The sequence below is a fragment of the Prunus persica genome, chromosome G5 (genome assembly GCF_000346465.2).
Source record: "Prunus persica cultivar Lovell chromosome G5, Prunus_persica_NCBIv2, whole genome shotgun sequence".
In the NCBI taxonomy this organism is placed as follows: domain Eukaryota; kingdom Viridiplantae; phylum Streptophyta; class Magnoliopsida; order Rosales; family Rosaceae; genus Prunus; species Prunus persica.
Window position 1 is genome coordinate 5703130 of NC_034013.1, and position 60948 is coordinate 5764077.

Below are 60948 nucleotides of genomic sequence, written 5' to 3' on the forward strand. Positions count from 1 at the left end.
TTACCAATTATTATTTAGTCATATTGTAATAGAGATTTACTTCCTATTGTAATTTAGATATATTTTCTATTTTATTTACGGTTAACACATCTTTGTACTTGTATAAATACCTCCATATTGGAGAAGAATAATAATATGAGCATATACGAGCATATCTGAATATTTGTCATACTTTGTTTGACACAATAAACATGCTCATCTGGGACTTCATGAGGAATACCTTTACCCCACTTTCATGCTGTCTTTCCCATCTAGAAACTCTCATGATGGATATTCAATTTGTGGTTAGTTTAGTATTTATAGTTATGATTTTTTTTTTTGCTTGTGGTCTTTTTCTTGGTTATGTAGTTAGTTACTCTTTTTTTGATTCTCAGAACTACAATGAGGATGATGTAATTCATATATTATCAAATCTCAAGCATTTGGAGTTAACCGTTCATGTAGATAATCAGTGGGGTCTTAGTCAATTATCTTCCTTGATGAAGGCATTATTGAGATGCGGAAGATCATGATCAATATTATGTATGATATGCATTTTCGGCTCTTAAATTGAGTTGATTGCATCGAGTCCCACTTCCTGAGTATTTATTTCAATTCCTAGCTATAATTTCAAATTAATCTCTTATTTCGGATGGAACCCATGATATTCTGAGTCCCACTTCAGGATCTAGGGCAACAAAAACTAGTGAAAATATACTTGAGCTCTATAGTATCTTACATGTGCATAATCTCAATCAGTTAAAAAGATTAACTTTTCAAGTATTCTTAAGATGTTTCAGTTGAAAAAACCAGCAAACAACTAAAACAAAGTGCTGGTTACACATAATGTACATAGAAAGTAGGTATATGCTAGACCACTAGGTTATTTAAAAAGAAAAAAAAAAACTCACAAGCACCAGGACCATATGCACTTGAGTTCTCCTTAATCCTCAGCAAAGTACTTCTCCTCAGCGTCATGGTTGGCTTCCCTCTGCCAGTGATCATCCAAGGTCTCATCATTGTCGATTTTTGAGTAATCTAGATACTCATTATCTTCTCCCAACAAAAACTTCTGCTGCATGATGTGGGTGAACTGATCCATCTGATCTTGCAACTCTTCTGCAGATACAGTTGCTTGCTCACTGCACTCGTCTGTGATGGTTTGAGCACCATTGGGCGCATCCAGACGATCCCCAGTTTGAGCACCATTGGGTGCATCTGGATGATCCATAAGCACCTATAAGAGACAAGGCAAACTAAAAATGTTAGAACCACCTGCAAGCTATGCTGTAGCAACTAACAAGAACCAAGTAGATATCTAAATCATTAGAAGCATTTAAATCATACAAGAAACAAAGATCAAAACATCAAAAAAAAGCATTTTCACCAAATTGGTTGAGATTACTATGACTTTAAAGTTTCATCAGTATAGCACATAGTATTAGAATAAAAACGGTGATGCTCACTGGATAGACCACTGACATAAAAAATAAAACTAAAAGTAACTTGTAGCACCACTACCTTACCCTTGTCTATTTTTCAATAATTATTTAGAATCCAACTCGAATTCTAGGGATAAGGCAATCAAGGTGTTCTTCCGTAAGGCAGCAGATATTTTGTCACTACAGTGATACTTAACAGAAGAAAACCATAGTAAGAGAGAGGGATCTGAAATCTTATGTAATAGCCATTGATTCTAATCATAACCCACTTCTTTTAAAAAGTATATATTATGAACTAGTTTTTGGTCATTACATATCTCACCAGACAAAACTCCAAAATTCAACAGAGAACGCAGACAATCACCATCACCATATTGTTTTCATGTTTTATCATGGAATGTGGCAGTCAGCACAAATATTGAAATATACATAGAATATAGAATGTGGCAGTCAGCAAACAATACTTCTTTAATTTTGCAAGAATAACTTTTAATTGTTTAATAAGTTACCTCTGCAGATTGTGCGCCCCTGTTAGCCTTCTTAACTTCTTCTTCGTCTTCGTCTTCATCTTCCTCTTCTTCTTCTTCCTCTTCTTCCTCTTCTTGCTCTTCTTGCTGGTTTCTCTCACCACCAACCCAATCACTCTCAGAAACACCCAACCTTTGCTGCTCCCCTCTAATCTTTGCAACCAAAATTGCTTCCTCTGCCCTCCTCAACAACGTGTCTGACCACCTCTCCCCAGGTCTGGCCATGCTCCTTCCAATAGGATCCTGAAACTTCCCTACATACTCGTGATGCAAGTATGGCTCCCTCTCCCTCATAGCATCTTCTGAGAAATAATGCCCATCAAATATCAGTTTATTCAGATATGCTCGCCTCCGGTTCTTGACTGTAACTGACCTTGACTTCAATTCATCTGACGTTGGGCTCATTAAACTTCTAAGATGATTCACATGCCAATTGATTTCATAATCATCTTTAAGCACGTCAAACTCCTGGAGCTCATCAAAAGTCAATTTCGATCCATAACGTTCTGAAAAAACAAATCAAGAAAATGGTATTAGCAAAAATGGAAATGAATTTAATTTGAACTGTTAGATTACAAAGAAATAGTTCTGCCTAATTTCCAATGAATCGGAAGCACTGCAGCATAGCAATCAACATACATTTTGGCATCTTATATTTCCTGTCATTCGAATCCTCAAACAATGATAATATGCACTCAACCTGAGGCTAATTACTCATACGAGTCTTTGCTTTGGCTTGCTTAAGTGAGATTAACAATAGCAAGAACCTCGAGAAACACGTCAACTTCAAAGTTAGATTCTTATCTTTTTCTGCTCAGTTCTCTCAGCATACAAATAAAGAGGATTGTGGAAACAAAAAGAAAAATCTCCTTTCAATGGTTTTAAACGCAGCTGAGCTAAACCTTAACAATCTTCCTTCTTTCTCCTTAATCTTCTCGAAAACGAAAGGAACAATTTTCATCTTTTCAACTTTACACTAAATTTGTCCAGAAACCAATCATCAAGTCAGGGTTTTACTTCAAAACCCTAATTGAAAACTTTCAGGGTTAAATAGAAAGCTCGGAGGGTAGGAGAGAGATAAATCGGGGTACCTAGGAAAACAGTGACGTCGCGAGAGAGGAGGTCCAGGAGTATGGCCTTGCGCTGGGAGGGATTGACGGTGTTGGAGTGTAAGGCACGAGGGAAGTAGAGGCCCTCCATTGACGATAGCCTCTCTGATATGCTCTCCATCGCTTCGCTTCTCACTGCCTTTCTCTCCATCTTTGCTCTCTTCCTCCTCTCTCTCTCACTGAAATTTCTGGGTTCGACCAACACGTGAGGATCGCGTGGAATAAAGTTGTCCCTGTTTGGGTGCGGAGGGTGTATTCAATTGATATTTTAATAAATTATAATTATATGATTTTAATGTGATGGATTTCAACGGACTTTGTAATTATTTGATTTTATTTATGATTTTAATATAGGGATCTTCACTAATATACTCAAAATAGGAGTTGAAATTATAAAAAAACCCCACATGGAAAACACTTCATAAACACACCCAAAATCCATTTATTAAATAACAAATTAGTGTTGAAGTTCCAATAAATTACAGCACTGCCACTATCAAGCCCAACAGAAAAAAACTCAAAAAACACCCAAAACAAACCCAGCCCAAATTTATAAACAAGCCCAAACATTGTACCATCTCGTATTCCATAACTTTCGGCCCAAAAAAAAAAGTAAACCGTAAAAGTACAATGTTAATACCATCTCGTATTCCATAACATTGTTAATACCATGTCATAAAAGTACAATGTTAATACCATGTCATAGAAGTATATTGTTAATACCATTCCATAGAAGTATATTGTTAATACCATTCCATAAAAGTACAATGTTAATACCATGTCATAGAAGTACATTGTTAACACCATGTCATAGAAGTACATTGTTAATATCATTTCATAGAAAAACATTGTTAATACCATTTCATAGAAGTACATTGTTTATACTATGTCATAGAACTATCTTGTTATTACTATGTCATAGAACCATCTTGAGTCCTTTCCAAAGGCATAAACTTTCTCAGCATCACTGATAAGCATTGTCTTGCCAACCCCAGCAGCGAAGAATACTAGTAATAACAAGATACCTCTACCAAAAAAAAAAAAAAATGTATACTGTTAATACCATGTCATAGAACTATCTTCCTAGTAAAAATCACATTCTACATATCATAAACTTCAAGTGCACAACTATATATATAGCAAATTATAGAGCATGCTTTGTTACTGAAATTCTGTTAATGGTATGTCATAGACGTACACTGTTAATACTATGTCATAGAAATCAACTCAGTTTCAAGGTATGAACAGTATAACAACTGTTCATACCACTTATTGGAAGTCAATAACAACATCATTTCATTTGCATCATAGGTATGATAAACCAAATAAAGTCTAACCAAATCAGAAAATATTTGAGATATGAATAAAGGATCCAGTGTTCGTTAATTTACATATTCAATTGTAAACCAAATAAAGTAAGAGGGCCACATTACATACTAACTCATACATACATATGGACTTAGAAGTCTTTTAAACTACTTGTTAATCCTAGAGACTTTCCTGACTTTGTCTCAAACTCGACATGCAATGAACTGTTCCCAGTATAAATGATCAGCCATGAGAAAGCTGTCAGGTTCTTATTACTAAACTAAACAAGAAGCTGGACACGTTAAAGGAATATACAATTATTTCTATCCGCAAAAAAATGTCTTTAAACGCAGGACTTGACTTAAACTCTAATGCCTATCATGCTATTGATTGCAAACTGAGTTGAGACTCCAAATCAAATAGTTGGTTGCGAAATTCCATAACTATAGTCAAGTATAGTGCCGTATCATGGATGCTAAATTTTAAACCAGGTGAATTACCAATTGCAGCTAGCCTTTCCTTCTTGTTTACTATCTTTTCCTCCTTGCTCAATGGCTTTTTAAACCCAAGTTCGGCTGTTGCCATTTCTTTCTCTTTTCTCTGTGCAGCAAGACGCTCATCAAAACTGCAAAATTTGAGCATTCAGAAAAGACTTCAAGAAAATGAGAACTTGTTCTTCTGCTGAGACTTATCTACCTCTCACTTTGGAATCACTAATAAAAGTAAACAAGGAATGTTTTAACCTAACATCTTGCTTACATCCAAGGATAACATGCCAAGTCAATGAAAATTATGCCCCAGCCCATAAGACAATTTACAACAATAGAAATAATAGAATCGTTCGTTCATAACTAATGCAAGCATGACAGCAGGCCAACCTAAACAAAAACTCCACTCAAACCAAAAGATGATATAGTTGGTCTTATGTTGCACTTTGCAAGTTTGTGTATCACTAGCAGTCATATTATAAATTCTGATTTGCCACAGAAGCATTATTGGCCAAGTAGCTCTTGAATTGCTCAACATCAGGGAACTCAAATTTTAACCTAAAAAACACGACTAAACAAAAATATAAATAAGCGAAAAAGGGACCCATGCTATATTCAAAATTTCTGTTTCCTCTCTATGGAAAGCACATGTTAAGAAAGAATAGTGATGTTCGTCTTACAACTGTCATATTTCCAGTAAACACAAGAACATCATCTAAATCATTGCCTAAAGGACTTGCACCAGTATAAATTGTTTCCCACAATTGGTGGATCATAGGCACAAAATGGAACCATCGTATAATTAATTCAACTTAACTGTAATTTCGTAGCCCTAAGCATGACCAGAGGCTACTATCCTTCAAAAATTAAAACAAAAGGAAACGATTAAAAAACCTTATCTAGATTCTTCTCTAAACTCCATAAAATGTATCCAGCAAACCTCATCTAGTGTTTCTAAGCCATAAGAGAACAACTAAGTCAAAAACCCCCAATATTCTCAAACTTTTAACTAAAAAAGTAACGATGACTAAAGAACAAATAAATTAGTTTCCTTCAATATTGAAACAATCATAAACCACAGCATAAAAAGTTAACATGTTTAGATTTCTAACCTAAGCATACCAACTAAATCGTTGAATTTAAAACGTTCACACGCCAAACACAAAAAGAAAACACAAAGATTCATACAATAAATACTAGAAAATACTGAAATGATAAATCAGGATAAGAATAAAAAGGTGAAAATACGTACATCAGAGGCATTACTAATGAGCTCACAGAGAAAGGTTTCCTTCTTGTTGTAGAAGGTGTTGATGATCAAACTTAGAAGCTGGTTGATCTCATAGATCACGACCCGAGTCCACCTCCTGAGTTGTAAAACGACGTTGCCGAGGTTGATGTATCCCGCGGCAGCCCCTTTGGCTCTGGAAGCTTCGTCGTCGTCGGCATCGGAGAATAGGAGATTCCGGTTGAAAATCGAGAACACCGGACGAATCTGGCCATTTTGGAATATATCGTCGGTGGAAATCGACGATCCGTCGGGTGCGAAAGAGAAATCGTCTTCATCTTCGTTCTTCTCGCAATCACCACCGGCGTCGGCGTTCTGAACACCTTCATCCGGTAATTGACACCTCAAATCTACAGTAGTAGCAAAAGAATTCCGCGAGCTTAACCATTAGCTCTGTTCATATAAAAAATGAAAATTAGCACCAAATTCAACGAAGAAACTGAAATCAAGTCGAAATTCAAGTAAATTAAGCAAAAATAAAAAGGAACTTAACGAATTGAAGCAGATGGAACAAACCTGCAAAGGAAATGGAGGCATCGCTTATGAGAACACATTTGAGCCCACCAACGTAACGGAGATTGTCAACGGTGTGACGAGGGAGGATTTTCGTTGGTCTTGTGTTGGTCCATAGCTCTGAGACTGTTTGGCTTACTTTGAAGGCAGAGAGAGAGAAGGGAGAGAACAGATGAGATGCGAGGGTTTGAAGGAGGAGAGGGGCTTGCTTCAAACCTCAGGAGTGGTTTTGTCTAATTATCTTCTCTGCATATCCAAAACTAATTTAATGCTAAAAAGGGTTATAAAGGTATTTCATCTTATTAATTAAATTAAAAAATATACAATTGTTTATTTTTGGGTTTCTTTTGGGTATATTTATAAAGATTAAATGGTATAGGGTATATTTATAGTTTCATGTCTAGAAATGGGTATTTCACTAATTTTGTATAGATATAATGAACCCAAAATTTCATACTCTTAAAAAATATATATATATATAAAATAAAAAAATAAAAAAAGGTAGCCCATGCATTATCCACAAGTACAGCAGCCGACCTAGACAAAAAGGTGTTTACTCCCAAGTTGTGGCTTGATATTGATGTGTCATTTTATGGGGTTAGAAGAATACGTTTCATTCAAGGATGAAAATAAGAATAACAGTCATGGTTACAAGCACAATAAACAAGGTCGAACTGTGAAACCATTGACTGGCTGAAAACCATTGAGTGATGATAACCATGACCCAATTCCTACTCTTGTTTCAAGCCCAATATAAACGCCAGACATGCACCTTGAACATAGACACAATGAAATTTGAAAACTGGAAGATAATCAATGTACCTCTATTATCCTCAAGACATCTTTCCCAATTAGAAAGATCCCTTAAAATGGAAAAAAGAAGAGGTAAGCTTTCAAGGATTTTCTTAAACCAACAAGGCAAGAAGATCAGCACAACATGATTTGAAGGAAGAAGTACTTTGTTCACGAAGAGCTTAATGCATATCTATTCATCTTCTCTAGCAGACAAAAAAAAACTCACTTGAAAAGTCTGATAGATTAGAGTGGGATTTGATATAGGGTTGGTATTTATACCTCCCACTAAAAAGTCTTACACAATTCCACATTTTTTTTAAAAAATCCTTCTAAATTAGCAAGTTTTTGAATACCATAAGATTTTTTGTTACTTGTTTAAAGTCTTGATTGAATACCGCTAGATTTTGACACTCTCTTTAAAATATCCTAATAGTCTTAAGGCAAAATGACACTTGTAGTCCCTATGGTTTCCAACTTTTACTACTAAGGTCCCTATGGTTTCAATTTCGTCATTTTTGCCACTATAGTTTACGATTCCAATCAATTCGAGGACACTTCTCAATTTCCGTCAGATTCCATTTCGTTCTGTTAGGGCCTGAGCACCTGCCCCTCATATAGAGGGGCATTACAGTCAAATCGAGCCATCTTATAAACGCAAAACACTGGCTCAGCCTTACCCATTCGAATTAGGAGATAATTTCGGTGTCGTTGATCATGATTGTGGTTATGAAGTTGGTAAAAATTTGAACATTGGCATCATTCCTGTCTGTTATGCATTCTGAATGTTGTAATGTGTAAATTGAATGTTGTAGTTCTTTTGATTTCGAAATTTGCAAGGAATGTGGAATGGAAGCTTTATTTTGATTCAAATCGCCTTATTCAATTGACATTTGTTTCAATAGAAAAACTTGACAATTTCATGCTACAATAAATTTCCTGCTTACTCATTTGATATAACAAAATGCTAGATACTGCTAACAATCAATCTACTGCTCCCATTCAATTCCAAAAAGAGTCACTTTCAATTCCAAAACAACTTCAAAATGCTATTACATGCCAAATGTTCCAGCAACTAAAAAGCTTCAGAATGTTAACAACTGATATCACATTCAAAACATGCATCAATTCAAAATACTTTTACATTTGAAATGTGCAACAATTGAAAGGTTCAGCACTTCAAATTCATAAGGTCTAGTAACTGAAAGGTCCAGCACTTCAAAATACTTTTATATTGCCAACTTCAAATTATATTCCTAACTTCATTACTTCACAAAATAATCAAGAATATGAATATGTTTCACTTCAGTTGGATTTGTACTTCATTCACTTCCTTGGTGCTTTTCCAGGTGGTTTCCATGGAGCACTACTGCTAACTCCCAACAGCCTTGGACCTTGGCTTGGAGTTGAATGCACAGAAGCAGATGGATTTACAGAGGCAGAAGTAATTGGATTCACAGAGGCAGAAGCAGTTAGATTCACAGAGGCAGAGGCAGATAGATTCACAGAACTCGATACACCTTGCTGCAAAGTTGCATGTGATGAGCTTTTCCCGATCTGCATTGAAAAAAAAAAGAGAAGAAGATTTACCAATTATTGTAATATATATGAAGTTGGTAAAAAAAAATTGCAAAATTATGAACTGAAACTCATAGGAAGCTTTCTTCTTTGCACATTCATTTGAGAACCTCTTGCATTCATTTCAGAATCTCTTACATTCATTTTAGAACCATATGCATTGGTTTGAGAACGAGACCCTTTCTTTTTCTTTGAAGGATACCCAACTGTCAATTAACAAAGTGAAGGAAAAGAAAATAAATTTGACATGAAAAAAAAAATTTTAATTTGAAATTAACAACTAACAAAGTGAAGGAAAAGAAACTAAAACAACTATATAAAAAAATTGAAACAACTAGGCTTTACTTGAGAAATGATCCTTCAAGTTGCACCCATCTACTCCAATGATAGGTCTACAATTAGCAAGAAAAGCCCTTTTTGCATGCATCAAGGCATACATAAAGCCTCTGAAAAAGTGGAGGAAGCTCCACCCTTATCTTCATTGTGCTTCCAACATTAGTTGCTCTGACCTCATCACAATACTCTCGTAACCTTGAGTATTGCTCCTTAGAAGTCCCTTATATTATCTCGTTGGCCTTGTTCTTAACTCTTGCACATTGACTATCATACACATTATACCCTAAGTCCCTCTTCACTGCTTTCCTCAAATGCTTACACTTTATATCAGGCTCATCCATGATACGATCTAAGTACTTATGAGCAATGAACACACAGTTCACAAATGGGTTAGTAGGGTTTCAATGACAAATGTGCTTATCAATAAATGTCTTGATTTGCAGGGTTTGCTCAAGCCGCATAAAAGAAGCATGCATTTTCCACGTGCAATTTTTACATTGTGCAATTATCCTCCTCTTATCATTTATCACAAATTTAATATGATAATTGCCTTGCATTGCATTAATTTTCACAGCTTTTTTCAAGTCTTCCTTGCTTCCAAATAACATTACCTTCTCAAATTTAGGGTTATCCAAATCAGACTTACAAAACTCTGGAAATTTTCTCCTTCTATCACCTTCCTCATCTGAAGAGTAATTAGGAGAATCAAATCTTTTCTCAGAGTTTGTATCACTATCTTCCACAAAATATTTAGGGAGACAAGTATTTCCTACTCTCACAAAGTTGGACTGAAGATTTACATCAAATTCATTGTTGTCATCTAGATCAGCACTATCTTCAAATTCTAATCTTTTTCCTCTACCATCAATATTAGTGTCTTCTTCAGTACTCTCTTCTTCATTATTTTCTTCTTCATTACCCTTTTCATTGATGATATTCCCAGCCAGCTTTATAGGAACCTCTACAGTTCCTAGAGTTCCTATATTAGGCACTTATTCTACATATTCTTGGGTCAACTGTGACTCATAATTAAAAACCTCATAAAAAAAATGCATCTGGAACATCATCAAATGTTGCATTATAAAGCAATTGTGGTGGCCTAATATCTGGAAAATTTTAGCATAACCAAATAAGAACGAAAAAGCAAACCATGCATATTGAATATTTTATGTAAATAAATAGAGACACTATTCTTCCTAAAGCCTTTAGTAGTGAAAACATGTACGAAACCACTGCCTTTACTTCCTATTCCAACAAAAAAAACCTTCACTTCCTAAAGTCTTTACTTTCCCACCAACTATTCCACTAAGAGACAAACTCAAACCAGTACAAAAGGCTACAAATCAAGGATAAGAAATAACACTGCAGACAATCGAAAAAACAAAACATAGAAAGCAACAAACACTTTAATCATTGAAAGCCCCTATATCAAATTGAAACTAAGTTAAATAATCAAGCTCTTTCTAACCTGGTTAAGCTTCCACTGCCTTCTCTTATGCTCTTCGTCATTTTGGTTGTGTAACCAGCTCCTTCAATCGATTAACTTTTATGCACATATGAGAATTTTTTAATTAAACCCTAAAAGGCCCAAAAGAAATCCCTAATTTGTGTTTGAGGATTCGAGCCTTTGTGTTTTCTTTCTCAGAAGTAAGAAGAATGAGAATGCTGGGTTATTTTAGGGGCACATGCGCTATGAATTGCAAGGGATTGTACCTTATGCCCCTCCACTTATTCAATAACTAACGGCAACAGCTAATTAAAAGGAATTGACAAAAATTGAGAAGTGTCCTCGAATTGTTTGAAATCCTAAACCACAGTGGCAAAAATGACGAAATTAAAATCACAGGAACCTTAGTGGTAAAAGTTGGAAACTACAGGAACTACAAGTGTCATTTTGTCTATTCTTAATGAAATACCACAAGACTTGTTTATTAAAAATATTAATTGAATACCACAAACCTTATTTATCCCAAAATAATATTTTAAAATCTCAATTAATTACACCTTCGTAAAATCATATAATTGCAATATATTAAATACAAAATTAGTGAAATACCCATTTCTAGACATGAAACTATAAATATACCCTATACCATTTAATCTTTATAAATATACCCAAAAGAAACCCAAAAATAAACAATTGTATATTTTTTAATTTAATTAATAAGATGAAATACCTTTATAACCCTTTTTAGCATTAAATTAGTTTTGGATATGCAGAGAAGATAATTAGACAAAACCACTCCTGAGGTTTGAAGCAAGCCCCTCTCCTCCTTCAAACCCTCGCATCTCCTCTGTTCTCTCCCTTCTCTCTCTCTGCCTTCAAAGTAAGCCAAACAGTCTCAGAGCTATGGACCAACACAAGACCAACGAAAATCCTCCCTCGTCACACCGTTGACAATCTCCGTTACGTTGGTGGGCTCAAATGTGTTCTCATAAGCGATGCCTCCATTTCCTTTGCAGGTTTGTTCCATCTGCTTCAATTCGTTAAGTTCCTTTTTATTTTTGCTTAATTTACTTGAATTTCGACTTGATTTCAGTTTCTTCGTTGAATTTGGTGCTAATTTTTATTTTTTATATGAACAGAGCTAATGGTTAAGCTCGCGGAATTCTTTGGCTACTACTGTAGATTTGAGGTGTCAATTACCGGATGAAGGTGTTCAGAACGCCGACGCCGGTGGTGATTGCGAGAAGAACGAAGATGAAGACGATTTCTCTTTCGCACCCGACGGATCGTCGATTTCCACCGACGATATATTCCAAAATGGCCAGATTCGTCCGGTGTTCTCGATTTTCAACCGGAATCTCCTATTCTCCGATGCCGACGACGACGAAGCTTCCAGAGCCAAAGGGGCTGCCGCTTCATCTTCCTATCTGCGACCGTCATTGAATAAGCTTTTCTTTGAAGAGCGGGATACATCAACCGCTTCTAAGTTTGATCATCAACACCTTCTACAACAAGAAGGAAACCTTTCTCTGTGAGCTCATTAGTAATGCCTCTGATGTACGTATTTTCACCTTTTTATTCTTATCCTGATTTATCATTTCAGTATTTTCTAGTATTTATTGTATGAATCTTTGTGTTTTCTTTTTGTGTTTGGCGTGTGAACGTTTTAAATTCAACGATTTAGTTGGTATGCTTAGGTTAGAAATCTAAACATGTTAACTTTTTATGCTGTGGTTTATGATTGTTTCAATATTGAAGGAAACTAATTTATTTGTTCTTTAGTCATCGTTACTTTTTTAGTTAAAAGTTTGAGAATATTGGGGGTTTTTGACTTAGTTGTTCTCTTATGGCTTAGAAACACTAGATGAGGTTTGCTGGATACATTTTATGGAGTTTAGAGAAGAATCTAGATAAGGTTTTTTAATCGTTTCCTTTTGTTTTAATTTTTGAAGGATAGTAGCCTCTGGTCATGCTTAGGGCTACGAAATTACAGTTAAGTTGAATTAATTATACGATGGTTCCATTTTGTGCCTATGATCCACCAATTGTGGGAAACAATTTATACTGGTGCAAGTCCTTTAGGCAATGATTTAGATGATGTTCTTGTGTTTACTGGAAATATGACAGTTGTAAGACGAACATCACTATTCTTTCTTAACATGTGCTTTCCATAGAGAGGAAACAGAAATTTTGAATATAGCATGGGTCCCTTTTTCGCTTATTTATATTTTTGTTTAGTCGTGTTTTTTAGGTTAAAATTTGAGTTCCCTGATGTTGAGCAATTCAAGAGCTACTTGGCCAATAATGCTTCTGTGGCAAATCAGAATTTATAATATGACTGCTAGTGATACACAAACTTGCAAAGTGCAACATAAGACCAACTATATCATCTTTTGGTTTGAGTGGAGTTTTTGTTTAGGTTGGCCTGCTGTCATGCTTGCATTAGTTATGAACGAACGATTCTATTATTTCTATTGTTGTAAATTGTCTTATGGGCTGGGGCATAATTTTCATTGACTTGGCATGTTATCCTTGGATGTAAGCAAGATGTTAGGTTAAAACATTCCTTGTTTACTTTTATTAGTGATTCCAAAGTGAGAGGTAGATAAGTCTCAGCAGAAGAACAAGTTCTCATTTTCTTGAAGTCTTTTCTGAATGCTCAAATTTTGCAGTTTTGATGAGCGTCTTGCTGCACAGAGAAAAGAGAAAGAAATGGCAACAGCCGAACTTGGGTTTAAAAAGCCATTGAGCAAGGAGGAAAAGATAGTAAACAAGAAGGAAAGGCTAGCTGCAATTGGTAATTCACCTGGTTTAAAATTTAGCATCCATGATACGGCACTATACCTGACTATAGTTATGGAATTTCGCAACCAACTATTTGATTTGGAGTCTCAACTCAGTTTGCAATCAATAGCATGATAGGCATTAGAGTTTAAGTCAAGTCCTGCGTTTAAAGACATTTTTTTGCGGATAGAAATAATTGTATATTCCTTTAACGTGTCCAGCTTCTTGTTTAGTTTAGTAATAAGAACCTGACAGCTTTCTCATGGCTGATCATTTATACTGGGAACAGTTCATTGCATGTCGAGTTTGAGACAAAGTCAGGAAAGTCTCTAGGATTAACAAGTAGTTTAAAAGACTTCTAAGTCCATATGTATGTATGAGTTAGTATGTAATGTGGCCCTCTTACTTTATTTGGTTTACAATTGAATATGTAAATTAACGAACACTGGATCCTCTATTCATATCTCAAATATTTTCTGATTTGGTTAGACTTTATTTGGTTTATCATACCTATGATGCAAATGAAATGATGTTGTTATTGACTTCCAATAAGTGGTATGAACAGTTGTTATACTGTTCATACCTTGAAACTGAGTTGATTTCTATGACATAGTATTAACAGTGTACGTCTATGACATAGCATTAACAGAATTTCAGTAACAAAGCATGCTCTATAATTTGCTATATATATAGTTGTGCACTTGAAGTTTATGATATGTAGAATGTGATTTTTACTAGGAAGATAGTTCTATGACATGGTATTAACAGTATACATTTTTTTTTTTTTTTTGGTAGAGGTATCTTGTTATTACTAGTATTCTTCGCTGCTGGGGTTGGCAAGACAATGCTTATCAGTGATGCTGAGAAAGTTTATGCCTTTGGAAAGGACTCAAGATGGTTCTATGACATAGTAATAACAAGATAGTTCTATGACATAGTATAAACAATGTACTTCTATGAAATGGTATTAACAATGTTTTTCTATGAAATGATATTAACAATGTACTTCTATGACATGGTGTTAACAATGTACTTCTATGACATGGTATTAACATTGTACTTTTATGGAATGGTATTAACAATATACTTCTATGGAATGGTATTAACAATATACTTCTATGACATGGTATTAACATTGTACTTTTATGACATGGTATTAACAATGTTATGGAATACGAGATGGTATTAACATTGTACTTTTACGGTTTACTTTTTTTTTTGGGCCGAAAGTTATGGAATACGAGATGGTACAATGTTTGGGCTTGTTTATAAATTTGGGCTGGGTTTGTTTTGGGTGTTTTTTGAGTTTTTTTCTGTTGGGCTTGATAGTGGCAGTGCTGTAATTTATTGGAACTTCAACACTAATTTGTTATTTAATAAATGGATTTTGGGTGTGTTTATGAAGTGTTTTCCATGTGGGTTTTTTTTTATAATTTCAACTCATATTTTGGGTATATTAGTGAAGATCCCTTATATCTATCGCCCTAGGTATTTAAAAAAGATTCAAATTTTGGTTTGGGCTGTAGCCCTATTTAGTCAGGCTCAGGTATAAATCTTATGATATAAATCCATGTGGTCTTTTCAAATCTGATGATATAATCTTTAAAATCCAAAAGTTAAAAATCCTAATTATACAAATCCATCAATAAACTCCCATAAGTCATTACATTCTGATTAAATCAATTGAATTTTTTTATCCTTAAATAGTCTTTTAAAATCTCAATTGAATACCACCCCTTTAAGTCCCGACTTGAACTTGAGATTCAAGTCCCGACTTGCACTTGAGGTAGGGTGTATTCAATTGAGATTCTAATGGATTGTTTTGAAGCTTAAAAATACAGCGGTATGTAGTTAAGATTTTTAACTAATTCAATTAGGATTTTTAAATAATCAATACAAGTTCGGTAGTATTCAATTAAGACTTTTAAAAGATAAGAAAAAGTACCGTGGTATTAAAAAACTTATTGATTTTAATGTATTTATTAAATGATGTATTGTGTGAGACATTTGAGTATGTGATATAAATACCAAATCACATAACAAATCTCACCCTCCTATGCATGATTCTCATATATGCTCTCATACCTTTTTTTCTCACTATTTTTTCATGCTTTCTACTATACCAAAAAAAAAAACAAAAAAAAAAAAACTTTTCAGAAGAGAGAAGATAATGAAACATTAACAAGAGAGAAGATTTTGCCTCTTCTGGAGTTAATGGGCATTTTCCAATGGCTCTTCTTTCCTTATAGACAAGTTTCTTCAGAGCAAAATTATATTTTCGGTATTGTTTTCAGAAACTCCTGCTCTTTGGGGATGAAAATATCAAAAGCACAGATGTTAAGAAGTCATCACATAACATTAATTTTTTAAAATATAAACTCATGAATTGTTTTAAAATCTGAACCAATGAAACAAACAGTTGTCAAAGTGATTTTTCAAGAATAGATGGTGTAAAGGCATAACTACTTGGGTGATACTCTGGACCACTTCACATATTCGTGATGATTTTCTATCTCCATTCTTGATTTAGCTTTGACTTGCTCTCATGCCATGATCATGATGTTTCCTTGAATTTAGTGTAATGGTATATGCCTTCAGGTTATGTATTTATATGAATGATTTTGGGTGATAGAGTTCAAGCTTGTATAGAAATATAAGTAAAATCATGTAATTACAATATATTAAAATCCTAAGTAAAATCCTAAGTGAATTAAAATCATAAGTAAAATCATGTAATTGCAATATATTAAAATCATAAGTAAAATCATATAATTACAAATTTGGCTGAAATCCATGACATTAAAATCATGTAATTACAATATATTAAAATCTCAATTGAATACGCCCCCAGTGTGTTTAATTTCCAGTTGGACAAAAATACCCTTATGTAACATTTTGTGAATTTTTCAAAGAAAGTATAAGAAATTGAAGTGAGACCATTATGATTCTTAGGTAGAACGATAGTATTCGACTTAGTGAATGCGTAGAAAATCGTTTTTTAAATTTTTAGCAAAAATGACCAAAAATACCCATACGTGTGAAAATTACCAAAATACCTTGTAAGCAAAAAAAAAGAAAAAAAAGAAAAAAAAAAAAGAAGAAGAGAAGAATCTGAAACGTAGAGGGCAACATCCCATTCTTTCTCCCAATTCTTTCCCCTTTGCCTCAAGTTTTCAAGTTCACCATTATGAAAGGATGAGTCACCTAGCCTAAGGGATCTTCCCTAATCAATCTGATTTTATACGAAAAGTGGGATAAATGGAGGAGACAATGACAGGGAGAAGAAGAGGAAGAAGCTTGGAAATGTTCTTGAGTTGATAATGAAAGGTGAGCATATTTATTATTTCAAGTAATTTGTTAATACATGGATTTACCCTAATAGATTGTGCAGGATTCAAGGCGAAGTTTGAGGAATTGAGTTTCAACCAAGATACTAGGCTTTTGTTGTTGATTTGTGTAATTAATATTGATAAGTAGTCAACCGTTTGATAAGGATCCTAGTGTGTATTTAACTACAAGCTACTGCGACTCTAATTATGTGTTATTAAGTGAATTTGTATTATTTGTGGCTCTATTTCTCATTATATCATGGTTGTAGGATTTTATTCTTAATTATGGTATGACTCATACTCTGATTCGAGAATATTCCTAATTCTCGAATCAGGTCGTGACAGGTCGATAGCCGTAAGATTTAGGGTTGTCAAGCTCTTGAACAAGTGAACTATGGAGCTTGAAGATGACTCGAGCAAGCGAACTGTGGGACCCAATGTTGCAAAGTAATCAACCCTAGACCTTAAGGCCTTTGGTGCAAAATTAAAGTAAAAATGAATCATAATTGGTGGTTTTGGATATTTTCGATGAATATCTAGTTGGTTAACTGACTGAGTTATCTTTCCATTAAGGTGTCCTTACCTAGTCTTTGTTATGATACGGTCTAATTGAGTTCTGGTTCTTACTCTTACAATGCATTTGTCTTGATTTGAAATAAGCAACTTCTTATTATAAAGCTCACTTACTATGCATTTGTCTTGATTTGGAAATGGTTGATGCCATCACTGTCATATGATATTTTGCAATACCATTTAAGCTTTAGTTCAGTGAAATTTTACATAGGTTCTGCATTGTAATTTTGCACAAACTGCATTGCAATTTTGGTAATTACAATTGGAATTTTGCTCTTTCCTTGGCCTTCAACCTCACCAATTTGAAGGGTAGAGGCTATCCAGATGAGGAATTGGGTGGGCAAGAGAAGAGTAGAACTACCCAAGAGCAAGATAACTCAAAATCGGACTTTTGAAAACTGCATTGCAGTTTTCATTTAATTACAATTGAATTTTTGCTCTTTCCTTGGCCTTCAACCTCACCAATTTGAAGAGTAGAGGCTACCCAGATGAGGAATTGGGTGGGCAAGAGAAGAGTAGAACTACCTAAGAGCAAGGGAACTCAAAATTGGACATTTGAAAATTGGAAACTGCATTGCATTTTTCATTTAATTACAATTATTTTTGTAGTTGTTTTCATTTTCGTTTTTTTTTAACATAATTGATATCTACATTGTATTTTTATTGCAGTTTTTGTGTGAATAAGTGTTGAAATGATTTTTTTTATTATTTAAAAAACCGTTAATTGTTTATATAAATATTGTGTAACTGAATAAATATTACAAAATCAAGTTTGGTGTCGTGGTTTATGAGTGAGCCTTCCTCCTTTAAGGGTCAAGGTTCGAGTATGTTCAATGACACAAATTTTTTTTTTTAAAAAGTGAAAAAAGGGCAACGGAGTTGGTACCCTGCAGACAGTGACAGGCCGACGACGGGCGGTGGCGGCCAACAGGTGGTGTCAAGTGGCCGGCGGTGATGGTTGGCTAGATATGGACATGTGTCATAGTATGTTTGCTTTAAAAGGCGTGGCATTGTGTGTGATTTTAATATTTTTTAATGATATTTTTGTAAAATTAGATACTACATTTGGTCTTTGGCCTTATGCTAATTAGATGAAATTATATTCTTATCTTCCAAATTAGTAAACTATAGTGTGTTTTAAAACTAAAGCTTCCTTTAATAAAATTGTGGATTTAAAATTTGAGTCTCAAGGGTTGGGGGGAAAAAACGGCTTGAGTCCAGGTAAAATCCAAGTAGTTACTTTTTGGAGAGAAAAAAATTGGGTTTAACGATTGTTTTAGGACCAAAAAATTTGGGTTGGAGAAGACCTAATTAAGTTGGATGGTTTTACGGCCAAAAAAGTTGGATTTTTTTTTTAGGTCCAAGTAAGTTGGATTTCTTTTATTACTGCGAAAGAAGAAAAAAAAAAAAATTTCCTTTTAATTTTGTATGCTGTAAATCACAAAATATTTTCAAAGTGAACCTTTAAAAAAGCTAATAACAAAATTAAAGTTAGCTTCGAGCCCGCTCACCGGGTGAACTCGTAACCGAGTCACCATCCACACCAACTCAGTCTCCCACATACAATTTCCAGCTCCAAACACACACAGACCCACAGACAGAACTTAACAAAAACCAAAAATCGAACCAAAACCCACAAAGATTTTTCCCCAAAGGGGCTCTTTCGATGGATTTTTCAAAGCAGCACGAAGATATCTTCGGACAGGACTATGATGACGACGACCATAATACCCAAGATGCGGCCCATTCATCCTCACCATCCTCCTCCTCATCATCGTCGTCTTCATCATCTTCATCGTCGTCGGCTTCTTCTTCATCCAACGGCAGCGATAGAGGCGAGTCCAGCAGTGGCAATAGCCCAAGCGCCAGCAGTGCTGGTGGTGGTGGTGGTGAAGAAGAGGAAGAGAATGGTGACGAGGCTGATAATTCAAACGCCACCAACAGCAATGAGTTTAACAATAGGGGTTATTTTGGGGACGGAGATAAAGATCTGTTCGGGTCTGATAATGAAGATTTCTGTAAAACCCCTGCAACTAGTCCTTTCCTTATTCCTGGTAATTACTTTTGTTGTTGTTGGTGTTTTGTATGGATTTGGTATAGTTTTCTGGTATTTTAGTTGCTTATTTTGTTCTGTTGATGGTTCTTCTAGCCTAGTAAAAACATGGGTACTTAGCATTTTGGTTGCTTATTGAGTTATATACGTATAGTCATGGTTTTGTAGCATGCCCAAGTAATTTTCTTTGATGCATATTTTGCATTTTGGTGATTTGGTTGGTTATTAGGTTGTGTTGATGGGTTTTCTGGCTTGCCCAAGTGGTCTTCTTTGATGGGTATTGGGCATGTTTGTGTTCTACCCACTTTTGTTCTGGCCTCTATTTATTTCAATCTTTTCTTTTCGTAGTGTTGTGATTTTGGGACTGCAATTTTTGTTTCTTTGAAGTGCCTCTTTGTTCTGACTTGCTTACGTTGGGAGGGATTAATATTAGATACTTTCAGGCCGAATTTGTTTCATTATAAGATATAAGCTGTTAATGTTAAGGTTTCAGTCTAAATGCTTAGTTTGCTACTCTTTCTGAATTTTTGGTACTAAAAATCCCCGTACTCATCAAACTATTCTTGGCAGTATTGCCTGTCATACGCAATACTAATAATCAGGGTAGAGGAAATTTTGGGCGCGGTCGTTGGCAATCAGGGCATCCAAATGACAGAGGTGCAGGCATCCTTCCCCGACCCGGACCTTATCCACAGAGGCATAATTACGGTTATGGTTCAAAGTTCTCAAATGGTCATCGTGATGAACGATTTGTTTCGGATCTAAGACTTACAAAGAGTGAAGAAACACTATCGAGAAAGATAATTGCATTTCAGGAAGTAAGTCAACTGATTATTAATCTCTGTGCTACCTTTTCTTTCTCCTTGATAAGTCGAGCACTTTTAAGGTTGATTTATCAATGGTGCATGGAAAGCATAAAACATATCTAACTCTTACGTTTTAACTAAGACAGTTTCTTATTAAAATGTTTTAACTAAGACAATTTCTTATTAAAATGTTTTAACTAAAAGAGATTAGCGGGACAGTCTGAATTTCAGACTCATTAGTTTATTCCCCTTCTATAAATTATAAAATAATTTCCCTTAAGTGTTGCCTTGGCTTTTGGTTCAACTGTTGCAAGTAGCCATTACTTGTTGATAAGGCATTTAATCCCCATGTTGAAAAGTTAACCTTGTCAGTTGGCTGGTGCATGGCATATAAATTAGTTGTTTTTTCCTCCGCTAATTTGAGAATTTTATCCAATAGCCCTGTGAACTTGCTTGCTATAGTCGGGTAGAAGGTGGAGATGTCACCTTTGATGATACCAGCTTGGTAAGCATTCTGTAGCTTGCTTTTCTGAATGGGCCATTCTTTTGTTAGGTTTGTCTCATATATGGTAGTCCATGTCAGTCGTTAACTCATTTATATTGTTCTTTTGTCCACATTAGAGGCTTTTCAAACGTCTTATTACTGAAGACATTGGAGCCGATCTCAATGATGGTTATGATACTTTTATTGGAAAGAAAGGTAAGCTTTGTGTCTAAATTATTGCAACGATTTTATTAAAAGTTATGTCTTGGAGTTAGTTTATTTTTGTTACTTTGGGGTTATGCATATGAGGGCTGATTTTTGCAGGCAAATTTGTGTTTTTCCTTTTTCTGTTTTTTCCCCATCTAAACCAGATTTGGGCTCTCAAGGTTTTGGTGACCTTCTTGCCTGCATAAGAGATAAGAATATTCCACTTCAAAATATTCACTTTGTGGTACGAAACATTTGCACTTTAAATTTGTTATTGTATAATGCTCTCATTCGGTTGTTAACTAATAAATTTGTTCCTTCTTTTTTCTCTTTGACAGACTTATCGTAACAATCTTAACAAGGTATCTCCCAGTCACTTTGTATAATTTTGTTCTCAAGATCATTTTCTTTATTAGGTTCACTGGATATTGTTGATGAACCATGGATTAGTTATAATTTGGAGTGTAGATGTGTTGTAATCTTGGATAAGATGGTACAAATTCCAGCAGTGCAATGCACAAACCAATATATAAACAGACCTCTCATGGCTGTTTTAAGGGAATACTCAAGTTACTGAAAGAATATCTATATGTACTTACGGTTATATAAGAACCAGATTGGTACAATTAACTAAAAGATGGGGCATCCACCAGAAGCAACATACTAGAGACACAATGGTGTATAATACCTCAACTCACTGTTTATTAGTCTAATATTTCACCTGTTGTCTTTTTAGGTTTAGTAAACAATTTTTTGTTGTGTGTTTCAAGTGCTTCTCTCTTTTCTGTAGATATTGGCCACTGCTTATATTCGACACGAGCCTTGGGAAATGGGAGTGCATAAAAGGAATGGGGTTGTCTATCTTGATGTGCATAAACTACCTGAAAGGCCACAAAGTGAATTGGATCGTCGAAGGTACTGGAATTTCATTTCTTCTTTTAGAAATTTCACATGGTCTTTCTAGGATGACGAGGACCATGTTCTTGGATTAATTGAAATTTATTCCCTGGTTTAGGCAATGGAGTTATTGAAATTGCTTCCCTGGTCTAATCAATGAATTCTGTTGCCAAAGAAATACATTTATAAAAGACTATCAATGCTAAGGATGAATTAACTGTTTCGAGTTTTTATTATGAAAAAGGGGGATTTTGATAAGGAGTATCAAAGCTTGTTGCTTTTCATTCTTGCTGGGAAACTTTAATATAGTACTGAGATGTACGTTAGAGTTTGTGCAAAAGTGATCTCATAAGGTATATGATTTACTTTACTGAATTTAGGCATAAATGCTTCCTTTCGGCTAGGATTAAACAGGAAGGTACTGAGGGAGATGATGAATATTTTATTTTTATTAATGAATACATCAGAAGCGACTTGTAACTGACATTTTGTTCTACTTCTTCTAACTGGTTCAAAATTCTTAAACATGTGTAGGCATGCTTCTTTCCATTATTGCTTATTCTCGATTTCAGGTGTGCTTTATGCAAATGTTATCTTTTCAACTTAGGTGTTACTGGGGTTATTGTTTTGAGAGTCTTGCCACTGAAGATCCAGGGAGAGGTGACGGAGGGATACATCATGTTGATGCCAATGTTGAATTTTGTTCTGTGATCAAAACAAAATTAGGGGCCCATCGTATTCTAATGGGTGCTGAAATGGATTGTTGTGATTCAACTGATGATGGGAGGAGGTTTTATGTGGAGCTAAAGACAAGTCGCGAGGTTGACTTGCTTCCCCCTCCCATGCAATTCTTTTTGTTCTCCAAATCTTATTCTTACCTTCCTGCCTGTAAATTCGCCTTTTACTTTTGCAGTTGGATTATCATACAGAGGAAAGATTTGAGAGAGAGAAGCTCCTCAAGTTTTGGGTACATTTAACTAACTATGAGAAATTAATATTTATGTTTCTCTCCCATTGGTGCATTCTTTACTGTACTGTTTTCCTACGTAGAAATACACGAGTCTTCATGAGCTTGTATTAGAGATTGACATGAAAAGTCGCATTATTTGTTTGTGCTCGGGCTTTGCCTAATTTTCTCAGGGAATTGGGTTTTGTCATCGTCTTGGGTCCTTTCCCTATTTATATTTTAAAGATTCTGTTATTCGTAAAAAGAGTTAACTCTTCTATTATATTTGCTGCAGTCTCAGTCATTCTTAGCAGGTGTAAATTCTGTTAATTGTAAAAGAGTTAACTTTCTATTTTATTTGCTGCAGATACAATCATTCTTAGCGGGTGTTCCCTATATTGTCATTGGATTTAGGTAACCCCAATTGCTACTTCAGCCTTTTACTTTCTTGCTGCTTAGACAAATACATGTACAATTGCTACTTAAGATGGATTAGATAGCAATATATATTAAAGGCTGCAAAAGAATGGTAGTTCTTATAATTGACATAAATACAAGCTTTGAATTCGTAGAAAACTGAGCAATAATCACGCATGCATTGTATATTCCGCGTGCAGTTTCTTGCACTGGAGAGTTTCTGTGGAAATTCTTTTATTTTCTGCTCTACAAATTTAGATCTGTTTAAATTTCTTTTTTGTTTTTCTTTTTTGTTTTGCTTTTCTCATGCAGGGATGATGCCGGTCGACTTGTCCGCACAGAGAGACTAAGAACCAAAGATATAACGCAAAGAGTGAAAATGAAGAACTACTGGCAGGTGAGTTTTGTTTTCTGCGATATATATGATCGCCAGGCACCTTCGTACCTGTCACACTTAAATAAACATTTGATTTAGATAATCTGACTCACATCATAGTCCAATTAGTAAGGAGATATGCACATGTGAACCTGAGCAAAAGCTGTCTCAAGTTGTACATGACGAACACCGCTGTGGTCATCTTAGGATTTGCAGATTATTGCTTGCGGCTGTGGTCAATAAATGCTCTCTTTTCACTTGTAATGAAACTAGTTGGCATTTCTAATGAATGTGGATGGCAGGGAGGAGTTTGCTTGGCATTTGCTGATGAGGTATTATGCTGGCTGTACGGGACAGTTAAAGAGAGTGAGTTTTTAATATTTGTTATCCTTTTTCCTTTCAGCTCCATTGGTTGCCCAATCAACAGGAGAAAAAAAGTATAAAGATAGCATCATCTTATATTGGAACCTTTTTTGTCTTCTAAGAAAGAGTGGATATGAAGATCCGAGAGAGGATGAAGAAACACATGTTTTTTAAAGCAATTTTAACTAGTTAAATCTGTTCTTCCTCTTCTGTATCTCTTATCTCTCTCCTCTTCCTCCCTTCTAGTTAAAAAAGAAAACACTAAATTTTGAGAATTTTCTTTCAACTTTTACCATACCTGAAGCAGTTGGGAGTTTAGATTTATGTTTAATGTAGCAATGCTTCCTCTGCAATCAGATGGAGCATTTGTTAAAATAATGACTGTGCTAATTTTGCATGTTTTGCTTCAGATGAAGATTACATATTGCAGTTTGCTCCTCCTTTCAACCGTTTGGAGCTTTTACAGGCCCAATCTTGCCCTGAGGAAATCACTAACCATGTTCAGCAATTGTAGACATCCGGTGACGCCTGCTATCTGACGAATAGAGAGAAGTAGGGATGGGTTTATATTATTCATTACGCATTTTCGTTGTCGTTCTTGCTTCAAATTAATTGTAGCTTTGAGGCAAAGAACTTACTGTTATCTTATGATCAGCTACCCCACAACGGCTGTGTGAAAATTGAATACCCATTTTTTTCTTTTTCATAGTAGTCAGATCATTGTAATGTGGCCGAGGTCACCAGTTGAGAAATTATATTTAACTTCTGTTTTTTGTTCCTCCACCCTTTTTCTTTTTTTTGGTGTAATGGCATCTGAATATGTTACCACTACTTACAGATTTTTCATGACATTAAATAAAAGATGACACAAAAGAAAATAAAATAGGATAAATTCATTCGATTAGGAAATATGTTTGTGTAGTTTAAACCTAAAATCGGATTTACCAACAGAATATTTTTTTTCTTGTTGTGAAGTGTAAACTACGAACTTCCTCTAGAGAAATGCTAGCAATCTTCTCTCTAACCTTCTCTTTTGGACCTTCTTTCTTTTTCTTATGACAAGTGTCATTTTTCTTACACTTAAAACAATGTCATTAATGCATCACACAAGTTAGTTTTTGTTTTCCAAGTTTACCCTTTTAAAATGTATTGGCTTTTATATTTCCTTCAATTTATTCAAATTTTGTTACAACTTCTTTAGTACATTATTAAAAATTAAATAAGAAAAACGTCATTTTTTAGAATTTTTTTTTTTTAAAAAAAACATTTGTTACATGACATTGTTATCATTTTTATTTTGTTTTAAATAAAACACACGTTCTCTTTGGGAAAAAAAAAATTTAAAAACTTGAGTTTTTATTTTCTTATTTAATTTTTTAACAAGGTGATAAGAAGGTTGTAAAAAAATTAGCTTGTTATTAAAATAAATTAATACATTTAAAAAGGGTAAATTTGGAAAACAAAAATTAGTTTGTGTGATGCATTAATGACATTGTTTTAAGTGTAAGGAAAGTGACACTTGTCATGAGAAGAAGAGAGAAGGTCCAAAGGAGAAGGTTAGAGAGAAGGTTGCTAGCACTCCCCCTTCCCCTAAATCGGATTTACAATTAAAAGGTAGAGTTAAGCCTAAAGTTACCATATTTAAAGCAAAACTCAATTTTTTTTTTTGGTGAATTGCAAACTACTGAGTCTTGGCCGCAGTAATATAATTACTTTGTGGTGGGTGCATTTTAACTTTGTCGCTTATGTTCTAATCAGAAAGAAAGAAAGAAATATGATTTGTTGAGTAATTTCTCACCAGCTCCACTCAAGCGATCTCCACAACCACCGCTGCCACCACAACCACGGCTGAAGCTGAAGCTATCGATACCACGGTTGAAGATATCGTGACCTCCGCTGCCGCCACTGAAGAGATGGCCAAGGTCTTTCACCGGTGCAGCCACCACAACCATGTTCTCAGAGCTTAGTTTTGCATGATTTTTTATCGAAGTTTTTATTTATGTATAAAGACACATTTGTCTACAAAATGTAAGGCTCTTTACATCCATCTACAAAATATACTTATTTATGCTGATTAAAATAAATTTATTGGTATTGTTGAGTTTTGTTTCAATCATATTATTTTATTTAGTTTATCGTATCATTTTAACCCGATTTGCAAATGCTGAAAAATTCTAAACATCCGGTCAAAATGAAAAAGTTTACATGATCATAAAGGATAACAAGTGCAATTATCATGTTCACAATCTCCAAGAAGTGCCTCTTCATTTTTGATACAATATTTCTTTAGGAGTTTTGTGCACTCCACTAGACAGGAGTGGTATTTTTGTTATTATATATTATTTTTTGAAAGATTCAATCGATAAGAAAAACTTGTTTATCCCAACAAAATCATTAATGGCTAGCTATAAAAACAGCAGTATGTTGCGGCTCTCCCAACTGAAAAAGCGAACCTACACAAAAATGCATGCCAATCCGACTTTGCTAATTTTTTTGTTGATTTATGGACTACTACTACTGTCACAGTCGAGTTACATGGTTAAGGCCACTGATGGTTTCTCCGGCCTTTCCACGAATGAATTAAAACTAGTGTCAAGATTCCGCGGGAGATTCCCACCCCCGGCACCAAAACGTCATGTTCCACTTCATTTCTTACCACGACCGAAGCGGTTTCCATCGCCGCTGCCCCTGCCACCACCACAGGAGCGGTTGCGGTCCACAGCAACGCCACCACAGCCATGTTCTTAGGCTGATTAGGTAGTCATATTGTTAGTATCCATCTTTCGCTGTTCATCTTGATGGTGTTTTCATTAAGCTATGCTTTTTTCTTTTGCATACATCCATATATTTCAACAAGTATTTGATATTTGATATTGTTTTTACCTGAATTTGATATTGTATTCTTTTAATTAATATAAATTAAATTAAATAACACATTTCTCTTCATGACATTTTTCATAATTAATAATACATCCACCCGCTAACAAAGATAAATGACTTGTGAATGTATCTGATAAAGAAACTATGAGATCAGTGCTTGCAAAGAGAGAATGTCTGTAAATTGCTGACAACATAAGAACCTTCATTCAAATTCAAAGTTTTCTTATTCAACTTCCCAACAAATCCTGGTTGTTCAGGAAGAATTTTAGTTGTCAATGCATATTACGTGTGCTGGAACTTCCAGCACTTTTAGTCAGTGCTTTGGTAATGACATGAGTAACAATTCCAATAGGGCAGAAAAAGAGGCAAAGAGAAACTGAATGCCGGGTCTCAATTTCGTTTTCCTGTCCATCGTGAAAAACCTGCCTGGATGAATGAGCAATGAGTGTTAGAACTGAGAAAGTCACGGACACACGAGAGGGAGAGAGGGAGAGGGAGCTACCTTGCAGCAAAGAGATCAACAGCCAACAAGTGAATCCAAGCAGAAGCTAATGTCATCTCGTTGGAAAACATCCTTACCATACCAGGCAGCTGCACATAGTACATAGGCAGAAAAGAAATTTTTTTATAAGAAATTTTCAAAGCCCATCAGAAAAGATTACCAAAAGTATACATGCTAATACACACCTCAGGAAGCCAGTATTTACTTGCGAAAATCAACTGAAGTGTTTCAGGAGTCCAAGAGAGGTATAGTAGATAAGCATAGAGAATGCCAAGGACAATATACGGTATACTACTTTCCATAGAAATTTTCGTCTGCATTTTACATGAGTTGAAATAATTGGGTGCATCAGTCTGAGTTCAGAAAATAGTCAAGAATAAACAAATGGATTTTCAAATGACAGTTACAAGGAGAATAAGGAAAATGTAATTTTGTGAGATAAATTGTAAAAGTCATAAAGACCCAATTTGAGACGAATTATGCCATCCATACATTGACAACCTGAATTAACTAATACGGAAACCAAGAACCAGAAAACAAGGAATTTAGGGAAGGAAGTGTAGCAATTTGGAAAAAAGAAAGCATATGCATATAGCCAAATGCACTCATATAACAGCTTTCAATAGTTTACACCAATCTAAAACAATTAATCTACACAGGATGAACTAAAATTGCTACATTGAATGAGAATCACAGGACTGAAATAAATACAGAAACATACTAGTTCAGCTTTAGGTGCCAGAACCATGAGGGTGTAAAATGGGAGAACTGCAGTTGTTCCCAAAGTAAAAGCAGTGCTAGCAATTTGAGAAGTTGAGAACCCTGAAAAAAAAAAAACATGAACTGTATTTTATCAGTAAGATTTGAAACTAAGTCTCCCTCTGGCCCTCCCATCTCTATTCTCACTCACACTAACATGAGGAACTTAACATCAAACGTATGGATCATAGAAACATTTAATGGCTAAAAATTATTCCAGGCTAGACAAAATAAGAAGATTTTTAACTTCAGAAGCTATCAACCTTATATGCATCATACGACGAGGCTACTAGGGATCTATTTCAAGGGATTCAAGTTCATCAGTAATTACAGGAATTGCCAAAAGACAAACCAATAAACTTAAAAGGTAGGGGGAAATGTTGATGCCGGATGTACCAAAATATCAACATCACAACACTAGAAAAAAGGTATTGGAAGAGCCTTGCAGAACTTGATATTGCAGCATCATTTGCAACATGGAACAACAAGAACAAGTCATAAGGACATTTACAAGAACAGTTATCTAGCTTGGGGTGCTAATGTTTGTGTGACTTTGATACTATCAATATGGCGAGCACGACATTCACAGTAATTAATGGCAAGTAATCAAATAATCAAGCAACAGCTCAATTCTCAACCCAAACCTGGTGGTCTCTAATTTCATGAACTCCTTCAGCCTAAAATGCAGTAACTGTTCCAAAAAGTGAGACCCCAGGACTATAAAGCTTGCAACAATGGGCAGTAAAGCATTTAAACATTGTAAAAGTTCAGTTAAGGACTAAAAAGTGACATGTAGACACCATAGGATCCCCTTTTTTACGCCCCCACGTCCCTAATAGTTGGTGGCAGTTACATGAAGGACAGAAATTAGAGAAGGAACTTCAAACATTTAGAAGAACTCAGCCAACCATTACACAGGGTGAAATACTGGATTACTATAATGGATGCTATATTGATAGGATATGCATTTGTAAGATTTTATTTTTGTCTTTTTTATTACAATGGCTTTGGAACAATGAAGGTGTTAAGCTAAAACAACCTTTACTTATGTTTACACCTCTGAAAGGATAACACCTCAAGAGTCGGGTAGAAATTGGATCTAAAAACTATGTCAAAACTTTCATTCATGTATGCAAAATCCATAAAGCCTTCAACGAGGCTATCACATTATACTATAGTTCATAGTCAAAATTAACAATATTGGTGGCAATACACAGACACTAGATTCGTTTAAGAACTATACAACTAGATGTTACAAGAACATTGTTTAAAAGGCAAACTGTTTTGTAATGTTGCTGCAATTGTCAGTCAATTTGAAATTCATACATATGAACTCATAAATATATTTTTCCTCACAAAACTGACCAAAGTTGTCAAAGCTAGTTGTAACTTTCTCTGTTTATATAACACTTGCACATTGTTTTGCACATTGTTTTGCACATATGTTGGTACTTGAATTTCAGTTCTACCAAAACATGCTAGGGATTTTTCCATTTCCACAGTTTTCTTGCACTTAAGTATTTTATGCATGGGATACATATGTGCTTTGGTCTTCATACAGACTTTGCCCTCACATACCTCTGCGAAGGCCTGTTACTACCAATGTATAATTAACTCAGCCATGCAACATTACAAATGATAATAATAAATGACTAAAAGGAATTAAAGTGGGAGAAGGGATCACATGATGCATATACTCCTGAGCTTTTTCGAAGTGGAATGGATCTCTCAAGTTCTGGTCTCACAGTAACTCTTGAACCTCCCACAAAACTCCAGTGCTTGTGTAAGTGAGCTCCCACTGTCACAAGCTGTTGACCAACAAGTTCTGTGCTATTACTTCCGAGTGAAAAAGTGAACCTTTGTTTCCTTCCATCACTACTCCAAGGCCTGACAATCTTCTTGCCGCAGTCAATCTATCAGAAACGGAACTTAAATAGTAAGAGAAGCCCACCACTGACAAAATTATGCTCAGTGGCTAAACATGAGATTGTTTATGAAAATAGTCGCAAGTTATCCTGTACTTCAAACTCATTACACAGTTAAACAGTAAAATTAATTGATCAATAATGTTTCAATAATACAGATAGAAGTATGACAGCAAAAGCAAAATAAAAAATTACATGAGCAACCCATCGAATTGCAGCAGAAGGTTTTCATGACCCCTCTGAGATCTAAACTAGCATAAGTGATATTAAATGAACCAATTATCACTAACTTTTTCAAGTCAAATTAGTTGTTTTTATTTCTAAATAAGTTTCCAGGTTGAAAAATTAAAGAGCCAACAAAGAGTAAGAATCCCGGTTGACCCAATCTGTAAATTATTGGAACCACGCTGGGAAAACATACCACCTCTTTGACTGGAAAGAAAGTTTAGCACAAATAGATCAAAATGCTAACTCTGAACTTGTATCTTGGATTGGATGGCCTACAGATAACGAATTTCAAACTATGCCAGATACCCATTTCAAGTGGATCAGACATTCATCCAAACCTACCATCAAACTACAATTTTGAAAGAAAAAGATCACTGAAAGAAAAAAAGAAGTAAAACCCAATTAATTGGAGGTAAGAGAAAATGCAGCTTGAAGGAAAAACCATACCTTGGGTGAGAGTGGAGATTGGCAAAGGCAAGAAGAGAAGGCCATGTTTGTTGCGAGACCAGAAAACCCAGGAAGACAGCAATAATGGCTGCTTCATTCGCTTATTAAATCCTGCACTCAAATCAGGAAAAGAAGAAAAAGAAAAAAGAAAGGAAAAACAATAAGAAGAAAGAAGTGAGGTTCAATAATAGAATAAAGTCTGGTTGGCTTCCACTGAGAGAAACACGGTGCAGACACGCAGCTCGGAGAGAGAGAGAGAAAGAGAGAAGCTAAAAAAGGAGAGGAGGGTAGGAGAGCACTTCAGTCTGTCTGTGGTGAGTGTGTGTCATATCAAAACATTTTTTTTTTCAATTCATCATAAACAACTTCTATTTTGGTTTGTTTCCTAGAGTTGCTAAACACACCCAACAATTTCATCACTACACTCGAACTCAACTTTTTTTTGTTTTTTTCTCTCTCAATTTTCCCCTCAAAGGAGTTTGTAGTTCAAGTGTTTATGGAGCAATGACTCCTTTATCTGAGGTCTTGTAATTGGTAGAAGAGTAACCCCTCAATTTGAGTTTCTGTATTCGAATTCCATTTATGAACCCAAAAAAAAAAAAAAACTATCAACTTCCCCATTTCATAAAAGGAACAATAAAGAAACCAGCCATGCCCATGCTAAGGAGGGATAGATGGCTAAACCTGGCAACTTCTTTAGACTGAAACTCTGTTGAAATGCAAAGCACATCAACACCAAGAACAATGTGGAATTAATCGACTAAGGGTATCTTGGCAACCCCTTTCAATGGTGAAAATGAAAGTGGATTTGTTAAAAATAAAATTCAGTATTGAATTTTTCTTTCACCACATTTTAAAAGCATTTTATAAGAAAAACTCAACACTAAACCTGAAAGCACTCGAATTTTTTTCGAAAAATATGTTACTAGAACATCTTTTGATTAACCAAGATTGGTAAATTCATTATTTGACAATGGATCTCAACGCTTAAATTTGCAGCTCCAATATTTCAACCTTCAATGCATATATTTCTGAGTGTTTCCCATTTATATAATAGTTTTGCCATGGTCATTGCTCTTTATGCAATAATAATTCAATCCCTGTTGAAAGGAGGACAGCGGGGAAAGTTCTCTACCCTGGGAAAAACCTTAGAATCCGTCTTTTTTGGACTGAAAGGGGCGAGTAGAAAGGGGGCGAAAATTAAACCTTCTTGCATAGGTTCAGCCATCAAAGTCATCATGCAAAGTCTTAGACAATAAAACATCAAGTCCTTGCAGAAAGATCATGAACAAATTTTGGTATATGTTTGGAACCAACCTTGCATTGAGGGTTCCATTCCATGGTTACTAAATAAGTTAAAAACATAATATGATTCTTTGTTTTCTCCGAGGAAAAATCCTACCAAGTTAAACTATATTACAAACTGGTGAACTACAATGCTAGTGATATTAGAGAACTAAGCATTCATAGTTGCCTTCTTAGGTTTCTTCAGTCACTTTTCGAGGCCTTCCCCTCCCTCGCTTTTGTTGCTGTGGTTGGTTCTTTAAGGTCAATTTGATCCTTGCTAAAGTAATTTTTGCTGTCAACTTACGGGGCCTCCCTTGTTTTCGTTTCTCCGGTTGTTCCTTCTGCTTCTGGCATTTAGCAGGCAGTGATGCATAGCTGGTTGCAGCTGTAGACAGTTTTGCTTTAGGAGGCCTCCCTCTCCCTCGCTTCTGTGGCTGCTGGTCAGCTGATGGGGACAAAACCTCCATAATTGGTTCTCCATTTTCTTTTGGTCTAGGAGGCTTCTTATGCTTTTGATGTTTCAGGTGCTGCAATTCATCATGGTGCATCTTTTCTTGGGGTTCCTCACACGGGTTCTGTGAGGGTGATGATTCTGTCATGGACACACTAGGATCAGATTGTGAAACACCTTGGCTGTGGGATTGTAATTTCAGATGACGCTGCAGCTCTTTTATTGTTTGGGACAATTCAGCATGTCGATGTCGGTTCTTCAGTTGAGATGAATCATCCACTCTCGGCTGTTGCATTTGAGATCTTCCACTGTTTGAAAGCAATGGATACTGCTCATCCAGAGATTGTGAAGGTGACAGAACTGCCTTAGATTCAGGCAGCTTTTTGTCTCGAGGTCGAAGTTGCCTCTGCTGCTGTGTGGGGCCTGTTTTCGCTGCTGATGTCTTTAGCTCCTGAGGCTTTTCAGCTTCTTGAAGGTTTGATATCAGGGTATCCAGCCTTGTGGGTGGTGATTCCACCATCGATGTAGTGATCGACTCTTCAGATTTGGACTGCCTTTGGCGCCGCGGACGCAATTGCCTCTGCTGTGCTGGCTCCTGTGTTTTTTTCTGTGCTTGAAATGACAGCTTAACTGCAAAATGATCAAGCTTCATACCCATATCCTGTATTTCTTCTCTGGGCTGCTTCTCGTTCTCAAGTTCCTAGGTAATACAAGAAATTGGAGTTACATTAACATCTATTGGTCAACACGCATATATATATATATATATATATATAAAATATATGTACAGGAGATGGCTACCAATAGTTGTTATATATATGTAAAAAAAAAATCACTTGAATCTGAAACCATAGCAGTCAGTCCCCTTCATTGAGGGATAGCTACCAATTCTAGAGAAAATTCATGGCTGCTACCTGGCATTTACGTGCCTTTGGCACCCCACAACCAGATTCAGATGTCTTTTTATGCTGAGGACACAGCTGCCTCTTCTGATGCTTTGATGCCCGGAGCAAATCAACAGAACTGTCCATAATGTTTGGCTCAGATTCATGAGCCTTATAGCCTCCCTCAACTGACAGTAATTGGACACCTTGAGGTCTTTGTGGCTTTGGAAGTTCTGGTTGCTGGTTCTTCAGTTTCCGTTCCAGTTCCTGGTCTGGTGAGTGCTTGGGGACATCCTCACAACTTGCAGCTTGCAGAGAGACGGACGGCTTCTCCTGAGGATCGCAGGCAGCACTATGCTTTTCTTTCTCATGCTTTGCTTCAAAGTTTAGACAAGTCTTCTTTCCAACATGCCTGGATTTTTCTCTGATATTCTCTGCTTCCAACAGTTCCAATGATCTTTCTACGTTTCCAATCCCTTCTTGTTGTGGCAATTCAACATCAGGAAAAGTGTTAATTGATTTGTTTAGGCACTTGGGCATCTGCGGCTGACTATCATGGGCGGCTAGCTTTCCATGCTTCGAAAATAACTCCTCTAAGTCTGTACTAGGTTTCTGACAGCTATGGTTTGATCCCTCCCTAATGCTAGACAGATTTTCCAACAACTTCTCCTCAAGCTTACGTGTCCTCATCAACAATTCTACATAATTTTCCTGTCGATCAAAATAAATACAAAAACAAACATGCCAGGCTTAAAAAGTTGAATCAATAGGTAGTGGTTGCATTTTGTATTACATACATATTTCAACATTTACCTCAGACAAAAATGATGAACCATGGTGGGGCAGTTTTTGACTTGTAAGAGAAGGGCTTGAATTGATCGCAGTAGCTGCATCTTTCTCTTGCTTCTTTGATAATAACTCCTGCATATTGCTGTTTATGAAATGAGACTGGCACATGCAAAATAGCCAATAACACAACTAATACTGAATACAGAGAGAAAATGGCTGACCAAGAACCAACGATCTTGGATATTAATTCACTTTGCTCTTGTGGCTTATTTCGTTCAGAAATCATTTCAATTTGCTCTCCTGGTGTAGTCATCTTTTCAATTATTTCAACTTGTTCCTCCAGTAACTGAACCTCTCTTTCAATTCCTTCAATTTGTAATTGTTCTCTGGTCACTTCACATTGTTGTTCTTCTGATTGACACTGTTCTTCAATAAGTTCATCCCTTTGTGCTTGAATGTTTTCTTCAGTCACTTTATATTTCTCTTCTGCATTACTCTGCTTTCGAAAATTCACTGCATTTCCTTGCATTTGTTTTTGAATTTGTTGCCCATTTGCTTCATCTGCATGTTCGTTTTGTTTCTCTGGAGATCCATCAGCATGTTCATTTGGTTTCTCTGGAGATCCATTTTGAATGTCAATCACCATATTTAGCCGTTCTTCTAGACTTAGTTCTTGACTTTGTTGCCTGTGTTCCCTCTGTTGTTCAGTAACTTCAACTTGCTCTTCAACTGCTTTATATTTCTGTTCTGAATTGTTCTGCTTTTCAACAATCACTGTACCTTTTTCCATTTGATTTTTACTTTGTTGTCCATTCACTTCATCATGCTGTTTATCAGGAGATCCCCTTTCACCGTCAATCAGCCTACTATGCTGTTCGTGTAGACTCAGTTCTTGGCTTTGCTGCCCATGTAATCTCTGTTCAGTCATTTCAACTTCTTCTTCAGCCACTTTGTATTTCTCTTTTGCATTATTCTGCTTTCCAACAATCATTACAACTTCTTGCATTTCAGTTTGACTTGGGTGTCCAATCAGTTCATCTTGCCCTTGATTCGGTTCAAGACAGTTCTGCCCATGTTGTCTCTGTTCAATCAGTTTAACTTGTTCTTCAGTTGCTTTATATTTCTCTTCTGAATTGTGCTGCTTTTCAACAATCACAGCAACTTCTTGCATTCTTTTTTCAGTTTTTTGCCCGTTCACTTCGTCTTGCTGTTCCTCAGGAGGTCCACTGTGATCGTCAATCACCTTACTGTGCTGTTCTTGTAGACTCAGTTCTTGACTTTGTTTCCCCTGTTCTCTCTGTTGTTCAGTTACTTCAACCTGTTCTTCAGTCGCTTTATATTTCTGTTTTACCACAACCATTGCAAATTCTCCTCTCACTTCATCATGTTGTTCATTTTGTTGCTCGGAGCATCCATTTTGATCAACTATCACCTCTGGTTCTTGACTTTGCTCCCTCTGTTCTCTATGTTCAGTTACTTCAAATTGTTCTTTAGTCACTTTATAATTCTGTTTTGCCACAACCATTGCAACTTCTCCATTCACTTCATCTTGTTGTTCATTTTGTTGCTCTGAGCATCCATTTTGATCAACTATCACCCCTGGCTCCTGACTTTGCTGCCTCCGTTCTCTATGTTCAGTTACTTCAACTTGTTCTTCTGCCAGTTTTTTATGCTCAATTCCATTTCTTGTTCTTCTTCCCCTACCCAGCCCACTACTCTCTTTTTTCTGCACTCGCTCCCTTCGAGAAACATAATCATTATCTTCAGCCCGAAGCATATAACAATTATTTGAAGCACTCAGAATTTCTCCGCTCTCACTAAGTTTCTTCAAGTGATGACTCAAGAAACTTTCATGAGCCAATGGCAAACAGTCAAACTGCTCTCTAATAAATTTTGATATTGCTTCTTGAGTCGACCCCCCTTCCTCGTTCAACTCAGCAATTGCCCTCTGTATCATCTGCCCAAATATAACATTCCAAAAGTAAAAAATATGGAACAATCAGAAAAAGTCTTACTGAAGAAGCATTAGTAAGGCAAAAGAGTGTGGTACCACAGCATAGGTGGGGTGATCAGGTGAGCGAAACACAGGATAGAATACAGAAAGGCATTGTTTGACACCATTCATGTGATCCGGTGTGAGGGTCTTCGAGGGGTCTAAGCTTGTGAGTTTCTTCATTAGAGCATTAGCAAGCTTGTTTATAATTTCTCCCTGTTTATTATGTTGAAACTATTTATAATAAGAGCAGGACCAAAATTTGTAAGCCAAAACTCATGCCAACTCAAAATAAAGGGTTGCAATACAGTCAACCATTAAACATAAGCAGGTACTGATCACCAACAGATGCGCAACGAAAAATCGGCTATTTGGTATATATGGTGTTTTTTTTTTTTGTTCCTACCCTTCCTATCCATCCTTATTCATATTGGTTAACAATAATAATCCTCCAAAACGGAAAAGATAATCATTAGATTTAACATCAGTTAGCTCGTCGTATAACTACCCCTTCCTCTGCATCAACAATGAATAACTGTTTGTTCTTAAAAGCTTGTAGACCACAAAATACCAATGTATTGACGAACAATCATATCCAAGATCATTCAATCATTAAAAGGTCTAAATAAAAGATGATAAGAACACAATTGATTACTGGAAAACCCTAAACATAAAAAGAGCATCAAATATGTCACTTAAAAAAAGAGTGCTCCTCTTCCTAAAATGGATATGCACACATTTTACAACCTGCTATCTACGTATTAAACAATCTAAGTTTTGTGCCCAAGTATTGAGGATAGCTGAGTGTACTGAACTACAATCTGTCTTGTGTCCTAAATTAGGATGTGAGGACAGAGATAAACACTCGAATCCTTCAATGACCCGGAAGAAAAATCATAATGATAGTAATATTGATAATAAACCACATCCTCATTAAAACATTCTAAAACATTTGAAAAAACAAAAATAGACAAATACATTACTAAACTTATATAGAAAACTAGAACTGATTTTCCTATGCTCCATACATTTCCAGTTTGAAACTACTTCATGTGCAGAAACCACATACAAATTCATATCAGATGTTTTTCTATTTTATTTGTGATGCTGTCTTCACTATAGTAATATACACTCACTCAAGTACCACCAGTTGCTAGATAAAATTTAAGAAGAGGGTAATCTCAAGATGCGAGGGGAAGAAACTCTTGCATATGTATTTCGGGATACTTACCACGCTATCAAACTATTTTTAATTTTCATGTGAAAAGGTATTCTTTTATTTTAATTTCAGGGCTTAAGGATACAATGGGATACAACATTGCATCCAGGTTTGAATTTATAATGTTTCTAATAGTGTATAGAGTTCATCTGTGAAAAAAAGAAGAAAAAAAGAAGAGTAATGGCTAGATTAATAACTTACCTATTGCATCCAACACTAAATCTTACAGAAATTTGCATTTGGTTCAAAGTGTATAAACTATTGTGCTCTAGCAATATCCTAATGAGTTATATGCAGAGAAATTTCATCACATATTCAAATAAAAAAAATATAAACAAAAGAAAACAAACATGATATGGGTCTTTCTCTGTTTCTACCCCTCTTCTTTCTCCCCCTCTTTGTTCCTGCATTAAAAGTTAAAAAGAAAAGTCTTAGTTAAATAGAAATAAAATATATATAAAATGTACAAAACTCAATTCTCAAATCTTTAATTCAAATGTGGTTCTTTACTCTGAATTATAAATTTCCTTCTCAAATTAAATTATTTTTTTTATTTTTAAAAAAAGGAGCTTCATATTCAGAAACTAAAAAGTAATTGCTACCCATTAGTGGTTTAATGAAAAAGAATATAAATTTTGTGGAAATTCATAGTTTACCGCAGAAGATGAACATCCTAGGGAAGTGGCCATAATATTCTGAGTCTCAGACGAACAAGAACAACAATCCTTCAACTACGTCACTGATGTTGTTTTAGTTTCTCTGATATTATTTTACATCAAAAAGAAAATTCAACACAAAGAAAAGAATAAAAAATTATGAGAGCCGAAGGAGAAGACAGGAAAAGTTAAAGACAGCCTTGAAACTGTGGAAAGAAGATCTTTTGTTTTGACCTTTTTGAAGCAAAGAGGGTTTTTGGGGTTTTGTAGTTTTTGTTTGGGCATCAAACACTGCGCTCGTGCTAGATTTGGATTCTTTGGCTACTCTGACACGTCTTTTTATTTTATTTTAAGATAATTTCTACATTCTCATATGTTTAAGAGCACTTTCACCCCTATAGGCAAGGGCAAGAATAAGGTAAGGACTACCACTATTCAATCCCCCCTCCTCCTTCCCCTCTCTCTCATCAGTAGCAACGGTAATAATCATTTATTTTAATTTATTTTCTATTTTTCATACTTAAACGATTAATTTTGATAAGATTTTAGGATTAAATTTGAGGATAAGATTTTCGGTTGTTACGTGTTCATATTTATTATAAAATTCACATCTCACTCATCATACAATTGAAATACTTCCAGTCCTCATAGTCCGACACAATCGAGTACAAAGACGACTCAATCAATGGCGAAGGTGGTTCTACCAAATCACGATGTGGGGAGTATTTTCCTTCGGAGGATGTAATAGTGCCATTATTTTCGACACGGAACACACCACGGGAACTGACTGTAGGTATTGTTCACTTGAGGAGCCATGTGTAATGGTTTTCCTCTTTTTTGTTTTTCCTTGAATAATTTATTAAAAAAATGAAATTGAAAATGTAAGAAAATATTAAAAATATATTTATGGCATTAAATTGAATAAAATGGTTTTTTTTTTTTTACCTTGTCTCCAAGATTTTGACTGCTTCGAATGTTTGTCCACGAGCCTCAGGTTTCGATGGAAGATGCTATTTGTATTTTTACAAAAATTGAGTTTAGTAATAGAAAATTTGGTGTGGAAAGTGAAAAATATTGGAATGAGAAGAATTTGTATGAAGATTTGGTGTGGAAAGTGAATAATATTGGTAGGTATTTATAGAAAAAAATTTCAGAACTTATTGATATTTTTTACAAATTTTTTCGATTATTTTTGCAATTTTTTGAAGCCAAAAAATGGGCAGCCGTTGGATTGGAGGAGATTTTCATATCGAAGCCTCCAGGAGAAGTCATGTAGCTTGGAGCCATTGGTTTCTAGCAGCACTGACGCAACGTTGGCCTCAGCGCAAGATTTTTAAATTTTTTTACTGATGGCAACGCTGACGTCAGCTGTCTGAAGGCAATACTACAGGCTAGATCTCTCCATGGACTTGCCCAGACTAATGGGTCCCACGCCTTGCCTGGGGTATGTCTTGCGCTTTGGAGCTTCCTTCCGGACAAGGGTGTAGCACCAAAACCCTAGTTAAATATGCACGTATAGTTTATCAAAATCTTTATCTATAAAGTATGGTGAAATAAAATAAAAAGAATTCCTATTGAAATAAAATAATCTGCCACATTCCATTGAAATCATTTGTGCCTTAATTCATTCTTATACATATTTGATTTGATATCATTATCATTATTATTAAATGGGGGAGAACATGAATTGAATGTCAATTTCAATTTGAAGATAAATATAACTTGTATGGTATCATATCATCCAAAAACATTAATAGAAAATAAATTCTTTTTTCTTCTTCTTCTTCTATTTTTTGACATCTAAAAAATAAGGCTTATAAGTAAACATAATTGGAAAAAACTACAAAATAAAAAACAAAGGTTGTCCTTGCTTTGCTTGCGACCATATAATTATCATCCCACCAAACACACGTGGCAAATGAGGAGGAGCCCATGGTACATATCACTGACGGACACATTATATTTGAGTAATTCCTAGAATCCTAGGCAGATATAGTCCAAGAGAAACTTGCCAAAACCGTAGGGCCCCTGGTTTGTTTTTTGTGTTTGGAATTGGTCACTACAAAAACCAACAAATCCAACCTAAAGAAGGATGCCATTTCACACGCTAAAGTGAAAGAAATATATGAGAGATGTACTATGATTCCCATGTGACACCCAATCTCACAATCATGCTACAGTAACAAGACGCAAGGCACTTCAATCTTATATATTCAACCCCCCCTCACCCCTACTTCCCCACTGCCCCCAGATCAAAACTCTCTCTCTCTTTCTCTCTCTCCAGCAAGCACAAAACTGAAACCAAGTCTCCTCCTCCCTACCCCTTAATTAGCAAATTCTACACAACACCTCAAAACTCTTAACCATCATGCCTAACGATCAACTTGAGGTACATAATTTATACATTTCAATACATGAATTCTTTTCTTTCATTTTTGACATTTCTTGCTACTAAAAGGAATGTTGATGTTGTATTTGGCAGATGAAGGCCATGAAAAAGAAAAAGAAAAAGAAGAGGCATGATATCGTGGGTTAGCAGAAAGTTGGAATAGGAGGAATCGGTAAAAAGAGGTGTAAAATATTGGAATAACTACATTTTAGTCCCTAAAGGTTTAGTGCGAGTATCGAAATGGTTCCTAAGATTTCAATTTCATCAATTTGATACCCAACATTTCAAAGTATGACCAATTTACACTGGCCGTTACATTGACCGTCAAAGTCAGACATTAAATGTTGACGTGGCAGTCATGAGACCCACCTCATAACCTAGCAGCAGTTCGAAAGAGACGAGATGAAGACGGGCTGGCCCAGCACGGCACGAGCCCATCCCATTTAAATGAGACACGGCACGACACGAGCAAGAATATTAGTGGACCATACTCGGCGAGGCATAAAAGCTTGGGCTGGGCCGCGATCAAAAAATGAGGTCCAATGGACCAAGTTGGCCTGTGGCCCGACATGAGCTGAGCTTGACCTGAGTCCGCTTCAAGCACGGCCCGAACCTGGCCCACTTAATCTTTTTTTTTTTTTAGGTCAACGATTGCATGATATATTAGTTTTAGTACTTTTCTTGATTGCCCTCTCCTATCATAACAGTTCTTTTTGCAAGTGCATGTTTCTTTCCTCCCCACTACCGAAAAAAAGTCTCTTTAGGCTAGGCTGTGTTGTCCAAAATGTGAGAGTTTTAAGAAATAATGAAAAATTCATATCCAAGTCTGTTCAAAGTCATTTCATATAAACCAACTGAGCATGTTCGTAGACTTGTGCCCTAATCTGATCGTAGGACATATGTAAGCCGTATGTGGTATGATTCAAGTTCTTGTAATCCAGACTGCCATTTTTTTCTCTCTTTAAATGAAAATTCAACCAGTTGTGCTTGGCTTGTATATATCAATAAATTTATGTTTATTAATAATGCTTGATAAATTTTCTTTCTTCAGTTTTTAAGTAGCCATTTGGTAGTGTTCATTTTTTGTTGTTACCTGGTTCTTATTATAGGGCAAAAATTGAAAGCTTACTACGTTTCTGGTAAGGGCGTTGACCCCTCTTGTGAGTCTCCAACATAGGAAATCTCAAGCTTTCCAAATCCCAAAACCAAATTGTCCTGATCGTGTTCCATTTCTTTTATATGGTTCCAAGTTGGCCAAGTGTGAAACTTTGGCGACTGTTAACTTCACTAGCTTATCTAATGGAGTGTGGTCCTTTTGCCACAACTTCCTCAACACGTCCTGGACATTGCCATCTTAGACCAACCTTGCAATGTTTTCTGACTCTTTGCTTCTGAGAGATTTTTAAAAAATAATGACCATTGCCAGTGCAATCAAAGTGTCAGTTTTCTTGATCGTTTAATAGCCGCATTAAGCTTCACAGTATTTTTTTCAGCTATGCCTTCAGAACATATCTTATTCGTGCACTCTAACTTACATGAACAATTTCTTATTTCTTTCTCAACTCTTGGTTCTGAGTACGGTCCGAGCACTAGCACGGGCACAACCCGAACCCGGTTTGGCCCATTTCAATGTAGATTTGGATTATGGGCCGGGCTGGGATCAATAGTTTTACTAAGTGGGCCAACATGGTACGACCTGATAAATTAATTGGGCTGGCCCGACCTGACACAAATACGTTACAAGCACGAGTTTAAATGGGTCGGCCTAGCCCAACCCATTTGACACCTCTCAAGGTATTATCAAAAGTTTACAATTTATAAACTTGTAGTTAGTTTCCGTTAAGTTGCTGGGTCAAATACCTTTTTCGTCATTGGATTTTGCCCGAAATTTCAATTTGGTCACAAAATTTTTTTTTTGCCAAAAACATTGCAAATGCAAAACTTTATTTTTATGGTCTTGAGAATTTTTGTGAACATGGGATTATGATATGAGCTTCCTTTTTTTTTTTTTTTTTTCCAAATGATATGAGCTTTGGTTAATACAATGACCAATTTGGCTAATTTTTTTTCTTAATGACCAAGTTGAAATTTTATGTAAAACTCAATGACCAAAAAAGTATTTAACCTTAAATGATAATAACATAAAAGTAGACCTCTTTATATCTACTAAGAATTTTAATACAATCTTTCATTGTTGACAAAAGGGATATTCTAAACTACTCTAATGTACGGGGAGAGAAATCGAACTAGATTGCAAAGGGACATAAAATAGTACAACATTTTAAGCGATTTCAACTAACTTAAATTAACACAATTGGAAACAAAGGAATACAACTCATACGTATATAATAAACATATTTTTTTGGAAAGAAAATAATGCACACATTTTAAGCGATGATATCAGCTACTTATAAATGAATTGTACTAGATAAAATAAAAACTCACCTGGTTAGTCCCTTCTAGGAACCGTCCTGGCTGACATAAAATGTTATTTTTAACTTCTTTCCTGCAATGCAGTTTTTGGTGTAGATGCTTATAAAGTAATACGTGCTTGATGTCAAGAATTTAACATGAATCGGTCCATTCCAAGAAATATAAGGTATGATGATCTTAGGCCATCTCTAGTCATGGGCTATATTCTAAATATAACCCTAAAATAATGCAAAACTCATCTCCAACTATGGGCTAAACAAAATTTTGGCCAAATTTAGGGGGGCCACATTTGGCCCTTTAGCCCTCCAACCGGGCCAAATGTAGCCCAGCTTTGGCCTAGGCCAAATTTGTGGTGGGGCCCATCCATGTGCTTTTCAAAGGCTAACATTGATATATATAGATTTTTAAAAGCCTTTTGAATGTTCAATTCGTAGTGTTTAAGAAAAAAGTATAAAAAATTATTGGCAATGACGTTGGAGGTCAGACCTACCCACTCCCTTTTTTAAATTTTATTTATTTATGAATAATAATAAATGTGGTCAACTTTTCAAATCTTTTCAAAGTGTTGTTTAAAATCAATTATTAAAAAAAAGGTCTTGTTAATGACCATTGGAGCTCAAACATTGAAACCCATCCCTTTTTTTTTGTCTTCACATTTTTAAATGTTTGGTATTGTTTAAAAAAATTATAAAAAAAATTTGGGTCATGGCCGTTGAAGGTCAGACCTTTGAAACCTTTCCAATTTTTTTTTAAAAAATTCCTTTGTTGGCTTTATTTATAAAAAATAATAATAGTAGTTTAATTAAATTAAACAATATATGGTTGTGAAATGTATGAGTGTTGTATCATTGTTTTTCTCAAAATAATAAAATATAAAATATCCTAAAATATAGCCATGCATGGCTCGAGATGAAAAAATTTAGCCCTGCACTATTCTTTAAAAAATTAATATTTTAGGGGGCTAAATTTTTAGTCATGAACTACATTTAGCCCGACGACTAGAGATGGCCTTACACTGCTTGAAACTTTCCCTCTTGACTTGAGCCAGGCTTAAATAAAAATAGCAAAAGCTCCTCCAATATCTCTCATAGATTCGTTGCCCCACTTCACGAGTTCACTCTCTCTCTCTCTTCCTCACTTTACATCACATACCCTACATAGTTTTTTTTTCTTTCAATCCTATCAAAATCTATAAAGTATGGTAATCATGCATACGTGCATATTTAACTAAGGTTTTGGTGAAACCTTAAAGAAAACAAAAAGAATTCCTATTGAAATAAAATAATCTGCAACATTCCATTGAAATCATTTGGGTTGCTAACCCTTCCTACCCTGCTCATGGATTCCAAATCACACCTTTGCTTCGACGAGAGAATGCGGTTTTGTCCAAGTGATTTTTCATATATTGCAACCTTTTTTGTGCCTTAATTTATTATTATTATTAAAAATAAATGAGGGAAAACATGAATTGAACGTGGATTTCAATTTGAAGGTAAATGTAACTAGTATGGTATCATATCATCCAAAAACAATAATATAAAATAAATTCTTTTTTTTTTCTCTTCTTCTTTTTGACATCTCGAAAAGAAGACTTACAAGTAACATAATTGAAAAAAACTAGAAAATCAAAAACAGGTGTTGTCCTTGCTTTGCCTGCGACCATATAATTATCATCCCACCAAACATACGTGGTAAATGAAGAGGAGCCCATGGGACATGGTTGAAAACAGAAATAATTGCATAAATAAATTGAATATGTCATATCACTAACAGATACATATATTTGAGTAATTCTTAGAATCCTAGGAAGATACAAACCAAGAGAAACTTGCCAAAACCAAAGGGCACTTGGTTTCTTGTTTGTTTTTTTGTTTGGAATTGGTCAGTTCTGCCATGAGTGATGGTTTGGGAAAACCAAAAAATCCAACATAACTGCCAATGCCATCTCACTAAATCAAAAGCAAGCAGGCATCACATGCGGTGTTTTTAATTTCTATGAATGCCTACGTGCCGAAGTGAAAGAAATATATGAGAGATGTACTATGATTCACATGTGACACCCAATCACAATCATGCTACAGTAACAAGACGCAACGCACTTCAATCTTATATATTCAACCACCCCCTCACCCCTACTTCCCCACTGCCTCCAGATCAAAACTCCCTCTCTCTCTCTCTCTCTCTCTCTCTCTCTCTCTCTTCAGCAAGCAACCATCTTGAGGTACATCATTTATACATTTCAATACATGAATTCTTTTTCTTTCATTTTTGACATTTCTTGCTACTAAAAGGAATATTGATGTTGTATTTTGCAGATGAAGGCCATGAAAAAGAAAAAGAAAAAGAAGAGGCATGATATCGTGGGTTAGCAGAAAGTTGGAATGAGAGGAATCGGTAAAAAGTGGTATAAATTTTTTACATCTCTTGTTTGTTGCTTTGTGATTTACAGTTTTGGAATGTGTTTTTATCCATTTAAGCCCAAGTAAACGATAATAACAAGTCAACCTACTTGTATTCAGAACAATCTACAAAATCTAGATAGAAAACAAGTACTTGTAGATAGAAAAACGACTAAGTATAAATTAGGAAACTTTTGGGAACAATATGGTCTAACATCGATTCCCCAATTCATAAAAAAATAAAATCTATGATGGTCAAACTAGTAAAACTAGACATTACAGAAGAAAAAGACATTACACTAAAAACAATATATTATTTTATAATAAAACAAAAGGAAAAATTGGTCTAAAAAACTCAAAAAATTTAAGAAAAATAAATTCAGCAAAAACATTGATAAACAAAAAATTGAGTGCTGGAAATGTAAAAGATTTGGTCATTTTGCTCATCATGAATATAATGTTAAAAATACAATAAAACAGTTAAAAATATATGAGGAAGAAAAGACACAGTTAATTAAAGTTCTTGATTTAAGAAGTTCAGACTCAAGTGAAAATGAAAATGAAATTTCAGTAACAAGTTCAGAAGGTTATAGTTCTTTTGATTACCAGTCAAATTCCCCAAATATTCAATTTGGTTGTAAAGATGATTGTTGTAACACTAAGACAATAAATTTTCTTATAAAACAAGAAGAACAAGAAGAATATTAATTGACTTAATTAGTAAATTTAAAAACCCATAATTAAAGTTTGAGTATTTAAAGAAACTTAAAAAGGTAATAAGGGAGGGATAAACAATGCATGAAAAAACCCCTCCTCCAAAAATAAGTCTAAGCTCAACCTTAGAAAGATTTAATACAAGCAAGAAAGAAATCACCTTACAAGATCTACAGCTTGAAGTAAAAAATGTCGAAAGAGAAATTATAACTTTAAAACAAATAAGTCATGAACTACAAAATGAAAACTACGAAATAAAACAAGATTTAATCAACCTAATGGAAAGATTAGGACAACCCTCTAACCAAGAACTGTCATAACAGTCTGATGAAGAATCAGTTAAGACAAGAGAAGAAGAAGAGCAACCTAAAACACACTCTGACAAAGAAGAACAGTCAAGTAATCAAAAAACGATCAACCTAATTAAACAGTTAAAACTTAGAAAATGGTATTCGAAAGTCAACATTTTTATTGGTGACTTTAAATTCAACACCATAGCCCTATTTGATTCGGGTGCAGATCTTAATTATACACAAAAAGGTTTGATTCCTACCAAATATTATAAGAAGTCAAAAGAATCCTTAGGAACTACTTCTAGTAAACCACTGCAACTACAGTATGAAATTCGTAAAGCTCATCTGTGTTAAAATAAGGTATGTTTCAAAACATCTTTTGTCCTAATAAAAGATATAACAGACGAAGTCATTTTAGGTTTACCATTCATCACCTTACTCTACCCCTTTATGGTAGAATATGATGATATTACCTCTAAGTACATGGGAGAAAAGATAAAGTTTGAATTTCTAGCAAAACATGAATTACAAGTCTTAAAGGGAGAATGATTGCACAGCAAACAACACGATGCCAAAAGAAGAAACCTACATGCAGCAACCAAACGGAGAATGATTGCACAGCAAACAACACGATGCCAAAAGAAGAAACCTACATGCAGCAACCAAACGGAGAATGATTGCACAGCAAACAACACGTGAGCAGAAGATGTAGTTGCAGCTAAAGTAATTAAAGAAGAACAACTGGAAATAAACAAAATAAAACAAAGAGCTTGTAGGCATGTGAAGATTGGCAGCAGTACAGAAGAAAGAGAAAAGCAAGAGCATTGGCTCCCTTTGCTCTCTATAAATAGGGAACTCAATAAGAGGATGGGGAAAGATGAGTGTGCAGATTTTGGTGAAGACTTGGGCACCAAATAGAGTTAGAGTTAGAGACCCTGGGGATCCGAGAGGCAAGGATCCGGGGGCATCTACTATTCTAGTTTTCCTTTTAATTTCTCAATTGTTGTAATAAAATTAGTTTGCTAGATTTTCCTTTATGTTTTTTTTTAGTTGTATTTTATTTTTCATTGTCATGTAATTTCTTATTCTTAAGTTTTCAAGTTTGAATAGTTTCCAAGTTTCAATTACGTTTCTTGTTCTTATTTATTATGCTTATAAGTTAATATGCTTGTTTGAATGATTGATCACCATTAAGACTTGTATGTTAGCTACCTTGGTTGGAATTAAGAGTAGACACCATATGCCTTAATTCGAATTGAACTATGAATAGGAAAAGTATGTATCGGCATTCGACAATAAGGATTAGATACATGCTTGGTTGTTTAAAACATTCTTCTATACTTAATGGATTTCTAATGCTTAATTTAGGTTCGACGACAAATGATCTAATTAGGGAATTAGGCATACAAGGTTAGGACCAAATACCATGGCTTAATCATACTTTAGCTAGAATCAATCTGTGAATCTGAATTGAACTTGTTAACTTGATTGTTTTAGATTTCTGTCTTTCATTTACGTGTTTACTTTCGTTGTTTAAGTTTAGTTCATGTTTTCCTTACCTAATCAAAACACCTCATTTCTATTTTGTACAAGGAATCAAATTGAATCAATCTATCATCAATTCACGTGGGATCAACCTTGCACTTACATATATGCTATATTAGGATGCAGTTGAATCAATTTTGGAACAGCTGAATCGACACAAAATTACATATAAAAAAAATAAAGAATTTCAAAGAAAATATCAAATAAGACGTCTGTTCTTATCTTCCTAATGCCTTCTGGCACATAAAACAAAATGTAGTCAATCTTCCATATATCAAGGAGTTTAATGAGAAAAATATTCCTGCCAAAGTCAGATCCATTCAAATGAGTCAAGAGATTATGAAATTCTGTAAAAACGGAAATTATAGAACATGGAGCCCCAGAACAGCGCAGAGTTAGAACGAGGAGCCCCAGACTAGTCATAAATTACAAACCTCTCAATAATGTGTTGGAATGGATTAGATACCCAATCCCTAACAAAAGAAATCTAATCAAAAGATTAAGCAACTTAGTCATTTTTTCAAAATTTGACATGAAAAGTTGGTTTTGGGAAATACAAATCCAAGAAAGTGATAGGTACAAAAAACTACTTTCACTACCCCTTTTGGTCATTACGAATGGAATGTCATGCCATTCGGCTTAAAGAACGCGCCTAGTTATTTTCAGAATATAATGAATGAAATCTTCAATCAATTCAGTGAATTTTCTATAGTATATATTGATGATGTTCTCATCTTCTCCCAGTCAATTGAACAACATTGGAAACATTTAAATAAATTCCTTCAAATAGTCAAGAGTAATGGCTTAGTAGTTTCAGCCACTAAGATTAAGCTGTTCCAAACGAATGTTAGGTTTCTCGGATTTAATATCCATCACTCACAAATCAGCCTAATAAATTGAGTTATTCAATTTGCTGATAAATTTCTAGAAGAAATTCTTGAAAAGAGTCAGCTATAAAGATTCTTAGGATCTCTTAACTATGTAGCTGATTTCTATCAAAACTTAAGAAAGCAATGCAAACCCTTATTTGATAGACTTCAAAGCAATCCTCCTCCTTGGTCTCCTAGTCATATAGAGATAGTTTAGAAAATCAAACTACATGTCAAAACATTACCCTGTCTTAGCATTCCCATTGACAATTCATTCAAAATTATTGAAACTGATGCCTCTGAAATTGGTTATGAAGATATTCTTAAACAGAAAAAATCTCATAGTCAATCAGAACAAATTGTTTGATTTCATTCTGAAGTTTGGACTCAGTCACAGTAAAACTATAGTACTATAAAAAAGGAAATTGTATCTATATTGTACTATTCTCTTATCATACGTATGTATGAACTCTTCACAATTAATACATTTTTTTCCCCGAATATTTTGTAGTGTTTTCCTATTTTTATGCTTTCAGTTAGAGTCCTTATTTGTATAATAAATTTTGATAGCTTTTCATTAATGGATTATTATATATATTATCCCATATTGTTAGCTTGCCTAACTTGGAGGTTATTGGGTTCCACTTCTCTGTTTGACTTTAAATTATTAGTTTCAAGATAGGAAGAGCGAAGAAGAAGACTCTAGCACCAGATCAATCTCTGTTGGTTATGCTAAAATATGAAAACTATGAGAGAATATTTGTTTGTGGGAATTTTCTGTGTATTCTTCTCCTTGGAGGAGGTCATATTTATAATACAACGAAACCTGAATAGGCTAATAAATAATAAATTCCTAAATCTATTTACAGTAAGAAATCAGGAATTAAAGTAAATCAATTATAATTATAATAGGAATTCTTTGTGTGTAAGGAAAGTAAGTCAATATCCACAAGTCACGCCAACACTCCCCCTCACGTTGGTGCATATGCCCAACTGATCCAGTGAATTGTGGAATGCTTTACTGGAAATCGCCTTTGTCAAAATATCCGCCAATTAATCCTCGGATTTCACAAAAGGAAACTGAAACACTTTAGCCTCAAGCTTCTGTTTGATGAAGTGATCCACCTCAACATGTTTAGTACGATCATGCTGAACCAGATTCTGTGCAATGGCTATTGCAGCCTTGTTGTCACAAAAGAAATTCATTGTGGATGTAGGTTTATACCCAAGTTCAGTAAGCAACTTTCTTAACCAAAGAAGTTCACAAATCCCTTTAGTCATGCCTCTGAACTTGGCTTCTGCACTGGATAAAGCTACTACATTCTGTTTCTTGCTCTTCCATGTCACCAAATTACCTCCCACGAATGTGAAGTAACCCGATGTGGATTTTCTATCTGTTACATTACCTGCCCAATCTGCATCTGAATAACCATCAATATTTAGATGACCATGCTTTGAGAACATAAGTCCTTTTCCAGGTGCAGACTTCAAATATCTAAGTATCCGAAGAACTGCATTCATGCGATCTTCACTTGGAGAGTGCATAAATTGACTGACATCGCTCACCGCATAAGCAATGTCTGGTCGAGTATGTGACAAATAGATCAATCTTCCCACTAACCTTTGGTATCTTTCTTTGTTAGTTGGAACTAGATCCGGATATTCTCCAAGATGATGATTCTGAACAATTGGAGTGTCCGCAGGTTTACAATCTAGCATTCCTGTGTCTGTCAACAAGTCCAAGACATATTTCCTTTGAGAGAGAAATATGCCTTGCTGCGATCGTGCTACCTCAATTCCCAATAAATACTTGAGTCCACCTGGATCCTTCATCTCAAACTCCGTAGCCAGATAGTCTTGTAGCTATGATATTTCCTGTTTATCATCCCCAGTAATAATCATATCATCAACATAGATTATTAATGCTGTTACCTTCCCTTTTTGATGTTTCAAGAACAGAGTATGATCTGAGTTGCACTGTTTGAAACCATTGTTCTTCATTGCTATGGTGAATCGTCCAAACCATGCACGTGATGACTGTTTCAATCCGTACAATACTTTTCGTAACCTGCAAACTGTTCCAGTCTGAGTAGTATTATATCCAGGAGGAATGTTCATGTACACCTCCTCCGTGAGTTCCCCATGTAGAAAAGTATTCTTTACATCAAACTGGTGTAGTGGCCAATCCAAATTAGCTGCAAGAGACAATAAGACTCTGACGGTGTTTAACTTTGCAACTGGAGCAAAAGTTTCTTCATAGTCTATACCATAGGTCTGTGTGTACCATTTTGCCTCAAGTCTTGCCTTGTATCGCTCGATAGATCCATCTGCATTGTGTTTTATAATAAACACCCATCTACATCCGATAGTCTTTTTTCCTCGTGGTATAGTCTCCAATGTCCAAGTCTGATTTTTCTCAAGAGCTTTCATCTCCTCTTTTATAGCTTGGACCTACTTAGGATCTTTCAATGCTTCCGAGACCTTGGTTGGAATATGGATAGCAGACAACTGATGCACAAAAGCCTTGAATGGTTCAGATAGCTTCTCAGTAGATACATGATTTGCAATTGGATATTTGGATGTCTTGCCAATATCAGGTGAATAACGGTTTGGTGGCTTCTCACGATTTTGCCTGAAAGGTAATTGATATCCAATAGTTTTATCATCTAAATGCACAAGTCTAGTAGGAGTAGTTACCTCAAGGATATTCTCAGGAGATTGGTCTGTTGGTATTGTTGAGTTAGAGGGGGGTCTTCATCTTGTTGTTCTGTATTGCCTGTAGGTGTGAGACTCGAATCAGAAATATCTTCGCATTGATCAAGTGGGTCAGGCAATTGATCACTATGAATGGGTGATTGGTCGCTTTTCGACAGAGAGTAATCTCGTGCTCCAGACTCGGGATGATCAATCATTTCTGTACAGAGGAGAATTTCTTTGTTTTCCAAGTTGCTCCAATTATGCTCTTCACTTTATATCTCCCCCTGAAGTGTAGAATTGGATGATGGGTTATGGAAGAACAGCTCAGATTCCAGAAAGGTCACATCCAAAGTGACATAGGTTCGTTGGGTAGGAGGGTGATAACAGCGGTAACCTTTCTGATGAGTGGCATAACCCACAAAAACACAACGAAGTGCACAGGGATCAAGTTTGCTACGTTGAATTTTGTGGAGATGAACGAAAGCCACACATCCAAAGATTCGGGGTGTGATTACCAAAACAGAGGGCAGATGTCTGTGTTGCGCAAGCACCCGTAAGGGAGTTTTAAAGGTCAATACACCAGAAGGCATGCGGTTGATCAGGTGAACTGCGGTGACAATAACATCATCCCAGTGATGGCGAGGAACATGAGCACCAATCAGAAGTGCTCGGGCAGTTTCAAAAAGATGTCTATTCTTTCGTTCAGCAACACCATTTTGTTGCGGTGTCTGAGGACAAGTCGTCTCATGGATAATTTCATGTTGTCGGAAGTAAGTCTGAAAGTCATGATTGACAAATTCTCCACCATTGTCTGAGCGAAGAATCTGGATTTGAGCATTAAACTGAGTTTTCATCTGTTTGTGGAAGGACTGAAAACAGGAAAACACTTCGTTTTTATTCTTCAGCAAATAAAGCCATGTCATCCTGTACAATCATCGATGAATGTGACAAACCATCGAACACCAGAAGGAGCAGTGATAGGCGAAGGTCCCCAGACATCAGAGTGAATTAACGTAAATGGAGTAGTACACTTGTTCGTACTCAACGGGTAGGGCATACGGTGACTCTTAGCCAAAATACAAGTATCACATGTGAAGTCGGAGTCCTTGAAACCTGAGAATAAATCTAGTATAAGATGCTTCACATAACCAAAAGAAGGATGTCCCAATCGACGGTGCCACAACCAGATTTGCTTTTGTTTGCTATCAAAGGGATGTGTCACACTGTTAGCCACGCTGGGACTGAAGTCATCGACATAATATAGCCCCCTTCTCTTAGTACCACGACCAAGAATCTCCTTAGTGTGAATATCCTAAAGCAAACAAAAATTCGGATAAATGAGTACACAACAATTCAATTGTTCAGTAAGTTGACTAACTGACAACAATTTAATGGATAAGGATGGAACAAGTAAAGTATTAGACAGTGTGAGAGAGGATGAGAGTGCAACAGTGCCAGCCCCTGTCACAGGATAAGTAACACCATTGGCATTTGCAATATAGGTTCGTCAAGGTTGTGTAGTATTCAGAAAATCATCAGGATCAAACGTCATATGATCAGTTGCACCAGAATCAATTATCCAGCTCCTGGAATCAATCTTATCAGAAGTATGGAATCCATAACTAGTACCATTACTGGCCATATTGCATTGTCCTCGATCTGTAAGAGTAGCCCACCAATCGGGGTAGCTAGGCAATGTAAAACAAGTCTCACAAGTGTGGCTCGGATCACCACAATATGCGCAATTTGGTCCATGTGTCGAGGTCGTTAGTCGAGAAGTCATAATCTGTGCATCGGAAGATGCATAAGATACAGGTTGAGTAGGAATTTGGATCGGAATTTGAGCCTGAGTTGGGGCCGGAGTCGGAGTCGAATTCGGGATCGGGGTCTGAATTAGAGACAAATTCGGTGTCGGGGTCATCATCGGAGTCGGGGTCGGGGTCGTCTTCGGAGTCGGGGTCGGGGTCGGGGTCGTCGTCATCATAGTCGGTGTCGGGGTCGGGGTCGTCAAAAGAGGATCCTGATTCTAGATCGGATTCGGGGTCAAAGTCCGCATCTGTAGGAGCTGAGCCATTTGGACACTCAACTCAACGATGGTTGGTTGAGAATAAGAGAAGAAGTCGGTGGTGCTACCTCCATGAGGGTTGAAAAAATCATCAGCGGGGATTTGAAACTAGAGTCAGCAATTCCAAGATCGCCGCTCTGATACCATGCTAAAATATGAAAACTATGAGAGAATTATTTGTGGGAATTTTCTGTGTATTCTTCTCATTGTAGGAGGTCATATTTATAATACAACGAAACCTGAATAGGCTAGTAAATAATAAATTCCTAAATCTATTTACAGTAAGAAATAAGGAATTAAAGTAAATCAATTACAATTATAATATGAATTCTTTGTGTGTAAGGAAAGTAAGTCAATATCTACAATCACACCAACAGGTTATTCGTCTAGTTACTCGAGCTATGGCACGTAACAGAAATATAAAAGGTTTTGGATTGTTTCTTCTACAGTTTTGAAACTCCATAAAGATAAAAAAAAAAAAAAAATCAAATGCTTATCGAGCTTCCAAAGACATAATATAGGGCTGGGGGGATATTTGAAGATATCAGAAGTCTCCTACAACATCACTCTGGTTCTGTTTTTCAATTCATTGGGACAAGCCAATCGCTAGACATGGACTACTTAATGCCTTTTCATGTGTTTGGTGAGGTGCAAATTGTTTATTCACGACGCCCTTAATTTTGATTCGATGATTTTGGGTTAGGCTCCATGCCCCCTAGTGTATTTCTTAAATATTCAATCAAAATAATTCCATGTTTAATTAAAAAAGGCTTAACTGTTAAAATAGTCCCTGTGTTTTATCATGTTGGCCAATTTAATCTCTGTATTTTTAATTTGGCTAATTTGATCCCTGTGTTTAGGACCGTTAGCCAATGGGATCCAATCCGTTAAATTTATGTTAATTTGTTTTTTAAACGGTTTAAATATTAATAAAAAAATAGATATATTTGAATTCAGTTTAAAAATAGATAATTAAATAAGATCTAAAATTTTAGTCTGGCATCCACGATGGGCTTCCTAAACCACCTACTTAGACAAATTTTAGGGAGGATTTGAAAAAATACAACTCCAACCATGCTCCCTATCCACCTCCTAAAATAAGGAGACCTCTAGGAGCTCCTAAATCTGAGGAGAAAGAAAGGACTCCTAGTGGCTCCCAATAATTTAATGCTGCTTTATTTAATGAGTATTTCAAACATTTAATTAATATTTATTATTTTTAATAGAGATGGACCAATTAAAAAAGAGTTATATCATTTACGACTCTCTAAACTAGAGAGCATGATTGGAGTTTAAATTTTATAGAGAGCTCTTAAAATAACTTTTATATGTTTTTAGCTAAAATTTAACTAAAAAATAGAGAGCATGATTGTGGATGCTCTGTCCCATTGTTACCCCCAAAAAAAAAAAATCTAAAACTAAAAGAAATTAAAATCAAAGGATGATATCACCATCCAATCTAGCCCCCATCCCCACGAGAAATTATACAGTGATACGGTACTACCACGTGGCAATGCCAGGTGGTAGTACGGACTAATAGAATTATGACATCTGGCACTACTATTATTAGAGAGAGAGCGATTTCATTAGCACGAATGTTAACGCCGTTTACTCTCTTTCTCTTTTTTTTAATTTTTTAATTTTCTGTTTCTTTCAAAGCAAAGTAACCCTAACACGTGAATTGTCATTGGAGTCTGCACCAACATTCAGAAAGTACTTCTGCAGCCGAAGAAAAGGAACCACTTGCCTCCCCAAAAAAATAAAGGACTTGCCTCTGACAAAAATAGATAATGGTACATCAATCAAACAATCCTTTACTTTATACAGCTCCTTTTTTTTCCCCCTAATTTCTGCATGTTGTTTCTGATTATTGCAGGCTATAATTCTTTTTCTCGATTTCTGTAAGATGTTCTTTTTACTATTCTGATAAAGTGGAACTAGATTCACACATATAGTTATTTGCACATATATAGTCTAATTACTTTTTGCATATCTATTTCGTTAACTTGGCTGTTTGCATGAATTTTTTTTTCTAAGTAGCACACAGATGTACTTGTTAATAAGTATTTTACTAACAATTATACACTTAATTTTTGTTTATTTTGTTTTTAAAATAATGTTGTGGCATGTGCAAGCAGTTATTGATATTGAAAGTGAAGAAGAAAATCCAATGATCGTCAATCGTATGGAAAGTTTTGAAGAAGATTTGCTTGGAAAAGTTGTGTCCACTGAAGAGGATGCTTATAATCTCTATAACAGTTATGCTACGAGAACAGGATTTACTGTTCGGAGGGGACAAAAGAGATATAATACAAAAAAAGTTTTGCGGCAATTTAGTTATTTTTGTTCAAAAGAAGGTTTTCGACTAGATAGTGACCCTTCAAAAGTGAGCATGGCTAACAAATTAGAGACAAGAACAGGTTGCGAAGCTAGAATTCGATTTGCCTTCCAAGATGACAATGGTATGTGGAAAGTTTCTCATTTTGTTTCTAAACATAACCATGAACTTGCTATGCCGGAAGAAAGGCAATTTTTGAGATCAAATAGAAAAGTGTCAGAAGCGCATTTGGGTGTGATTAAAACCATGGTGGATGCAGGAATAAGGACCACAAATGCATACTCTTATTTATCAGAAGAAGTGGGTGGGTCTCAAAATGTTGGTTTTACAAAAAGAGATTGCTACAATGTTGTCAATAAGGAGAAAATGGTCATGATCGAAGCAGGTGATGCTCAAAGCTTGATAAACCTTTTCAAGCGCAAACAAGCTGAAGATCCTATGTTCGTTTAAACAGTGCAAGTGGATCAAGAAAACCGAATGACAAACTTCTTTTGGAGAGATGGAAGGTCACGAATTGATTATGATTGTTTTGGGGATGTGGTAGTATTTGATACTACATATCGAACTAATAGGTATAACATGATATGCGCTCCTTTTGTTGGCGTCAACCACCATTGGAAAAATGTACTGTTCGGTTGTGCTTTTTTATTGGATGAGAAAACTGATTCATTTATTTGGTTATTTGAGACATTTTTAGAATCAATGGGAGGTCGAAAACCAAAGACTATTTTTACTGATCAATGTCAGGCAATGGCAAATGGCATTGAAAAAGTTTTTCCTGGGGTATGTCATCGTTTATGCTCGTGGCATATATCTCAAAATGCTGCAAGAAATTTGGGAAGTTATTATGGGAATCCTGAGTTTAACCATATGTTCAACAAGTGTCTTCAAGGATATTGTGAGACAAAATTGGAATTTCAGTCTACTTGGGATGACTTATTGGCAAAATTCAACCTTACAGGCAACCTGTGGTTGAAGACATTGTATAGTCTTTGTGCGAAATGGTGTCCAGTATTTAGCCAACATATTTTCACTGCTAAGACAAAATCTTCACAAAGAAGTAAGAGCACAAATAATGTTTTTCATCAGATGTCTACTAAGACAATGAGTCTTACTCAATTTGTGCATCACTATGATAAACAAGCAGAAAAAATGCATTCAAGGGAATTAGAAGAATCTTTTTGTTGCAATCAAGGACTCCTATCTAGAATTTCCAAAAGCAGTGGCCCTCTAAATCATGCTGCTACTATCTACACAAGAAAAATATTCAAATTATTTGAAAAGGAGTTTGTAGACAGTCTGGGAGTGATGATGCATGAAGTTGGAAGTGATGGTACAATACACTCATTTGAACTGAATGAAGAAGGTCATAAAAGAGTTTACATTGTCCAACTAAATTCATTAAATTGCAGTATTTCATGTAGCTGCGAAATGTTCGAGTCTATGGGTTTATTGTGTCGTCACACTCTAACTAAATGTGAAATGTTGGAGTCAAATACCAAAACAATATATATTGAAGCGATGGACAAAAGATGCAAAGAAAGGATTTGAGGCAAGTGAGCATGGTGAATTATTACAAACAAAGGGTAAAGCATCAGTCACATTGCGGCGAAATACTTTGATGCGAACAACTTATGATGTATTGACTAAGGCATCAGAGACAGAAAATACTACTAGAATTGCTCTGCAAAAATTGAGAGAGATAGCAGGATTGATTGAAAAAGAAATGATAAAGTCAAAGGGAGAAGTTAATGCAAAAATTCATGATAGTCTTGATGATTGTAATGCAACCACATTTGATGAGATGCCAGTACAAAATCCCTCTTGTGTAAGGCCAAAAGGTATAAGCAATCCCAAATTGAAAAACGTTATGGAGAAACGAAAAAGAAAGACGTCAAAAGATATTGTTTCATCTAGTAAGAAAGTTTCATATTTTCTTTGATTTACATAAAATCCAACTAGTCTCTTCTTATTAATACTCCACAATGATGCTTATTATTATTATTATTATTATTATTATTATTATTATTTGCAGGAAAAACCAAGCAACCAAGCAGTATAGGCCCTTCATATAACTCATCCCATGCACCACTCAGTTCAAATTTTCTTCATCCAGATGGTGTACCCATGAGTACAAATATTAACAATCATGTATGTTTTAAGATTCTTGAAATTATCTTATTATTTACAGTAAATTCGACTAATCATATATATTATGTTACCATTGTTATATAGGTCTATCCAGCTATAAGCTTGTTAACTACCAACAGTCATGCATATTTGCCTCCATCTAACCAAGTAATCCAATTTGTTAGTTTAAACATCAAGTTTTGTGTTTTCATTTATGAACCTAGAAAATTTAATGGTGTAATATATATATTTTTTCTTTTAGGATTACAATTCTACAGGGACATTATATCAATCCAATTTTCCTTTCACAAGTACGCTACAAAGTAGTGATTTGGTGACACAACTGAATAAGGTAATGATTCAATCATGATTATATATCTATAGCTTATGCCTTATGCCTACTTAGGAGTATTTTGTTGATGAAGCTACATGTATAATGCAGGATTCACATTCTTATGGTTATGAGCAGCAACATAATCTACATAAGTAATGCCTCCTCATATTTTATAAGGTATTGCGCAAGGACAAATAGTTATAATTATTGTTTACTCAACATAAGTAATGCCTCCTTATATTTTAAGTTATCTAATTCGTTGACTCAACTTTATGTATAATTTTGGGTGCAGGTGCAAGAGCTGTTTATGCTTGGAAATCTGGACTCATTTTGACCCAACGTGGTAGTACCGTATCACTGTATAATTTCTCCATCCCCACCACCCTTCTTTCTTATCTCTTTCTCCTAGCAATAACCCACCCACCTACTTTCTGCAGCCAGACCCAAAGGCCCTAACTCCCCTACACACACCCGCCTCTTGAACACGAATCCTTCCCACTCCTGAGTTCCAAGATCTTCCCCAACCCCACCATTCCCTGGCCATTTGTCCCACTCCCAGCCGCGCCGCCCGGATCCTCTAGCCCACTCTGGTCACCCCACTCTCCCCCGGATCCTCTAGCCCACTCTAGTCGCCCCACTCCCCTCCCCCACACCCCCCCTCCCCCTTTTCGCTGAGCAGCTTCTCCCCCTCTCCTAATGTTATGTTTCGGTTTTAATGAAGTTTCAATATATTTTTAAATTAATTAAAATTGTAAAATCAATTTCAAATAAGTTGATAGGTTTTCAACCAAAAAAAAAATATTATTTATGTTTATTTAACTGCAATTTTAATGGACTGGACTACATTGGTTAATGGTCCTAAACATGGGGACCAAATTGGCCAAATTGAAAACATATGGATTAAATTGACCAATGTGGTGAAACACAAGGACTATTTTAGCATTTAAGACATTAAAAAATTATATAATTGAATTGTTATTCTCTTTGATTGATAAAGGAAGTTCTCTTAAATAATAGGGTTAAATTGGTTACTGGGTTTTACACAAAATTTTAATTTGGTCACTGAGAAATAAATTTTCCCAAATTGGTCACTGTATTATCAAAAGTTTACAATTTATAGACTTGTAGTTAGTTTTCATTAAGTTGTTGGGTCAAATACCTTTTTTATCACTGAATTTTGCACGAAATTTCAATTTGGTCACTAAAATAAAATTATATTAGCCAAAAATCATGCAAATGCGAAACTTTATTTGTTGGTCTTTTGCATTTTTGTGAATTTGGGATTATGATATGAGCTTCTTTTTTTTTTTTTTTTTTTTTCTAAATGATATGAGCTTTTTTGAAAAGATAAATTTGCATTTTTGTGAAACTATTATTGAGATATGAACTTATTTTTGTCATGCTATGATTCCTTTTTATAGCCTTAATATTACACCAACCATAAATTTTTAGCCTGCAAGCAGTGTGTGGAAGAGCATAGCATTTGTTCGATTTTAGCTAAAAAATTATTAATGATCAAATTGAAATTTTGTGTAAAACCCAGTGAACAAAAAGGTATATTGAATCCAAAAACTTAACAGAAACTTAACAGCAAGTCTATAAATTGTAAACTGTGGTTAATACAGTGACCAATTTGGCTAATTTTTTTAATGACCAAATTGAAATTTTATGTAAAACCCAGTAACCAAAAAAGTATTTAACCATAAATAATAATAACATTAAAGTATTTTATGGAAATTTTAGTTTATTTTTTACTTTCCACTCACATTTTTCTACTACTTTTCATTTGCATAAAAAAATAAATAAATGGCCTCTTCCATCGAAGCCCGATGGTCATGGAAAAACGTTCGAATAGGTCAAAATCTTGGCGATGAGGTAGAAAAAAATTAATTGCCGTTTTATTCAATTTAATGTTATTTTAAAAAAAATATATTTCTTGCATTTTCAATTTCATTTTTTTAATAGATTATTCAAGGCAAAATAGAAAAGAGGAAAACCATTAGAAATGGCTCCTCAAATGAACAATGCCCGCAATCGATTCCAATGGTGCGTTCCGTGTCGAAAATAATGACACTACTACGTCTTCCGAAGGAAAATACTCCCCCACGTCATGATCCGGTGGAACCGCCTCAGCCAATGATTGAGTCGTCCTTGTACTCGATTGTGTTGGACTATGAAGATCAAGAGTATTTCAATTGTATGATGAGTGAGAATGTATTTCAATTGTATAATGAGTGAGATGTGAATTTTATAATAAATATGGACACGTGGCAACCGAAAATCTTATCTGAAAATTTAATTCGAAAATTTTATCCGAAAATGTTAACTGAAATTTTAGGTGAGAATTTTATAATAAATAGTGACATGTGGCAACCGCAAATCTTATCGAAATTAATGGTTTAAGTATAAAAAATAGAAAATAAATTAAAGTGAATAGTAATTGCCTTTGCCCTTTCTTTTTGGGGTGGAACCAAAAAAGGCAAGGCTACCACTATTCACGTGACTAGTGACAAACCTTGCCTTGCTTTGCATTTGCCTTTGCCCTTGCCCTTTGGGGTGGAGGTGCTCTAAGACCATCTCCAACCCAAGGGGTGGAAACTCAAATATTGAGTTTTGAGTCCAAAAATCTTCTCCAACCCATGTATTTTGGGCGATAAAAATTTGAGAAATCTCAAAATTG

General features: G+C 35.4%; 4 protein-coding genes and 2 long non-coding RNA genes across 6 annotated transcripts; 3 read left to right on the forward strand and 3 right to left on the reverse strand.

Annotated features, from left to right (window-relative positions):
• Window positions 670-3290, reverse strand: LOC18777651 (coiled-coil domain-containing protein 97). Its single transcript, XM_007209284.2, has 3 exons — window positions 3040-3290; window positions 1931-2454; window positions 670-1216 (listed from the first exon to the last, which is right to left on the reverse strand). The coding sequence occupies exons 1-3, from the start codon at window positions 3206-3208 to the stop codon at window positions 923-925; spliced, it is 987 nt and encodes a 328-aa protein (XP_007209346.1). The 5' UTR covers window positions 3209-3290; the 3' UTR covers window positions 670-922.
• On the forward strand, window positions 18867-24871 carry LOC18777549 (decapping nuclease DXO homolog, chloroplastic). The gene is made up of 13 exons (XM_007210509.2): window positions 18867-19547; window positions 20117-20364; window positions 20792-20857; window positions 20974-21052; window positions 21208-21287; window positions 21382-21405; window positions 21834-21958; window positions 22548-22761; window positions 22854-22907; window positions 23254-23300; window positions 23616-23700; window positions 23982-24045; window positions 24453-24871. The coding sequence occupies exons 1-13, from the start codon at window positions 19160-19162 to the stop codon at window positions 24554-24556; spliced, it is 1578 nt and encodes a 525-aa protein (XP_007210571.1). The 5' UTR covers window positions 18867-19159; the 3' UTR covers window positions 24557-24871.
• Window positions 26979-31380, reverse strand: LOC18777382 (protein ABA DEFICIENT 4, chloroplastic). The gene is made up of 6 exons (XM_007210470.2): window positions 30784-31380; window positions 29868-30096; window positions 28146-28246; window positions 27610-27738; window positions 27425-27513; window positions 26979-27348 (listed from the first exon to the last, which is right to left on the reverse strand). The coding sequence occupies exons 1-6, from the start codon at window positions 30826-30828 to the stop codon at window positions 27195-27197; spliced, it is 747 nt and encodes a 248-aa protein (XP_007210532.1). The 5' UTR covers window positions 30829-31380; the 3' UTR covers window positions 26979-27194.
• On the reverse strand, window positions 32038-38500 carry LOC109949381 (trichohyalin-like). The gene is made up of 7 exons (XM_020564939.1): window positions 38063-38500; window positions 37757-37810; window positions 36245-36403; window positions 34416-36151; window positions 34219-34336; window positions 33436-34116; window positions 32038-33221 (listed from the first exon to the last, which is right to left on the reverse strand). The coding sequence occupies exons 1-7, from the start codon at window positions 38093-38095 to the stop codon at window positions 32262-32264; spliced, it is 3741 nt and encodes a 1246-aa protein (XP_020420528.1). The 5' UTR covers window positions 38096-38500; the 3' UTR covers window positions 32038-32261.
• On the forward strand, window positions 40101-41450 carry LOC109949230. Its single transcript, XR_002271779.1, has 2 exons — window positions 40101-40451; window positions 40545-41450. It is a non-coding gene; the product is annotated as an uncharacterized LOC109949230 (long non-coding RNA).
• Window positions 44714-47536, forward strand: LOC109949237. Its single transcript, XR_002271788.1, has 3 exons — window positions 44714-45105; window positions 45200-45288; window positions 46848-47536. It is a non-coding gene; the product is annotated as an uncharacterized LOC109949237 (long non-coding RNA).

Excerpts from the sequence above, each read along its gene's own strand:
- LOC18777651 (XM_007209284.2), bottom strand. The coding sequence starts at position 3,208 with ATGGAGAGAAAGGCAGTGAGAAGCGAAGCGATGGAGAGCATATCAGAG. Across the intron at positions 2,455-3,039 it reads CGACGTCACTGTTTTCCTAG|AACGTTATGGATCGAAATTG; the intron begins GTACCCCGATTT and ends TTGTTTTTTCAG. Across the intron at positions 1,217-1,930 it reads GGGGCGCACAATCTGCAGAG|GTGCTTATGGATCATCCAGA; the intron begins GTAACTTATTAA and ends TGTCTCTTATAG.
- LOC18777549 (XM_007210509.2), top strand. The coding sequence starts at position 19,160 with ATGGATTTTTCAAAGCAGCACGAAGATATCTTCGGACAGGACTATGAT. Across the intron at positions 20,858-20,973 it reads CCTTTGATGATACCAGCTTG|AGGCTTTTCAAACGTCTTAT; the intron begins GTAAGCATTCTG and ends TGTCCACATTAG. Across the intron at positions 21,959-22,547 it reads AGTGAATTGGATCGTCGAAG|GTGTTACTGGGGTTATTGTT; the intron begins GTACTGGAATTT and ends TTTTCAACTTAG.
- LOC18777382 (XM_007210470.2), bottom strand. The coding sequence starts at position 30,828 with ATGGCCTTCTCTTCTTGCCTTTGCCAATCTCCACTCTCACCCAAG. Across the intron at positions 30,097-30,783 it reads AATCTCCACTCTCACCCAAG|ATTGACTGCGGCAAGAAGAT; the intron begins GTATGGTTTTTC and ends CGTTTCTGATAG. Across the intron at positions 27,739-28,145 it reads TGGCACCTAAAGCTGAACTA|ACGAAAATTTCTATGGAAAG; the intron begins GTATGTTTCTGT and ends TGTAAAATGCAG.
- LOC109949381 (XM_020564939.1), bottom strand. The coding sequence starts at position 38,095 with ATGGCCACTTCCCTAGGATGTTCATCTTCTGCG. Across the intron at positions 37,811-38,062 it reads TAGGATGTTCATCTTCTGCG|GAACAAAGAGGGGGAGAAAG; the intron begins GTAAACTATGAA and ends CTTTTAATGCAG. Across the intron at positions 34,117-34,218 it reads GTTCATCATTTTTGTCTGAG|GAAAATTATGTAGAATTGTT; the intron begins GTAAATGTTGAA and ends TTTGATCGACAG.